The sequence below is a fragment of the Vicia villosa genome, linkage group LG5 (genome assembly GCF_029867415.1).
Source record: "Vicia villosa cultivar HV-30 ecotype Madison, WI linkage group LG5, Vvil1.0, whole genome shotgun sequence".
NCBI lineage: Eukaryota > Viridiplantae > Streptophyta > Magnoliopsida > Fabales > Fabaceae > Vicia > Vicia villosa.
Window position 1 is genome coordinate 137,157,307 of NC_081184.1, and position 60,948 is coordinate 137,218,254.

General features: G+C 34.0%; 4 protein-coding genes across 4 annotated transcripts; 1 reads left to right on the top strand and 3 right to left on the bottom strand.

Annotated features, from left to right (window-relative positions):
• Positions 1 to 31,662: 31,662 nt before the first annotated feature.
• On the bottom strand, positions 31,663 to 32,733 carry LOC131607481 (VQ motif-containing protein 4-like). The gene has a single exon (XM_058879486.1). The coding sequence runs from the start codon at positions 32,593 to 32,595 to the stop codon at positions 31,804 to 31,806; it is 792 nt and encodes a 263-aa protein (XP_058735469.1). The 5' UTR covers positions 32,596 to 32,733; the 3' UTR covers positions 31,663 to 31,803.
• A 15,452-nt stretch (positions 32,734 to 48,185) lies between these two features.
• On the bottom strand, positions 48,186 to 52,814 carry LOC131602678 (uncharacterized). Its single transcript, XM_058874846.1, has 5 exons — positions 52,654 to 52,814; positions 49,749 to 49,822; positions 49,570 to 49,642; positions 48,661 to 48,726; positions 48,186 to 48,459 (listed from the first exon to the last, which is right to left on the bottom strand). Exons 2-5 carry the CDS (start codon positions 49,793 to 49,795, stop codon positions 48,373 to 48,375), a joined length of 273 nt encoding a protein of 90 aa, XP_058730829.1. The 5' UTR covers positions 49,796 to 49,822; positions 52,654 to 52,814; the 3' UTR covers positions 48,186 to 48,372.
• A 229-nt stretch (positions 52,815 to 53,043) lies between these two features.
• LOC131602673 (polyubiquitin-like) lies at positions 53,044 to 55,399 on the top strand. The gene is made up of 2 exons (XM_058874843.1): positions 53,044 to 53,199; positions 53,818 to 55,399. Exon 2 carries the CDS (start codon positions 53,818 to 53,820, stop codon positions 55,189 to 55,191), a length of 1,374 nt encoding a protein of 457 aa, XP_058730826.1. The 5' UTR covers positions 53,044 to 53,199; the 3' UTR covers positions 55,192 to 55,399.
• A 794-nt stretch (positions 55,400 to 56,193) lies between these two features.
• On the bottom strand, positions 56,194 to 56,947 carry LOC131602677 (18.2 kDa class I heat shock protein-like). The gene has a single exon (XM_058874845.1). It carries the CDS (start codon positions 56,831 to 56,833, stop codon positions 56,357 to 56,359), a length of 477 nt encoding a protein of 158 aa, XP_058730828.1. The 5' UTR covers positions 56,834 to 56,947; the 3' UTR covers positions 56,194 to 56,356.
• Positions 56,948 to 60,948: the final 4,001 nt, after the last annotated feature.

The window sequence follows — 60,948 nt, forward strand, 5'->3', positions numbered from 1 at the left end:
CTTACTAGGATCTGATCATCACATAACTCAATAGCATTGGTCGCACCAGCATGAGGAGGCATAGGATTATTCTGCACATTGGGACCAGTAGGAGTGAATGAGATAAGCTTGTCGTCAAGGAGATCCTGAACCTTCAACTTGAATGCTCTACACTTTTCAATAGTATGGCCTGGAGCCCCTGAATGAAATTCACATCGAGCATTAACATCATAACCAGGAGGGAGAGGACTGGGTGGAGGTCCAAGTTCACGGAGTTGTACCAATTGACCAGCAAGCAACTGAGGAAGGAGTTGGGCATATGACATCGGAACCGGATCAATACGCCTATCCTGGAATCTTGTCCTTTGTGGGCCCCTTTGACCTTGAGGCCTAGGATTCTGTTGACGATTCTGAGGAGCAGCAGCTTGTTGTTGTGGTACGAAAGGCTGTTGGGGTGCCATCCATGGTTGTGGAAGAGCAGCAGCATATGCCTGAGGGACATATGGACCAGGAACAACATAAGGCATCGGATAATAAGGAGGTGGAACAGCGGAATATGCAGGAGCTCGGCTTTGGTCAACAGAGGCAGTGCTAGTCTCACCTTCCTTCTTCTTCACAAATCCAGAATATGGCTTCTTACCATTACCACTTGAGGTGCTAGGACTAGTGACACCTTGAATGGTACCAGCTTTGACACAGTTCTCAACCCTCTCACCAATGATGACCACATCCGAAAAGGAAGGAGAAGTATTACTAACCATGTGCTGAAGATACGGTCCCTTCAGAGATCCCATAAACAAATCGATCAACTCACGGTCCAGGAGAGGAGGTTGGACACGAGCAGCAAGCTCACGCCATCTCTGGGCGTATTCCTTAAAAGACTCTTCAGATTTCTGTGACATATTTTGCAGTTGTGCACGGCTAGGAGCCATAGCAGTATTGTAGTGGTATTGTTTCAAGAAGGCATCAACAAGTTCTCCCCAAGTACCAACATTAGACCTCTCGAGCTTCATATACCACTCTAACGGGGCTCCAGTGAGACTATCCTGGAAGAAGTGCATAAGCAGAGGTTCGTTCCCAGCGTGAGCGGCCATCTTACGGCAGTAGGAACGAATGTGAGTCTCTGGGCAGGTAACTCCCTTGTACTTATCAAAATCCGGCACTTTGAACTTCGGGGGAATAACAATCCCAGGTACCAAGCACATAGCAGCAGTGTCGAAACTCGAAGTTTTAGCAACCTCAACGGCCTTAAGGCGTTCTTCAAGAGCTTGGTACATCTTAGCAGTCTCAGTCAACTCAGCAGTAAGATCATGTTCAAGGTCAATGAACTCATGGTGGTCATCCACTACCTTCGGTATCCCCTCAGCAGGAATCTCCTTAGTTTTCACTCCTCCATCAGCAGAATTGGTAGGAGTATCTTTGATCAGCCCAGCAACGCTCTTTCTGAGCTCTTCCTGTCCTTGGACAACGACATGAAGAGTCTCCATAAGTTGGGTCATTCTTTCCCCCATAACATCCATATCCCTACGGAGGGCAGCTTGATTCTGTTCAAACTGATCCATGATTCTCTCGTTGCTCCTAGTGCGGTAAGGATGTAAGAAAGTCAGCTTCGTCGTTGGAAAAGAAATCTGATCTGAAAGGGACCCCAATTAGTGTCTTGTATAATAACCTGAAAAATGCAATGTGACAATGTGAATGTATGTGGTGCATGTGTGCATATGATGTGTTGTGTCATTTTCAGGGTATCCAAAATCGAGTTGATGGTCAAGAACAAATAACAACGCGATGAGAGAGATATCAAGTGAAAACGGAAAGCAATTCATTTCATTCATAATAGCTCCCTGAGGCGAGTAGGTTCATACACAAATAACAATGTTTCAAAATAAAGAACATTAGAGACCCCATCCAACAAATCTGGTGGTGATCTACAAACAAATTCAAATATCACTTCATCTCAGTGTAGAACAAAGGTCCTCCTTGTCTGAAATGGGCGTCACTACACCTCTTTGTTTCGTCAAATAGCTTCTTAGTCGTCTCCCGATCTCTTCCTTTGATAAGGCTTTGGATCACTTCATCCTTTCGGAATAACTGCGTGTCTAGATTCTTGCAGCAATCCCTAAGTTCGTCACACCCTTTGCATTCTGGGATATAGGTCTTCTCAAGTGCATTTGCTTCACTCATCATTTGATCTCTGAGCTTGACATTCTCTTCAGCTAGTCGGGCGGTGCGGAGGTGACTTCCTTTCAGTTGGGTCTCAACTGCCATTCTCTGAGTGGTCTCCTCTTCCAGTTTCTTCTTCATGGTCCTCAACTCATATTTGGTTTCTTTCTCCAGTCGGAGCTTGTGGGCTTTCAGGTCTTCTTGGTACTCTCGTCTGAGCTTCTCTTTTTCTTCTTTTATAATCTTTTCTATAACCTTTTGAGGGTCTTCAGTAGGAGCAACAACAGCTTTTCCGTCCTTTTCAGTTCTAACTCTCTTCCTGGCATGAGAAGATTCTCCTTTGAGAGTTTTAAGTTCACGGGCCAGTTCATTCTTTGTCTGTTTAAGGAAATAGCGCTTCAAATCCATATCTCTATCTTTCTCTTTCAGTCTCAAATTGGCGACGCGGACCTGGTCAAAACGTTCCCTTGATACCATAGTTTCTGATATCTTCGGAGGTTGTGCATACAAGAGAGGAACCTCCGGGAACGGTAACAAAAGTGTCTTGACTCTCTCCTTAACCCAATCGGTATAGGGCTCCATAGCAATGGTATTCTTGGCTCCCAGAGTGGATCTCTCACATATATGAATGTTATTCCAGGCCTTCCTGATCTCCTCAAGCGCTACAGGGTCAGTCCCCTTTTCAAAGTACACGGATTGGTAAATCTCCCTATCCGAAGGCCCACTCTTCATGGTATAGCCCAACTGACGAAGAGCTAGAACTGGGTTGTAGTTAATACATCCTCTTGTCCCAATGAGCGGGACGTTGCCAAAGTTTCCGCACCTAATAATGACTTCAGATATGCCTGTTCGGAATTGATACCATACGATGTCGTTTGCAGTAAGTCCCATGATTCTCTGAGACCATTTCTGAGTAGAGGTAACAAACGGACCACTAGCAGGCAAGTGAGATTTGAACCATTTATATAAAAGCGGCAAGAAACCTCGAATAGCCCCCCTTTTACCATGCCGAGAGTGAATGGAATAATATGTGTCAGCCAATAGGGTGGGTATCGGATTCTTGTCCATAAAAAGACATATAGCAGCCAAATCAACGAACTTGTGAATGTTGGGAAACATCACAATTCCATAGATCAGAGCGGCCAAAATAGCATTGAAAGCCTCCCATATTCCTTTGTCAGCAAATTCTTGAGCTTTTTCAACCAAGAAGCTCATGTAGAAGCCATGAGTATCACCATTCTTTTTCCAGTTATCGTGAACATCCCCCAAGCTCAAATAAAGAGCGTTGGCAATGTAATCCAACCTAGGTTTCTCCGGGACACAAACAAAAGGCACTCTGTGTTGAATCTTGATGTTGATGAGGTAAGAGTACTCTTCGAGAGTGGGAGCTAGCTGATAATCTGAAAATGTGAAACAACGGATGTCTGGGTCGTAGAACTAAAGAAGAGTAGATAAGGCCCATTCGTCGACACGCGAGTACAGGAGAGATAATATGTTGCCATAGTTGTCACTGAACACTGTTTCATTATGACCAGTGACCAATTCACCCAATTGTCCCAACTGAACCATACCCTCGCGATGGAAAGTATAAGTGTGTGTGCGCCTTGTAGCTCCTCGATTGACGGTCACGTTGTTATCCATTCTTGACAGAGATTGATATTTTCTGGATACCCTGAAAAATGACATGCAAATGAGAATTAACTTTTTCTTTTCTTTCTTTTCTTTCTTTTCTTTTTTTTTTTTTTTTGAAATTTAAACATGCTTTGATGAAAATGATGCAGATTGGGTCCCCACGACATAGAGGGACCAAGGCAATAATTCTGAGCAGGAAGATGTCATAGGATCAAAGGTCCGGCATAGATCAGAGAACCAGAAGAACCGTAATCATCAATAGAACCAAATAGTCACCAACGGTACCTGTCATGTACATCCCTCCCCACTCACGGGTGTAGTCTAGGTCAGGGTAGGTCAAAATGGCAACCAGCGTTATCAGTCCTCCCGAGGCACCAATGTTGTTGCATCTACATGCCAACAATGATACCCCATTTGGACCTCGACTGGGCGTGGGTCTCATGATCGCACTAGACAAGACCTGACATCTCATCGGCGTCATGATTATCCACTCTATCCTAGGTATCCTATGTGTCACTCTGGCCTGGGTATTGGGCCTTTTACCTCATAGAACATCCCACCCAACCTGCAAAACAGAACAGAGGACCCCAAGGAACACAGAATATAATCCATATGCATGATGTGCAAACAGAAATAAACATGATATGCAAGCAGAAAAATAAACATGCAAACATATATACGAGGTATAGACATAAAAACAAATAAACACCCAGTAAATAAACAAACAAACGCAGGCTAGGATCGACTCGCTATGGATGGACCAGCAACAGGTCTAGCAACATCCCCAGTGGAGTCGCCAGCTGTCGCACGCTCGCGAAAAATGAACAGATCCGCCACTAATATATTTATCCCATAAGGGAAAGGAATATCAGGAAACCTAACAAAGGAAGGACCAGGGTCTTGTGACCAGAGGATCAAGGTACGGGAGTCGGTTACGCAAGGGGAAGGTGCTAGCACCCCTCACGCCCATCGTACTCGATGGTATCCACCTATGTTTGTTTCTATCTAAAGGGTGTGTACTATGTCTATGTCTAAATGCGAAATGAATGCAAAATGTAGGGAAAAGAAAGAATTGTACTCGCACGGGCCCTACCCCGCTGCCTACGTATCCTTTTCAGGAATCAGAGTTACCGTAGCTCGGCTCACGATTTTCTGTTTGTTTTTGTGTTTTTTAGTTGGGCGGAGTTAACGCTCACGCTCTTGCATAAGGGATCGCCTAGGATGCAATAGAGCGGAGATAACATGCCCTTAGAAAGAAGAAAAAGAGAGATTGGTTTGTATCTTTTAGGGTAATTCCATGATGACGAAAACCTACTACAAGGCTTCGCATCACTTCCTTACTTTGTTTTAAATCTGACCATTTATTAGTGTTTTGAGTGTTTTTGGTTGGTGTTTTTTAAGGGAGTTTGTTTGTGACTTAGATCATACCAAAAAGAGTTTTGTTTTACATATTTAGAGAATGCACATCGAGGCCTACGCCACAATCGTTTCTCTAAATAGCGGTTAAGAAATACACCGAGGCTTCACACCTCAATCATTTCTTCTCCGCTAGGTAAAGGAAATACAAAAAGGAGTTCTTTTGTGAATATTTAGAGAATGCACATCGAGGCCTACGCCGCAATCGTTTCTCTAAATAACGGTTAAGAAATACATCGAGGCTTCACACCTCAATCATTTCTTCTCCGCTAAGTAGGAAAGAACATACATTGAGGCCTACGCCTCAATCATTTCTTTCCTACCATGAAATATAGCAACGGTATGATCTTCATCGATATTTATTAAGTATTTTAAAAGTTGAAAAGAAAAAAGAATGAAAGAAGGGAACTATTTCTAAATTCTAGTCTAAGTTGTCTATACAGGTCTAAATCCTAATGTTAACATGGTGACTAAATTCTAAAAGGAGCATTAAAATGGTATTAACAAAGTAGGCCAAACATATGGCCAAAAATAAGTAACAAAATCACACAACAATTATACAAAATATGGAAATGATACAAAAGCATAAAAAGAAGCAATTCAAAAATTAACCTAAAAATACTACTATTTTTTATAAGCTTTTTATGTCAACAATTACCTAAAAATCTAACAAAAGTTAAGGGATTTTTATCATGTTTACACCACTTTGAATTAAAACTAAAAAACTACTTATTTTTTATGGTTTATTGACCAATCAAAAATCAAAGGAATCACCAATTAAAGTCTAATTAAAGGAGAACAATATTCCTAAAATTCTAATTAGTCAAAAAAACTGTTTTATCATTTTTATTTATGCAACAATCAATTAACAAAACAAAATAATGGAAAGAAAACAAATTGGAACAAAAACAAAATTCTGTACACATGGGGGTGTATTGGCAATCAGGTATTGAACTGAATTCAGTGTAATGGAACATTGGGCCAGGAACCAGGGGTGCGAATATGAAAGAACGCTAGGCCCAATGTTGGGGGTGCGTTAGCGCTAGCAAAATGGGTGTATGGTGTAGCAGAAATGACTAAGCCCAATATAAACTAGTCCATGGCCCGTATCAACTTCCCCAAATTCACTCCATTTTATCCGTTTTCTTCTATCAGCATGCAGTGTCATTACATCATACAATTTTTATTATGGGGTGTGAATTAAAAGAAAAATGTGACACTTAACACACATATCAATTGGTCACAGCATTTTAAGTGAGCATAAGACTAAAGCTTAAGCAACAACCAATCACACAGCAACACGCTAGCATTCAATGATTGCAGTAAAATAAAATTAACCGAAAGCGGGGAGGAGAGGCCAATAGCAACACGCCACCTAATCATCTGAAGAAAAAAGCAACGAAAATCCCCGCGCCGGATTCATACATTCCGGTCTTCTTCTCCGGCGGCTTCGCCACGCCGGAGACCCTCAGTTTGCCCAGAATTTGAACATGTCACCACTATCGGCCTCGGTTTCTCATGCTGAGTACAGATCTGGACTTTGTTTTTACTAATACTTGCCCTATCATGCTAACCGAAGCACATTTAGTAAACCTTAATATACCTACAAATCCATGAAAGTAAGATATCTCCACACCACATTGATCCTTTCACTACACAGAGCTTAAACGTACCATTCAAACATCCAAACAATCACAACTTTAAGCAAATAGAAACATTGATTAAAGGCGCAATAAAGCCACACACAAATTGCATCAAAACCACGCTGCAGCAAATATAAACGCTCTATACCTATTTCTATCATGCTGAGGGAGGTTTAAGAGCTTACTTGGCGACGAATCTTGAAGAAAAGAAATAGAAAGATCCACGAATCCTGCAGCTCCTCGTTGATGATGATGAGCGCTTATGGAGCGTGTGCGATGACCTTAGAAATAGATTCGGATAATCCTCTTCTTCTTGTTGCTTGTGAACGAAGAAATCAGCACCTTCCAAATGATGATGATGATGAATGTACACTAGCATAGCGGGATTCAGTCGCATCCATGGCGGTGGCAAAATGGGATAGAAGATGATGGAAGGAGGTAGATGGAGTTTGATGGTGGTAGTGGTGGTTCAGAACCGTGGCGATGATGATTGATGATGAGAGAAGAGTTTGTTACGGTGGTGGAAGGTTTGTTATGGTGGCCGGAAGTGGTTGTTGGAGGTTGTTAGAAAAAGGGGGAGGAGAGAGTCGAGGGAGAGAAGAAGAGAATGAGAGTGTGGTGAGTATGAATGAGAGTGAAAACTAGAAAGAAAATAGTGTGTCCGTGAGTTTGTGAGGGGATTTGGTATTTATATGGGGTTGTATGGTTTGTGTGGGTTAGCATGTAGTGGATAGTTTCTCTCATCAACTTAGCAAGCAAGTTTAGCCATTATGGCATGGTCTTCATGAGCCTTTTATGTGCACAGTAGTATGCGTGGTTATTTGTGGCAAAATGCATGGTAACATCTTATGGAATGGTTGCAGAAACTGACTTGGCTTGGCTTTACAAGTACTTCGAATGGCTTCCTTTGTGCTATCATAATTCTCTTAATAAGTCACCACTAGGCTCAAATCCACGACCACAAGGAAGAGGACGTAGGATAGCATGGCTCTCATGTTTGGAAGTTCTTAAAATGAAGCTTGGAAGTAGGAGAAAACTTGCACTGAACTTGTGTTGCCACTATTGCTAAGGCCTCGCGCGCGTATGGTACCAACTTGGCCTGTATGTTTTCTCAGACATGATTTTGCTGGGGCACCACTTTAAGACTTTGTATTTCACTGATCATGCTACCAAAATTAATGGCCATTAGCTTGTTGGATAGAGGGCATGGCAAGGAATGTTTTAAGATCAAGCTTGTTCAAAATAGAGACTTGTGGAGGAAGAAAAATGGACTAGAAGTTGGCACACCATGTGTTTGTGAGAATGACATGTGTGACCTGGATTTCTGCCTTGGCCAGATGCTTGACTTGATCAGTGAGAGGGCATGACTTTGGAAGCTTGCATTTGGCTCAATATTTGTTCAATTGACATGATTCTTGTTTTGTTGGATAGAGCACATGGAGAGGAATAGAATGGGACCAAGTTGGGATCCTTATCACATTTGTACATCTCTGAAATCAGCTTGCAATTTGGCGTGCCACATGCTTGATGAAATGTCTGGTCATGACTTGGCTTGTGACTTAGGTCAAATGAATCTTCAGCAACTTCAAACCTCAATAACTCTCTAACAAAGCTTCAAATGAAAAAGTGTCCAACTACAAAGTTGTTCTCCTCCATGAGAGGAACAACTTTGATGTTGGAAATTTCCCCAAAAAATGTCATTTGCCACGTGTAAACTGATGGTGAAGTGGACTGCTCAACAAGATTTCCAATGCCAAAATTTTCTAAGTATGAAAACTTTCTATTTTTGTTATTTTTCTATTTTTGGCAACTTTTGTCGAACTCCCGATTTTATTCATTCTTCGACTTTTCTCGACCGATTTCCCACCAAAAGTCAATATTCGAATAATTCTTCTGATTTTGACCCAAAAGTCAACTGTTCTGATCTTTCTCCGATTTCAATGAAATTCCCGATTAATTTGCTTCTGACCAATGGAAATCAACTGAACACTTCCACACAAGCATCATGCCACTTCTCCTCACAAAATCAGCTCTTGATCAAGGTATTTGACCAAAAAAGTCAACTGCGTTGACTTTAGTCAAGAAACCCTAATTCAGGATGACCAGATGAACAACAAGCTTGTATCCTCTAACCAATGCCTTGAGTTGAGAATGAGAAAACCCTGATTTCAAAAGATCTTGGACAAGATGATGACACCCCATATTAGGCTTCAAGTCTCTTCTTCTGATCAAGGACCAATGATATGGGTGCATGCAATGGTATGACCTAAATGGATGTATGTTTATGAGTGGCAAGCCAGATAAATAAGGGTAGGACAAATTTGGGGTATGACAGTGACATAGAATGCCACCAAAGTACAATATAACATCATCATCCTAAAAAGGATAGTACTAAAGTAACATAATACAAAGTGGTAGCGCGTTTCACATCTCGCTTAGCGGGCTTGATGAAACTTTATTGCTAATTTGGACTTCTTGACTGCTTCTAAGCATTCTCCTTGCATTCCTAAAGTCCCAAAACTTGCCATAAGCTAAAAACTTGCAAAATGCATAAAAAAAGTGAATAACCTAACATATGTTCAAAGATAAACTCATAACTTATTTTTTTACATGAATTAAAGACTTAAACACTAATAATCTATAATATAAGTTGCAAAAGACCACAAAATTATGAACAACTATATCAACAATTTGGTCTCTGGCATATTTATTGATTGAGCAATCTGCTTTAGTTTTATTCTAAAAGCCCATTTAACTCCAATGATTTTTTTATCTTTAGGCTGTCAACTAGTTCTCATGTTTTTTTTAATCATTGACATCTCCTTCTCCATTGCATTTTTCCACTTTAGATATTTTAATCCTTCCTCATAGCAAGCAGGTTCACACATTGCATCGTTGATAGATGTCGGACAACAACCTTGTGCCTCTAATGGGAGAGTCATCTTCTAATTCATTTCACACAACTATATGGTTTTCTTTTCAAGATGATCATTTCCAATATTGTTGAAAGAGCCAATTGTTCTTTGAGGATTCTTCCAGTTCCATTGTTGATCTTCATTAAAATTCACATCTCTAGAGACATTCACCTTTCCACTTTGATGATGATACATTTTGTAGGCTTTTGAAATTGAACTATAGCCCACAAAGATGCCTGTAATTGCTTTCTTGTATTGCTTAACGTGTGGAACATGTGCAAAACAAACACAACCAAACACTTTAGGAAAGGATAGTGAAGGCTTATAACCATACCAAGCTTCAAAATGAGTTTTATCTTTCAAAATCTTCTAAGGAAGTCGGTTTTGAAGAAAGACTGTTGTGTTTTTTGCTTTTGCCCAAAAATGTTTAGGCATCTCCTTCTCATGCAACATACATTTAGCCATCTCTATTACATATCTATTTCTACTTTTACTAACTCCATTTTGTTGTGGAGTGTATGGTGTTGTGAGTTTATATTCAATTCCAACTTCTTCACAAACCAAATTAGTGTTGATGTATACTCCTTGCTATTATCGGACCTAAAAAATTAAATCTTACATTTGCTTATTTTCCACCATTTTCTTGAACTTTACAAATACTCCAGCCACTTAATGCTTGAATTTCAAGAAAAAAAATACAGCACATTCTTGTAAAATCATTTATTAAAAGAATAAAGTAGAGACTACCTTGTAATGATGATGTTCTTTGAGGTCCTGTCACATCAAGGTGAATGAGTTGCAACTTTCGAGAGGCTCTCCAAGTTGTTTTGGGAAATGGTATTATATGTTTTGTTTACCAAATTGACAAGCATTTCAATTTGGCAAATGATTGGACAGTGCCGGTAGACCTCTAGTCATGTATTTCTTTTCCATGTTCAACATTCTTTGAATATGACAATGACTAAGTCACTTATGCCAAACTTTCGTCAAACTAACATGGGTGAAATAGGTTGTTTGCTCCTTATGAGTTGGATCAAATGAGAAGATTTTAAGCCTCATTTTAACCTTTAATATCTCCCGACCACTAGTGTCAAAGATAACACAATGTTGATTTTTAAAAGATACTTTAAATCCTTTTTCTATCAACTAACCCACACTAAGAAAGTTTTTGTCAATATCAGGTACATAAAGAACATTTAAGATTGTCTTTATACCTGAAGTAGTGAAATTAGGATGGTTCCTTTTCCATTTGTAGAAACATAACTACCATTCCTAATTCTAACCTTTGAAACTTTAGTAGGCTTTAAATTCATGAAAAGAGTTTTATCATATGTCATATGGTTTGTACAACCACTATCAATCAACCAACATTCTGAGCTACTACTCATTGAAAAACATGATGTTGTAAACATTTGATCTTCTTCGTCTTGCTTTAAAACTTCGGCATTAACTTCATTTTGTTGAGAGTTGCCTTTGCATATCACCACTTCATGTCCAAGTTAATTACACTTAGTGCATTTTGTATTTGGTCTTCTCCAACGCATGGCCGATCCTTTAAATTTGAGTGCCTTGGGCGAATCAAAAGATTGGTGCCCCTATAATTTTTTTTAACAATAAATACATAAGGATAAAAGAAATAATTGGATAAAAAACACATTTTTATTTGACATTGTGCAAAAAGAATACAAGTATGGATCTTTAAATCAATGTTTATACTACATCAAAATATAAACCACTATAAAGACACTTCTTCTTCTTCTTCTTATTCTTCTTATTTAAATATCACCCTCTTATCATTTTTTGTTGCAAAATCATTAATACTTTGTTCATAATCAAGGTTCTTCAAAAAATTATTTTTAATTGAAATCAATGCAAGACTATTTAATCTATCTTGTGACATAGTAGATCTCAAATAAGATTTTAATAATTTTGATTTAGAAAAACTTCTCTCACCAGATGCAACACTGATATGAATAGTCAATATTATTCAATATCATATAACTTGATTTTGATTCAAGTGTTAAAAATTCTTTAATAACTTTCAAATCTTCAAACAAAATTTCATCATTAAGATCAAGAGAATCGTTATGTTTAAACAAGTTTCAAGATGTTTATAACACGCTTTCAAGTCCGTGTCAAATAATGATCTAAGCCTTTCAATACTAAACAAGAATCCAAAAATATTTTCATATGTGTTATATTGCTCAAATCTTCTATCAAGTGAGCTAATTGTTTAATCTACAATATATAAGAAATAGTAATTTCAAAAAGACTCTTCAGTAGACTCAAGATTCAGTTGTGTGGGTTAAGATGAATTTTCATCATTGTGTTATTTTCTATGAATTTAACGTTTTTTAATAAACACACATTTAATCTCCATTTCATTCCCAATGTTTTCAGCATTAGCCTTAACATTCACAAATCCAGATTCTCTATATTCCTTTATTAATTTTGACTTTGTAGTACCCCTATATATTTGTTAGCCAGTATTTTTTTAAAAAATAAATTTTAGCAAATATTTTTATAATAGAAAATTCTCTTTTAATATGTATAGCGATAAAAAAATTTGGTGCCCTTAAAATTATGGGGCCCTGAGCTCCCGCCCCGCGAGCCCGTGCTCAGGGCCACACCTGCTCCAACGTCTAGATGGCGGATGACCAAATTAAACACAGTTCTCACAGGGTGGAAATTTTTTATTTTTTTCCTTATCTTTGCTTTGGTTGTTTGTATTACTTACACCTACATGATGTTTGGCTAGTAAAGCACCTTCAACCACATGATCTTGCCTTGTGAGCCTTAGTTGCTCTTGAGACTGTAAGGCATGTAACACTTCCGCTAAGGTGATCTTAGATAAATATTTTGTGTTTTCCAAGGTGATTATTGATGCTTCATATCTCTAGGCACAGTAACCAGAATTTTTTCAACGATTATCGAATCAACGAATTAAGTATTGAGTAACCTAACCTTGTTTGCAATGGAAAGCAATCTATCAGAGTAATTTTTTACTGTCTCATACTCTTTCATTTTTTGATCGAATCCTCCCATCCCCCACGTATTCTTCCTTCAAATAGACCATATAGCTTTTTATGTTTTAAGGGTCATAATTCTGGTGAATATAGTTTGGGAAACACCAGAAAAAGAATTGATTTTGCCGTTGCCTTACAAGTTTTTCTCTCCTTGTGATATTTTAACGGAGCCATGGTACGATTATTTGGCGGTGGAGGAACTTCATAATCCTCTTCCACGACATCCCAAAGATCCAAAGCCTCTAGGTAAGACTTTATTCTTACTGCCGAGAGATCATAATTGTCCCTATCAAAGATGGGACGAGCAACTTGTGAGAAACTTATTTTAGTTTCCATTTTCACAGGTCCCGTAAGATGATAGCTCTGCTACCAATTTGTTAGTTTTATGACTAAAAGACGAAAACATAGAAGTATAGGAAAGGAAGTTGTCAGTTGAGAAGGAATAGGGAATTCAAATCTTTCATTCAGCATAAGCAATACACTTAAGTAATTCAAAAATAAAACTGAATACTACATATTGCCAACACTTCAGCAAATAACAACTACTTGCTCCTAAAATGTATGAACCATTAATTGACTGAACAAAAAACTGAAACAACATAAAATTAACATAAGAAAAAAAAGCCATGTAATGCACTCAAAAAGAAAATAATTAACATTGTTCCTTAGTTATTGTTAATGTGAGTTTGAGAGAGAAAGAGAGGATAGAAATATATGTCATGGTTTGGTGCAATGGTGCCTTCATACACAAAGGTTGAAATACTAATGAGTGATGATGACATTTGTTCTTAATTTTGTATCTTGTTGGTTTTATGTAAAAGTTAACATATAAAAAATGTTGTGCAAATATTTAGGCTTTGTTTGCGAGTTTGTAAGGGAGGGGAAGTGAAGGCTTCAGAAAACGAAATTTAAAAAAAATATAGGAAAATATTTGACTTTTTTTGAAAAAATAATTTTGTTTAGAATGATAAGAGTTATTATCATTAATATAATTTTAATTTTCAGAATACTATAACAACCTAAAAGATATTTTGAAAATTTATGTAAGCCCTCCAAAATCTTTCAAAACCCTCATTCAATATAATTTATGGGTTCCCCCATTTTATGGGATTTTTGGTGTTATTAATTAAGTCAATACATCTAAAACCCTCATACCCAAAATCTTTTTATTCTTTTCACTCAATTCTTTCTATTTTCCAAAACACTCCCATCTCTTCTCCTCCAAACTCGCAAACAAAGGCTAAGATTAAGAAATTCATTTTATTTTGATGGAGAGGACATGTGTTCAATTCTCACCAAATAGAAAAAAAATCATTTTGTTTAATTTGTTGGGCTAAGAAATTCCAAAAAAATGATTAAAAAAAAAAGAGAGAGAGTTTCTAACTTCACCCCATACATCTCTCATGCACCTGTGAATTGGCAAAAATGCCCTACAGTTTTCGTAGATGCATTTTCGGAAGCATTTTTTTTTGTTTTATGTTGTTTTGTTCCGTAGATGCATCTACGAAAGCGATTGGGAAAATCCTAAATTATTTGAAAAAATCCAAAATTAATTAAGTTCATGGCATCTAGGGAAGCGTTAAAACATAGTGAACTTGAAATTTTCTCAATTAACTTCCATAGATGCCATGAACTTAATTAATTTGGAATTTTTCCAATTAATTTGGGGGTTTTCCAATTAATTGGGGAAATCCCAAGTTTCACTGTGTTTTAATGCTTCCGTAGATGCATCTACGAAAAGAAATATTGCATCTACAAAAACAGAGAACATAATTGAAATTTCACACAGTGTATCAAAGAATTATGGGATGCATTGAAATTTTTTCAAAAAATAACTAACTTTTTTTTAAAAACAACTAAAAGCAAAAACTACATTTACAGCTTTTTTTTAAATTAAAAAATAACATATTTTAGAAGAAATTGTGTCTCCTTTAGTCCCTAGTCTCTTTAAAATAACTCAAATGTATATTTCACATACTTTTAAATATTTAAATTTGAGTTTAATAGATATACACTGACAGTGTAAAATAGTTTTACACTATCATCCAATAAATAACCACTAATTTGCCATTTTATTAAATTTTTCTAAAAATAAAAGAATACTTTAATTAGATACATGATTGTAATTGGTTGAAAGTGTAAAACTATTCTATACTGTCAGTGCATTACTTCTTTTCTCTTTATATTTACACATTCATATTTTAAAATCTAAAATGTAATTTTGTAAATACTAGAAATATTTAACATGTATCAAAATCCTAAAACTCGAGTTAGAATTGAACGTATAAATTTAAAAATATTAAATGTTTGGATTTTCAAATTTTAAAAAGTATATGATTTCTATTTTCTAACCTCTACAAAATTAAAAATAAAATAAAATCATCTTTAAATTTTAAAATTTTTAAAAAATGTAAAACAATATGTATAAAAGATGTTAAAAAAATATTCTTTAAAAAATGCTTAAATAATGTTTAAAAAAGTCACATATTTGGACCTTGAACTTGACGTTTTTTTAGTTACAAATTAACAGAAGATGTCAATTAGAATAATTGAAATGAAGTTAAGTAATTAATCTGTGACATTTTCTAGTTAAAGAACTAAAACAGGAACATCAAATTAAGTTAAGGAACTAATTCATATATTAATATTAAGTCTTATTTTTATCATTCACATACTCAAGTTATTAATAATTATCCAATTTTAATCAAACAGTTAAAAAAAGACAATTTCTTTATAGACTTTCGGGGGAAAATTCCTGCTGAAAACTCCAAAATACTCATAACTTTGGAGATATATCTCCGAAGTCTTTTTTTTTTCTCCAGATTTTTCCAGAATTCGGAGATACATCTCCAAAAACACCAATTTAGGGGTATTTTCGGAGATGCATCTTCGACAAACTCTCATTTTCACATTTTTGAATGTTTCCTGAGATTCATCTCCGAAATATGCAAGAAATTATTTTTTTGTTTTCTAAACAATGGTTAGTCCCGTATTTTAAATTAAACGACAATGCAAACGACAATGCTTAATGTAAACAGTGCTTGATATAAACTAAATATAACACGCAAATTGGAGTAAAATACTAATATTATATATACAAAAAATAGTGTACGTAAATGTCAAAATAATACAACCCGAATACAAAAAAGTCAAGAATAGAAAATAAATAGGCAACTACTACTGAGTATGCCAAACCCTAACTCCCTGGGACCTCCTCTGCCTCGTATATGGCGCCGCACCGGCCACGTCACCGACTATCCTCTCCATGATGGCAACTGCCTCTGGACCGCCATCCTCATTGATACCTCGGTCCAATGCATCCTGCTCAAGCATCTTTATCCGCTGGCATATCAGCAAGAGATCAGTGGCATGGTCATCATCAACCTACTAGTTCTCCAAGATCTCCTCGTGTATTGGTCTAGGAGCTCCGGGAGCGCCAGGTGTCATCAGAGGATGTGACACCCGATAGAACCATGTCATGTACCCCTGTACATAGTGCCACTCCTGGGTGGCCGCCATACGCCGATACTCCTTAGGAACCAAATGATGCGCCCAGTCCTCAAATATAGCAGTGAGCTCCACTCGGGTAAGTGTGTCAGAAGAAGCCTCAAACGGTGACCTCGGTATCATCTGCACACGTGCAAACTGCCTCATGCACCGCTCTGGCAGATACCTCGCCATGGTGTTGACCCCGCATGCCTACGATCCAGAGTATAGCGCGATGCAGTAAAATGAGACAACAACACGGTAGTCGATAAACGGCGTCCAACGAATGTCATCGTGAGCAGTGCGGTCGAGGTACACGCGATATAGGCCCATTGCGTTATTCCCACATTGGAAAATGTATCGCCGACCCTGGGCAAAGCGTCAATGTACGCAGGATCAATGGCGAAGCTGGGATGCGGGGGAAGTACGAGATGATCCAACCCTGAAACACAAATACGATAATATGTTAAAAATAAATATGAACCATAAATGAATGTGAAATAATTTAAAAGAAACATACCGTCAGGAGTGTGAAAGATCCAGTTAACTGCCTGGTCCTCCAGTTGGAGGCTTCATTCACCTTCTGGTATAGGTATACCAGAATAGCTGCCCCCCAGTTCCACTGGTCAATGGTAGTCAGGTCCATAAAGTAGCAGAGATATGTCATGTCGACGTAGGTTGCACTTTTGTACACAAAGAGTGTTGTGCCTACCAAGAACATGAACCAGCACCACAGAGCGCAAGCACGGTGACACTCTGTAAAAAGCTTGTCACCCTCCTGCTCGAATTCTGTTGCCGCCATCAAGTGGTTCTCATACAACTCTCTCAATCTGGAGAACTGGATATGAGCCTCACTCGTCGCCCGACACTCATAATCAGCCATGTTTGGGTTCATACCCAGATAGTCGACCATCCGCCAAGCCCGGAACCAACTACAACATCATTAAACCATTGGGCCTCTGGTTTAAACAGATCAAAAATATTCCGCGCGTGGTTAATGGATTTTATCGTCGGCCTTTCTTGTTACAACAAAAACAAAAACAAAAAATAATGTTAGTTAGGCCGTTAGGAGAAAATGGAATAAAAACCTAAATAAAAAATGGTTAAATTATAAAGTGTAATTAAAAAAATACATCTCCCTCCCAGACACGTCGAGTGACGTGGTCGTGGTAGTAAATCAGCACGGAAGTGTCCGTAGGCCCTCCCGGATAGCCCTCCTCCCCCTCTTCCTCGTGCGGAGGATCAGCATCAGGTATCTCCTCCTTCTCGTGTCTCACCTCCTCCTCCTCACGTACCACCTCACAAGAGGAAGACGCCCGAGCCAGTCGACTCCTATATCCAGATGAGGAACCAGCAGGCGCCTCATCCGGTTGGACGGATACTCGGCCCCGTCCCCGTGTCGATGCCAACTGTGAGGCCCGCTCGCGTCGAGCCGATGCCGTCTGGGTCTCCCTACCTTGTCTAAGTCGTGCGGGGTTTCCTGATATTTTTTTGGAAAAAATTGAAATCGGTAAGAAGGCGAAACAATTAAGAAAATAAAAAAACAATTTTGAGTTCATTTTGAAAGTGCATTTCTGAAACTGCTCATGTAGGTGTTTTCGAAAATACACTTCCGAAAACACCTGCGACTCCATTTTTTTCTGAAACCCATTTCTTCTTCTAACCTATTCAAAATCCTATTTTTAAGCACTAAACATTATTACCATTTACTCATAATAACTTAAAGATACTGCAACTGCTCATGTAGGTGTTTTCGAAAATACACTTCCGAAAACACCTGCGACTCCATTTTTTTCTGAAACCCATTTCTTCTTCTAACCTATTCAAAATCCTATTTTTAAGCACTAAACATTATTACCATTTACTCATAATAACTTAAAGATACTGCATTTTGCTAATTGTAACAGCCCTAATATGATTATTAATGCAATGGTTGAAAATTGTAAAACTTACAAAGTGTAGAGGAAGCTTTTGAATGAATGAGTCTTTGAATGTTGTAGATGGAGTTTAGAGTTCAAAAGTTCAAGTGAATGAGTTTAGAGTTTTAGAAAATTTTGTGTATTAGAGTAAAATGAAAAAGGAGAGGCTGTTTTGTTTAAACTGCAAACGCAAGTGTTTTCGGAGATGCATCTCTGAATTTTTTTTTTAAATAAAAAAATGATTTCGGAGATACATTTCTGAAATCACCTTTTTTCTTTTTTTACTTCGGAGATTCACTTCCGAAATATTATGACGTTTTTGAAATTTCGCTGCGGGTTTCCAAAAAGATTAAGAGTTTATAAAGAAACGGTAAAAAAAAGAGTTATAATAATTTAATTTTAAAAATATCAATCTTTAATTAAAACAGTGCAATTTGAATTGGACGTACGCCACAAGTAGCGACTGCATAAAATATTGAAAAAACTCCAACCACAATAATTTCTAATTATTTTTGCAAGGTAAATCAACTCCCTCCTTAGCACTTTTCACCGTCGGATTAAAGAAAAAAGAGTTCAATGTTCACATTTATCGCACATGAAGTTTTGTTTTGTCCCTTTCTTTCCTTATTGTTGTCCAAGTTGTGCGTCTGAAAAGTCAAAATATTTCTGGTTTGGCGGCAGATAAAGACTAATCAAGTGGGCTACTAGTTATTAAAGTGATCGTCAGTCAGCATAAATCCAATCTAAAATGACTTTGTACTTTACAAACAATGTTGGTTGGCCTCACTTTGTCTCAAAGTACTACTAATTACATTTTGGTCAACTTGAATAACTTTAAAGTAATATTTTCTTTGTCTCTTTTAGTCTATTTATCTTACCTTAACGTAACATTAACTAACTTTTATCAACTTTATCTCTTATTTACACTATTCTCCAGTCATGTCAATATATAACAACCAATAGTAATTAAGGATGATTTTATAAAAATGTTATCTTTATTGACTCAACATTATTTTTTTTAATCTGTGTGTAACAACCTTAAACGATATTTATTTTGAGACGGAGAGAGTATATATTAACAATCGGTCTAGTCTGATTTTGATTACCACGATATTAACAAAATTTTAATAGCTTCCCTCAACTTGGATCATGATATATGTCAAGTTGGATGATAATATATATCAATCATGTCTAGTTTGGATATAAAGTTGTTGAATTTGGCAGTTGGCAAAGCTTTTAGTTAGAAAGTCTGCCAAATGTTCTTCTAATGTAATAGGCAACAATCTTAATAGTCTTTGCTGGAATTTTCCATATGACAATCAATATCGAAGTGTTTTTTTTTCATTCATGAAAAACTAGATTAGAAGTAATGTGTAATGCATTTTAGTTGTTACCATAAAAAAGTATGTGGTTGGAGTTGTAGGAAGGAAGAGACAGGTAGATTCCAAAGGCAAGAAAGCTCAATAATCTTCAATATCGAGATACAGGTAGCGAGCATGAGCTGCTGTGTTGAAGAATTGCGCATATTGCCTTATTCTTAATTTGTTTCCTGAAATTTGCTGGACTAATTATGTTTGGTTTAAACTACTTTATTTTGAGATATTCCATTAATCATGTTTTGAGATTTTTCGTTGTGTATTTTTTAATTTTTTTTTTTGAAGTATGTTTGTTTTGAAGAAATGTGTGACACCCTTGATGTTTAATTATGTATTATTTGCATGATTTTAAATAAATAAGAGTCGTGCGATTTTTAGGGTATTACATAATTGATATCAGAGCAGGTCGATACATTAGACCTAGGTCACGAACGAGTTTGCGCCCTAGTATACGACATGTCTGTGAACACCGTCGATACTTGTTTTTGTCAATTGTTGTTTGCTTTACTGTTTATAATTAGGTAAAATGTCTTGACTGATTGTGTAGAAATAAATGGCTGGAAGGAATGACCATGTGATTGTTGATGCTTTAGAAGCAATGACTCATGTGATGGGGCAAGCGAATGTGGCTATGCAAGCTCAACAGAATCAACATGGAGTGGTCGATGAGTTTCGTGGGTTAAGAAAGTTCCAGAGGAATAATTCGCCTACGTTCAAGGGAAGGTATGATCCTAAGGGTGCTCAGAGTTGGTTATAGGAGATCGAGGAGATTTTCAGAGTTATGGCGTGCACTGATGAACAAAAAGTATTTTTCGGTACGCATGTGTTCTCTGAGAAGGCTTAGTACTGGTGGGAGAATACCCGTCAAAGAGTGGAAGTTGTAGGTACTACGATTACTTGGGCGGATTTCAATATTGGGTTTCTAAAGAATTACTTCCCAGCAGATGTTCACAGCAAGAAAGAGATCGAGTTCTTGCAAATGAAGTAGGGTAATATGAATGTGGTTAACTATGCTGCTAAGTTTGAGGAGCTAGTCAATTTTTTCCTCACTATAATGGTGCGGAAACTAAAGGTTCTAAGTGTGTGAAGTTCGAGAGTGACTTGTGTCCTGAGATCAAGTAGTTCACTAGTTATCCGGAAATCTATCGTTTCTCAGTGTTGGTAAATAAGTGCATAATTTATGATGAGGATAGTAGAACCATAACTACTCACTACAAGAGCATGAGTGAGAAGAAGAATAAGAATCAGGATCGTGGTAAGCCCTATGTGAATCCAATCGATGAGGAAAAATAGAATTCCTAACAAAAGGCTACGGGTGGGAAAGGAACAAGTGGGGGAGATGCCCCTATTTCTCTTAAGTGTTTCAAATGTTAACAGATGGGTCATCGTGCTTTCAAATGTACAACTATAAAGTGTTTAATTGTGAGAAACTAGGACATCATGCTAATAAATGCAAGAGTAGTATGGTGACATGTTTCAACTGTGAAAAGCAATGTCATATCCGTACTCAATGTCAAAATTTGAAGAAATCTCAATCAGGTGGAAAGGTCTATACTTTTAGTGGGGTGGAGATTTCTGGGTCCGATAAATTGATTTGAAGTACGTGTTTCATAGTGATGTCTCTTTTGTTGCTCTCACTTTTAAGGGTAGCTTGGCGCAGGGGGTTAGAGAACCAGGTAAGAGAGTCTTATCCTAAGTTGTTTCCTTTAGGTAATTTTGGAAGGCAAAAATTCATTAAGTGAGGGAGAGTTGTAACACCATAATTTTTAATATTTAATTTTAATAGAGTTTTAGGAGTGTTTTTAAGTTAATTAATTTAGTTGGTGAATTGTGGGGAGACCTATAGTATTAAACATAGTGTAGAAGGGAAGTTTAATAGATTATTGGTGAATTAAAATTTAATTAGAACTATTATTTAATTATATTAAATTAATATTAGAAATATCATAGAAATAAAAATTAGTGAGTGAGAGATGTTTTGAGTAAGAGCTAGGGTGCGGTGAGAGTTTTTTGAATAATTAGAATTATTAATTATTTGAGAATTAAATTTATTAGAATAAATAGATAATTAAATTTTTAGAAGAAAAAAAATAGAGTTAGTGAGAGTGTTAAGAGAATGCAGGAGTGTTAAGGAGAACTAGGTTAGAACGTGAAATTTTGGAGGGGCGTTAAGAGAATGGAGGGGTGTTAAGTGAATGAGATTTTTAGTCGGAACGTGAAAATTTTGGAAAAAGAGCAAGTGGCAGAAAAATCTAAGGAGAGCGGTCGTAGGAAGGAAGAGAAAGGTGGATCCCAAAGGTAAGAAACTCCAATGATGCATATTGCCTTCTTTTTTATTTATTTTTCGAGTTTTGTTCAGTTCCGCAGTGTTGCTCTAATATGTAACACTGAGGCGAGATTGTTTAAATTTTTGTTTTGAGCTGTTGTGTTGAGAAATAATGCATATTGCCTTCTTTTTCATTTATATTTCGAGTTTTGTTCAGTTCCGCAGTGTTGCTCTGATATGTAACACTGAGACGAGATTGTTTAAATTTTTATTTTGCTTCCTGAGATTTGTGGAACTAATTTCCCTCATACTTGAGTTTAAACTACTTTATTTTAAGATATTCAGTCAATCATGGTTGGTTTATGCAAAAACTATCTAAATTGTTATGTGGTAAGGATGATGCCAGATTAGAAGATATGTCACATAGAACATTGCTTTATTAAAAAATTTAAAAGATGTCTTTGGGCGAGATTAGAAGATATGTCACATAGAACATAACAAACTATATTCGCATAAATAACATGATAAATAAAAAAGAAAAACACACTAAAAAAAGAATGAAATCGAAGAAGAAAGAACATACATTGTCAAAAAGCTAACAAGAACTGTCTTAGAGAAATGTATATGAATTTTTTGAAAATTATATTAGTTTTGTTAAAAGCATAGTCATGTGTGATGCATCCAATTTTGTTTAATAACTAGGAAGGATTTTCTTTTACAACTAAGAGTTTTTTTTTTTTCTTTTCAAAAACACTAGTCTTAAACAAATCCATATGTCCTAGTAAGATTAAATGCATTTGACGAATGAGGATGAAATATGTAACTCATTTTTATCTTTTCTTATTCAAATAAACTTTTAACATTAATTCTTTGTTAATATTTAGTCATTTTAAAGTTTATGTAAACTTAGATTAGATTAGTTAATAGTAGTCTTATCATTTTCAAACGAAATCTTTAATTGTTAATCAATTCATTTGTGCTTGAGACTCAAACTATAATCTATTGACTTGCAACTCCTTTGTAATGATTTGAGCTCATTTGTTGGTTAAAAAACACTTTTCCAATCAACACTAACAAACAAAACAAAACAACAAACCCAAATAAAGCTCAACACCATGTTTTCATGATTTCTCAATTTTCATCACTACCTTCCTAACACTTTTTCTTTCCTTTCATCATCACAAGTCCCACTCCCCTTCATTCACTTTCTCATGTCCCCATTTGCAACAGTTGCGGTCTCCTTCAAGTCAAAATGTGTACTTCAAATACTGAACTGGAGAAAGAAGAACCATCTTTGCATCATTGTTTTTTTTTACACTTCCAACTTTTTTTTAGATTCAAAATAAAATTGGGGTGTCCTACACAAAATAAAGAGAAAGCTTTACTATACGGCTCGCACGTGCATAGTGCATACATACACATCCTACTTTTTTTTTCCTGTTCACAATTCACACCCAAGAATGAATGGAATGGAATTCATTTTTCATATTAACCAGCTAGAGATAGGGACTTAATTAAAATAATTAATACAAGAGAAATAAAATATAAATAAAACTACTATATACCCAAATTTAATAAATAAACATTATTCTATAAGTCCTAAATATTACTCTATTTTTCCGAAGATTTCTCCGTTCAAGAACAAGAGAACAATTTCAATCGATACTATACTGATAGAGAATTACACGTCTCTCACTACATGGATGAATAAATCTTCAAGGATTGCTCTTTTTATGAAAGTCTTCAACTTTGTTAACATAAGAAACCTCTTCTTTAAAAAACCTCAAGAGAAGTACTCTGATTTGGTAAGAATTAATGTTTTATGCAAGCCTCACCTACAAAGATGGTGTTATTAGTTCAGAAGTCAAAAGGCACCTCCATCGTTCTATCTCTTGAAGATTTTGTACAAACTTGCAATCTATCATTCATCCAACAAGACTATGATCAAAAAGCCTATGAAGGTAATGAATTTAACTTTGACATTTATGCTCACACCCTTCTAATTGACCCATATTTTGGAATCACATCTCTATTCAATGTCGGCCTTGTACGCCCAGACAATAGAATGATTCACTATACAATGAATCATATTCTTTTTTCATGGAATAGAAACTTTAGCATCATCCCAAAATCAGATATTTTTGTAGTTTGGTTTTTTGAAAAACAAGTTGAGAAAAATTGAGTGAATGTATGCTTCATCACATGTTAGATAGCAAAAAGAAGAACACCGATCTACCCTATGGTGAATTGATCACAATTTTATTTGCTTACCGGTTATGACTTTGAAGAAGAACTATAGTTTACGCACTCAAAGATAAGAAAATGGATTGTAAGCAAAATGGGATATACGATTTAAGGAAGAGAAATTATTCCACTACCTTCAAAATGGCAAAATAACAAAGAAAAAATGATCTTCCCCATCCTCTTCAAACACTCTTAATGATATATGTGATGATCAAATGATAATGCATTTAAAGATTAAAAAGCTCATTGAGAAAATGGAGAAAAAAACCTCATATCCCCAATAGTATCAAGTGAGGATGATGATGAGATGAACTAATTGTTTTCTATTTGCCTTTTTTGCTTACTTTTATAATTCTTGCAATTTCCCTTTGTTTTGTAATTTTCTTTGAATCAAATAAAATATTGTTTTTCCTAAATGTTTATTTTCCAATATGTTTGCATATTTAGATTATTGTAGTGCATTTTTACCCGTCTTTTTGATTTATACAAAGGGGGAAGTATACTCTCAGGGGATAGAACATACTCTCTACGTAAGTGAGGAAGAGTTTAACTGCTCCAAATATATATCTGTTATTTTATTTACCACCTCCCTAAGAGATTTGATGCCTCCCTGAGAGATTTGATGTCATCATCATAAAGGAAAAGAGTGTGGAACCATGTTTTAGATGTTATTGATCATGGAAGTTCTCTTGAAGATGAACATGTTTTTGATGATTGCAACTAGTATTTGATGATAAAGTCAAGCATAAAGTGATTAATGATGCAAGCAAATCAAATAGGGTTTGATAAGTTTGATCCTTTGATGATGGAAACTAAATGGAATATGACTGAAGCCCCATCTCCAAGTAAAATTTAGGGGTTTAACATTTACTTGACAATGTATAGGGGTTTAACATTTAAATTTTATTAAACTAAACTTAACTAAGTAGCATTTTAAAAAAAATAGATTAAATTTTATTCATGTGAAATGTGTATTTTCAAATCTATCAACTTATATCAACAAAATTTGGATAACAAAATTATTGTCTTTCTTACCAATTTTAATTTTGGTGTTGTAGTTAATATGTAGAAAATGTAAACTACTTTTCATTTTTGCTTAAGTTAAATTGTTTAGAGCAATAAATATTTGAAATACAATTTGACATAAAAAAAACTTGTGGTGAATAAATATTACATAAATTATCTATTACATAAAATTAAGAGCAAGCTACATCATAATATCAAACATAAACATTGATAAATACATCAAATATAAAATTCAAAATATATTTATATTTTTAATCATACATCTTTATTTATAAGATAGATTATTTTTTAAAAAAAATATTACTTCTATTTATTAGAAATCTAAATTGGCACAGGGCCACCAAACTGTTTGGGTCGGTCCTGGGCAATATCTTAATGAATGGTAATATATATATATATATATATATATATATATATATATATATATATATAGACTTTTAAAACTTTCTAATCAGCTATTTTTAGGCCAACCAATCGATTGGCTCATCAATTTCGACCTTAAAAAAATATTTCTTTTTAATGTCATCCAATTAGGGGTGATCGTATCCGAACTAATCCAAAAGGAAAACCGCAAACCGAACCAATCCAAACCGAAAACCGCAAAAATCGTGTTTGGTTTGGATGGTTTTGGATGATTTTTGGGCTGAACCGCATGGTTCGGTTCGGTTTGCGGTTTTTCATTTCACCAAACCGAACCAAACCGAACCGAACCGCATATTAACTAAACTTTTGAATTTTTATAGTTAATTTATTATATTTCCAATCCAATTACAATGCTGTACACTCACGTCACGTGACTCACTATTGCTTCATTCTTCCTTCCTATTCAACATTTCAACTTCATTCTCTGATTTCTCTCTCACTCATTCTAGAGAAGCATTTGGTGTATATGTAGTACTGATAATATTTAGTCCTGAAGTTGTAATGTTGTATTAATATTTAGAACTGAAGTTATCTGATACTTGTATATGAAGTATGTAGTTTATTAGTATGAAAAACTGTATATATAGTATGTAGTATGAATAACTGAAGTTATATTAGTAATTTAGTATGTAGTATATGTAAAATAGTACTGTAAAATACATGATACACTTATATGGTAGTAATTTTGGTGTAAAATATATGTATGGAGGAATAAATTATTTTGGTGTAATTAGTATGAAAAACTTCTTTTTAATGGTACTGTAATATATGCCATATATGTATGGAAGAATGAATTATTTTCCTTTTTTTATTTATTTCAGTACATTTTTATTTTATGGTGTAAACCGCAGCCCACCGAACCGATCCTAACCGCATTGGTTTGGTTTGGTTTGATTTGGATGACTTTTTAAAAATTAATCGAACCAAACCGAACCGCGTGCATTTTTATCTCGCGGTTAGGATGACTTTTATGCTCAAAACCGAACCAAACCACACCGCAAACACCCCTACATCCAATCGCCTATAAACAGAGGTCTCTTCCCTCATATTTTCATATCCATAGACGTGAGCTTTCATACCTCACTCGTCACTCTCTCTAAAATATTTTTCTTTACTCTATTTCACTTAAATTTAGCATAGTACCTGGTCTAGGACACCCGCATAAGCAAAAGCAAAAACGATCCTCAATATTTCTCGGTCCACCCAGTCGCCCGAGATGTTCCTACTTGTCTTCCTAGTCAAAGTTAATATAACCTCCATTATAAAAAAATTCTATGAAGAAAGTCAAATATAGACAAGATATGGCAAGCAAGTAAGTTTAGATGCCAACAACATAGAAAATATCTCAAGAAAAGAACAAAGAGATTAATGGTTCATTATTTGAAAATCCTCGAAAGGAGAGCAGAAGAAAAAAAAGTATTTAAACTTTATCTAAGAGAAGATCTATCAATCAAACACGAATATCAAGTACCAACAGAAATGGTTGCATGAGCTTGATCAAATGTTGGAGCAGGAAAGCTCGCAAAGAAAAAATGGCAACAGAATAAAAAATAACTCTTTTACAAGTCTCTAATGGAAAAAAAAAAAGGTTAAAATAATGCTTTAGAAGCCTCTTATAAGATACTCATCTACTATGGGTTGTATGATCAACTAAAGGGTTATATGATCAACTAAAGTGGTCTAAGGTAGAACAAACATAATCACCAACTAGCATAGGGGCTCGTGTCAGTCGTTCCCAACGAAACTTTATCAATTATAAGAAAGGTATTTAAAGCACATGATCCCAAGGACAGTGTCATTCCATCAAAGGCTTTCACATCCCCGGATCCTGCGGCCGAGTAAGAACACATATTGTAAACCTTTGTCTTGCAAAGCAGAAACAATGGCTTTGATGACAACTATTTTGGGCCACCCATAAGGCCTAAAGATAAAAGGCCAATAGTAAAAAAAAAGGAATAAAATGAATATTAGCTAGGTTCTCTTTACTTGCCTTAAGAGGCGATTCCGCATACTAAAACTCTATTGGCCATCTAGATCAATCTAACTCATGACCACAATCCATATCGCCCTTCATGCTTTCAGTTTCCAACTAATTTTTTCTATTTAAGAGAGAAAGGGCGTCATTTCTCAAGTATTCAAATTCATTCTCATTAACAGAACATTTTTCACTCTCTTATTGGCTTGAGCGTTTGAGTCTAAACCTTGTAGGCCAGCCCCTCATCCACTATATCAGAAGCACATAACCACCGTAGCAAGCTCTGCATCCTTGTTTGTCGATCAACTCTGTGAGAAATTAAAATTCGCACTGTGTTACTTAGTCTGGACTATATATGGGGTTCTAAACTAACAAAAATAATCTCACATTGCTTGAGAATCGAGACTAAAAGTAGTTAATATACAACACTCATATACTTCAACTTAACGAGACATCTTTGTCTTTTCTAAAGGACAAAATCTTGAAGATTCTCTCACCAAAATAGACTATACCTCGTAGTCGCAATGGCGAGGACTTGAATCCCACTAGAATATTAATCAATACATCAAAAGTTTTCAAAATAATATCTTAAAAAATTCATGTCTCATAAAACAAAATTCATGCCTAAAAGACATATATACAATCACAAATTTCACATTACTACAGAATTTTTGGGTTATGATCATAAAACTCATGCCAACAATTAATAAATAACAATGTATGTAAAAGAAAAATATTCCAAAAATTTATATAAAGCTCAAAACTAAATATTTCAGCTATGTAATAAAGAAAAGAAAAAATAGATCGTATAACTTTATATGAGAACGTATCATATGAGAATGTCATTTTTATTTGAGAACATTGAATGAATCTAAATCGTTAAATTTTAAAATCTAATGGTGGAGATTCATTCTAATATTCTCACATAAAAATGACATCCTCATAGGATATATAACATATTTAGTGAATAAATTACAACAGATCTTAACAAGTCCAACATGAAGACATGAACCATAAGAAAGAGAATCTCCACTAAAATAAACGTTGAGATATTATGGTCTGTTTATATCAATTTTTTTTAAAATAATTTTTAAAGTGTTATATATTTTTGTTTAAATCAAATTATAAATTTTTTTAGAGAAAGCTTTGAATTGAATATTAATTTAAATAATTTTTTTAATATGTTATTTTAAGTATTTCATTTTTTTACTAAATTTTTTAAGATATTAAAATTTTGAAAAATTATTTAAATTTGAAGTTATTTTTAATAAATCTCATAAAAATTAATTTTGAAATATATCATTTTTAAATTTTTTATAATTTTAACTATATTTTTTATTTTGAATAATATATATATATATATATATATATATATATATATATATATATATATATATATATATATATATATATATATATATATAAAATATGTATGTTTTTTACTTCAAAATTAATCTCTCAATTTATAAAAAATGAATTTAAAAAACTTTTTTACAATTTTAATAATATAATTTTTTTTTTAATTTAAGACAAGTGGAAATTTTCTCTTTTAAAAGTCCAACATCATATTTGTTCATAGATGATAGAAAACTTAGTCATTCATTTTTAATTATTTATAATCAATTTAATATTAGTCCTAAAACACAATAGGATTAATTAAATTATTTTTATATAATTTTTCACATTGCTAGGTAGAGAATCAAAATGTATAACTACCTTATCATGAATATAAAATATATTTTGATGCTTTGGGAAGAGAAGTATGATATTGATGAATATGAAAATTAGTGGATGTTTTCTACACAATGCCTGAACTTCACTGCATCTCATGTTGGCACCTTCCCTTCATTCGGAAAGACAACAAAAAGGGTCAAGATTCCTTTCCCCATTCTTCTACTCTTTCTTTGACAGCTAGATGCTCACAACTATTCTTTTCTTTTTCCATTGAAGTTAACTCAACCAATCTACTTTTTCTTTCTCTCATGTACAAAAGTTTCTAAATCTTTCATTATTCTTATTGCTATTAATAGGAGTAATTAGCAATGGTTTCTAGTTGAAGCAACTAAATTCAAATAAGCCTTCAATGAATGAATTTGACAAAGTAGGAAAACGATGTAAATTGTTTGAATATTCTCGACGACTCTGCACGAATTACTATATTATATTACATAAAAAAATGTTGAATTTATTGAAAACACATATATTTATATTCTATCTTATTTAATTTATTTTTATATACTCCTCGTGTACTATTCATAATACAATAACACACATATTATTTTACTCTTAGTAAAAAACAAGTCAATAGTATAATTGTTGAGTACCCGATTTATTTCAAATTATAATATTATTTGGAAAATGTTGTTAGTTCAACAATATAATTCTTTTTACAAATTTTTAAATATATATATATATATATATATATATATATATATATATATATAAAATAATTTTTTTATCAGTACTATAAATTTATATTAGAACTAAGTATCAATTTAAATATTTCATAAAATTTTAATAACTTAAAATGTATGGATCTTATAAATGGAGATTTTTTATTTGTCTTATAGATAATGTCATAAGGAATGTGCAGTTTTTAAGAAATTAATTATATATTGCAATTAATAATAATAAAATTAAGATATATATTATTTATAATTTTTTTATTAATTATAATTAGTAAAATAGTTGAATGAGGAGAAAATTAATTAAAAAAATATGATAGTAAAAAATAATAAATATCACATTATTATAAAAAAACAATTATTTAAAAAGTGAAAAAGTATGCAAACCAAACACTTATTTTTACGAAGCAGAAGGTAGAATTATGAGTAGTAAAGGGCCATGTCCGTTATGTTTAATTTTGTGTGGCAAAAATTCGTAAAAAATAGATTGGATAAAACATATATATAACTGAGAGTATAAGCCTTCAACTTTAATTTGCAAAAAACACAAGGGCGAGATGAATCAAAAAAACATTAAATATTTCAAAATCTAAAAATTATAAATTTTTTGATAATATTTACCCTCGTAAAAATTCAAAAAATATGAGGCAGTACAAAACGGTTATATTAGAAGGTGTAAGGTGAGTTTAACATTTTAGCCTACCCCCATAAGAAAATACGGATAACACAATAATATTTGAAAAGGTGGGCATATTTCTTTTCACAACCAGTAACTGTTTCATTGGACTACCTAGATGATATCGAGTAGTTTCATCTCTTCTGATCGCAATTGCCGAATTGAATCGTGGTATTCTTTATCAAATCTAACACCAACCACCACTGAATCAACTAACGATTAGTTAGAGTCGAACATGTTTGTCACCCTTAATAAAATGATTATATATTTAGAATTAATTCTACTTGAAATTAGAATTTGTAATTTTTCTGGCTTACTGTTTTTTACAGTGAAATTTATTATTCAACTCACTTTTCCATAAATTTATCCTAACACAAATCAATTATGCCTAGCTTGATTCTACCAAATTAAATTCCACTAGAATCAATTATATTCATCGTCAATTCAAATACTCCCTAAATATATGTAGTATTCCGATTAAACATTCAAAATATATATATATATATATATATATATATATATATATATATATATATATATATATATATATATATATATATATATATATATATATATATTAAATAAAAAACTTTAGATAAACAAAAACATAACATTTGATTTTATAAATAATCAATCACAGTTTTTTTATTAATTAAAAATAAAATATTTTTCTCTTCATTATCATAATTATCCTATAATTCTAATTAAAAAAGTTTAAACTTTAAACAAATTTGGATTATCAATATAATCATCGTTAAAAACTTTCTCTCCTTAGAAATTGGTGAAACTTGGACCATTAGACTATTCGAGAAAAAAAAACCATGAATTTAATTAAATTAAGGAGAGCGTTAATTAAAACTCACATTTTCAAATTGAACTTGGTCATCCTTCCATCTCAACATTTAATAATGCTCTATTTCGAGAAAGATTAAAGATAGTCAAATATTTTTAGTCAAAAAAAATAAATAGAGTCAAATTTTCTCTTTTTATCTTTATCTCTCTTAATTCACGTTCCGCGAACCAACACAGAAAAAACCAGAAAACAAAACAAAAACAAAAACAAAAATTGAAAAGGGAAAGAAGCACAATTCTACATACAATTGAAGCAAGATTTTCGATTCTGTCCATTACACCAAAATGATCTCTTTCAACCTCATCAATGCCATTAATATAAATATAAAAATAAAAATCTAAAACAAAATCTAAAAAACAAAAAATTAAAAATTAAAATAAAATTCAAGTACTGGAAGTAGAAGAAGAAGAAGGACCCGAAGCTCTTGGAGAAGTAGTTGGAAAGAGAGGAAGCAAACGAAGTTCAGAGTCTCTTGGAGTGTTTCCCGGTGAAGGGTGCAAGAAAAACCCTTTCTCTCTGATAGCTTTTTCTTCAGCTTCAGTGTTCAAAACTGGTTTCGAACTCGGACTCGGACTTGGACTCTGACTCCCATTCCCGCATCGGTAACCGCTTCCACCACCACCGGGGACGTTGTTTCTGTTAAACGGGTCGGGTATCAGAGGGGTGACAGGACTGAGAACAAGTGCGGGGAAATCGAGGATACTTGGTGACAGAACATCAGCGTTACGAGGAGAGAAACCAGAAGGGTTTGAAGAGAAAACAGGTAGAAGAGGGTTGAGTTTGAGATTCTTGAGAGAGTTTCTTCGTTCGTAGAGTTTGAAACCGGATTGGTTTGGTTTTTTGGGTATGGTTTTGATAGGTGGAATATGGTTTCTTACGTTGTTGTTGTTGTTGGTGGTGGTGGTGGTGGAATTTGAAGAGGTTTGTTTTGCGGTTTCAGCGGATCCGGTTAACATTTGAACAACTTGTTTGAACGAAGATGGGTCAGCTTGAACGAATGTTGTCGGGTATGGGTTACCCGGTTCGGATCTGGTGACAGGTTTTGGAAGATTCAAAACTGTTCCATTGTTGATGATGTTACTGTTGTTGCTGCTGCTGCTAGAGCTCTGGCTATAGCGTGGTGAAGGAAGAGAAGAACCGTTTCTTGGAGATTTGAGGTTGTTGTTGGAATCCATGGTTATGTTGACTGATGAGAGAGAAACAAGAGAGAGAAAGAGAGAGTGATGGAAGAATGAAAGAACACTCTTTGTGACTTTTATTTGGTTCGGTAAGAAATGTATTAGTAGGGTCTCCTTTGAGACTTGAAATTGAAAATGAAAACAATTTCTCTATCTACGCGCTTTATATAAGAAGTGAGTTTATATTTATGATCTAGAGACAGAGTACTCTGTTTTTAGGGGAGAGGAACCACTCACTCACATATGTCATTTTTCTTTAATTTTTATATTTTAATTTTAGAAAAATATATTATTCTATATTCTTATTTGGAATTATTCATGTATTGAATTTATTTTATTTTATTTTTGTATAAAGTTTATCTCATGACTAAAAATGTAGTATGAAATTATTTTACTTTAAAAAAAAAAAAAAACAATTATCATATGATGTATTTTGTTTAGCGGCAAAGAAAAAACGCGGCGAAGTTTAATGTTATCGCAGAAATTTAGTTTTGTAGCTTCTAGAAATTACGACAAAGAAAGGAAAAGTGTGGTGAAATTCCACATTACCGCAGAAGTTTAGTTTTGTAGCTTCTAGAAATTACGGTGGGAGAGATAGTAAACGTGCGTTGGGTGCTCAAACGCCAAACCAAACACACCATTAATCTAATATCTTTAGTTTAGTCAAAAAATATTTTTGTTTAAATGTTTTGTAAAGAAATGAAATAAATTTGGGTCATTTTTATTTAATGCATGGAAATTTAGGATATATATTCTATAGATAAATATACTTTTCTATATTTTCTTTTTTATGTGTTGAATATATTTATAAAGAATATATATAGTTTGATTTATATTTGGTAAAATAAAAAATTTATTGGTCAATGACTAGTTTATGGTGAAAGTGTGATATGCATATTACTTTTGCCTTTTTTTGTGTAAAATGGTCAAAAAATATAATAAAAGTCTATATTTATACTATTACTAAACAAAAAGTAATTTTGAATTCTTGAACATCTTTAAAAACATTTAATAACAAATTTTAATTTTACATTAAAATGATATGACTATTCAATATACAAGAAATTGTTTTGAATACAATTTCTTAATATCTAAGTCATAATTTTTTTTAAATGAATAACTTATTATAACTTATTTTATTGATTTTTGTAAAAAAAAACTTATTTTATTGATTCTTAATATTTAAGTTATTTTTTATTAAAAGAACAATTTCAATTGTAAGAGTCTACTGATTATGATTTGTTTCAATAACGATGGTAAAATTAATAATATCACTTAATTATCAAAGAACTTTTATTCAAAAAAATTATAAATGATTTTACTAATTAAAATAAAAAAAAAACAGAAATGTATGTAGATATATATAGATAAATGTATACCTTTATAGTCATGTGTTAAAAATTCCTAAAAAACTATGTATTTCAAGTCAATGTTTTTTTTTAAACAATAGTTGTTTCAATTCAATGTTAAATATTACAATTAGATACATTTCCATCTTTAAAAATGAATAATTTAATTCATAAGTTCCACCAAATCAAAACTATTATAATTGGGTGGGGCGAAACTCCTTCAACAATTTGGGAGCAAGATAGATCGCGACCGTGGTTAGCTGCGTAAATTGGCAGTTACAACACTTTCGACAATGGTACAAGTGTTCTTATCATCATCAAAGACTCACACACAAGGAACAAGCACAATCAAGGAAACATTGAAAGAAACATTAATGCCGAAAACAATATTGAGTAACCCTAAAAAGAAATTAGGTCTGATTGAAAAGGAGACAATTGAAGAATCGATTGATGTAACGAAAGAAAAACAATTGAAGATCCAACAAAACAACCATGAGTAAACATTATCAAAGGTAACCGATTACCATCTCTTAGAAAGTAAATAGAATACACACCTCATATGGTTGTTAATTGTGAAATTGAAGTAACTATAAATGCTAGTGATGTTGAATCGGAATTAAAATTCTGGAAGAATGCTTTGGTGATGTATGTTATAGGCGAAAACCTATATATGAATGTTGTCAAAACGTTTATGATCAACTCTAGATTTTTGTTTCGCTTCCAAACTTATACTACAATGAGGAAGGGTATTTTATCATAAGATTCATATCCAAAGCGGATAAGGATGTTGTGTTGAAGGGGGCATACATCATTCATTGCAAACTGTGTTCATTCATGAATGGACTCTGGATTTCACTACGGAAGATGATATAATAAGAACCATGTCAATTTGGGTATTATTTCCTCAACTTCCCCTAGCATATTGGGGGGAAAGTCACTGGCAAGGTTGCTAGTGCAATAGGGAAATCATTGATGACTGATGAATGTACGACTAGGAAGCTAAGAGTTTCGTTTGCTAAATTTCTATTAGAAGTTGACATCATAGTTGAATTAAAGGAATGTATAACCATTAGAGGAGATGTACAAGATATTATTGGACCACATTCTTATTCACAGAATTTCCAGACAACTACCGAGCTAAGGAGATATACAATAATTGAAAGGGACCACATTCTTATTCACAGAATTTCCAGACAACTACCGAGATAAGGAGATGTAAAAGATATTATTGGAGTTTGGAGATATCGATGAAGTGGTTGTTCTTGCAAAATGGGATACATGGGGAAAAAGGTATGGTTTTATAGGTTTCTTAATGTGATGGATGAGGAATTCGTTGCAACAAAACTACACAATATTTTCATAGGCAACCAAAAAATTCATGCCAATGTCCCTAGGTTTCAAAGGAGAGGCAGTATTGCATGTCATTAGAAAGAACCAAGAAGCCATCACACACCTAGAAATCAAGGCTTTGATCATAAAACTATTAACAACAAAAGAAAAATGATTATACCAAGAAAAATATAGAGGATTAGAATATGAAACGCCAACAAGAAATAGAAGGGGAGCAGGAAAAGTATGGGGAAAATTAGGGCATCAATCTGATGCTCAGGTGGTGATAAACAATTGAAACCAAATAAAACCAGGAAACAACAAGGGAAAAAATATCTAGTTTGCACACTTGTCGTTCAACATGGTGGTAGAGGAGTTGGGAAGGTTCATAAAAGCTTACATAGGAAGGGTGGAAGATCCAAGAATAACCTGTAATATTCAAGAGGATTTTCATATGGATAGATTATTATCAATCACAGTGAAGTCTCTAGGAGCAAACTTTTTCTTGTTCGAGGAAAATGAAGATAGGGATATGAAAATGATAGCCACATAAGGTAGATACTGGCTCAGATAATGGTTATCAGAAGTTAGAGAATGAAGGTCTTCAGTTGCTGACTACAAGAGAGTAAAGTGGCCCAGGTGCGATGGCATACCATGCCATGCATGAAGGGCGTACTTCTTTGAGTTTATCTCAACATCAGTTAAATATATCTGTTATGATGATAACACAAAAAGTAAATGCAGATGGACGTGGCTCGAATGGTGGTCAGAACAAATTCGTGCATGATGTTAAACGAAGCTTTTAACATGCAGATTAATGGTGATGTATTATGTATCAAAATATTAGAAGACTCACATGATCCTATGAGGATTATCATTCCAAAAACAACGAAGGTGGAATCAGAGATGAAGGAGTATGATGAAATCTCCAATGAAAGAGGTTCATGTGGTGATAGCATAGACCATGGGGGTGCAAACCTAGGGGAGTCTACAATACAAACATTAATTATGATATGGCTTATGAAGAGAATTAGGAAAAGTATATGGTGAAATACATAGAAGGAGATGGGCCTATGTCCCAAAAACTGTCTCAAAAGTTGGCAAAAGTCCAATAAAAAAGTCATCCCATGAGAGGCAAAGGAAGGTGTGGGATTTACAAGTCTTGGACGTTACATTTAAGGAGAATGAGGAAAGTATCAAAAAAATGCCCTGAACATAGCCATCCAAGTGGAGTGGGGGAGATATCTAACGTATGCAGTGTTGATCACTCAAAAATCTAAGGGGTCCACCATCAACTGTTGCTAAGTCACGAGAGTTTTGTGTTCAAGGGGCTCCGTGTAGTGGACCAAACCCAAGGTCATTAGGCAAGGACTGTGGAGGCAATGAGGTGGGATCCGGTCAAATAAGTCCAAGTAGGAAGAATGGTGGGCATTATCCCACAAGTAAAAAGGGACCACATAACTTGAATGGATTTTTGAATCACAGAATTCACATCTGACCGCATACAATAGCATGCATAAAATTTGGGAATTTAGGGATTCTGGGGAGATTCAACAATCATATTTCTCAGGTTTAATACCCATAAATAAAAATTCAGAGCATCTTTTTCAACCACTTCTACCTCATCACTTTCTATCCCAATGGAGGCACAATTTTTTAGAGGGTCTTTGTTGTGTTGTGAATATACAACAAATTATGACGTAATGTAATGCAATAATAAATATTTTTGGGCTTTCAAGAAGGAGAACATAACAACCAATATTTGGAATAAATCTTCTGAGTTTGGGATCAATGGAATATATGATGTTAACGATTCAGTGAATGCTATAAAGTTGATGGAATCTAAAGACCAAGAAGGAGCAACAAGATAGGGAGAAAAATATTGGGTAAGAATATGGAGTAGAGAAATGGTCTAAAGGGGATGGATAAACCCTAATTAAAAATTTGATCAATTTTCTAAAAATAGAATATGATAGGTTTTTTAAAATGTGTGGAAGTCTTAATGCGAAAATAGAGATTTTATGTTTGTATTGGAAGTCAATCACGTTTACAACTAGTCAATTCAGAAATCTCACAAATTGTTCAAAGACAATGATTAATTGAGTAATTGTAGGCTTGGGCTTACCACGGATGGAATGAACTCATTTGGTAATATGAGTACTAACCATTCTTCGTGGCCTGTTCTTCTCACGATTTACAACCTATCTCTTTGGTTGAGTATGGAGCGCAAGTATATGATATTAAGTATGATGATTTTCGAACCAAGACAACCTAAAAACGACATAGATGTTTACCTAAGTCCATTAATTGATGATTTAAAACTTTTGTGAGATAAATGTGTTGACGTTGATGATGCATATTCTGGTGAAAAGTTTAAGAAGTATGCAATGTTATTTTTCACAATCAACGACTTTCCTGCATATAGAAATTTGGCTGGATACAGTGTCAAAGGACATAAAGTGTGTCCTATATGTGAATCTTATACATGTTTTAACCAACTTGAGTTTGGAAAAAAGACCGTTTGCCTTGGACATCTGAAATTTCTAAAACCCAATCATCCTTATTGAGATTGCGGAAGGATTTTAATGAAGAGCAAAAGTACGGACGTGCTCCTAAACCTTTAACTAGAGATCAAGTTTATTAACGACAAGAACACCTTAATAATGTCTTTGGAAATAATAGATACGTTCATGTTGAGAGGAATATTTGGAAAAAGAGATCGGTTTTCTTTGAGCTTCCATATTGGTCTAGTCTTGATGTAAGACATTGCCTTGATGTGATGCATGTGGAGAAAAATGTGTGTGATAGTTTGATAGGAACACTTCTAAACATTCTGGGAAAAACTAAAGATAGTAGGAGCTCTCGTTTAGATATGGTGGCGATGAATATTAGACAAAAATTGGTTCCAAAAGATAGAGGAAAAAGATCTTATTTGCATCCAGCATGTCACACTCTATCTAAAAAGGAAAAAAAAAATTGCAAGTGTTTGCAAGGTATCAAAGTTCTCTAAGGTTACTCTTCAAACATTAATAAACTTGTATCAATGAAAGATCACAGGTTAATTGGCTTAAAATCTCATGATTATCATGTCTTGATGCAAAAACTTCTACTAGTGATTATCTGTGACATCCTTCTAAAAAATTTAAGAGTAACTGTAGCTAGATTGTGCTTATTCTTTAATGTTATATGTAATAAAGTCATTGATTTCAAAAGATTAGATGAATTAAAAGAAGAGGCTGCAATAATATTGTGTCAATTGGATATGTATTTTCCTCCATTATTTTTTGACATTATGGTTCACTTACTTGTTCACTTACTAATATATTTAAGGTGGATGTATCATATCGAGAAATACATGAAGATATTTAAAAGATATACAAAGAATCATTACTGACCATAAGCTTCGATCGTTGAAAGGTACATCACAGGAGAAGCTAATGAAAGATAGGAATCATATTTTATCAACCACCCCGTTCTATGGCGTCATTGAGGAGATTAAATGTCTTTAATTAAATGTAAGTGGGTCTCCAATAACAATGGTGTACAAACTAATGAATTGGGATTCACACGGGTTGACCTGGCAAGACAGCTTATAAGATCAAATCATTCATCATGACTACTCAAGTGAAACAAGTTTTTTATGTGAAAGACCCTGTGAACTTATCGGGGAAATGGTTAATTATTCTCAAAAGAAAATACATTCCTCATAGTGATGATGAAAGTGTTGATATTGCTGTCACTCTTTCTTACGCGACACAAATACCTAATTCAAATGGAGAAGTTGATAGAGATGATGTGCATGCTATTCGTAACGATCATCAAGAAGAAATATGGAAAATTAACAAGTCAGTATTTTATATTCTTCCTTCATAATATGTTGTTTGTTATAATTTCCAATTATGTTATATAATTTCTAACAACTATTATTATTTAAATATTATAGGCGTGTAAAGTGAAGACACCAAGAGGCAAGACTCCAAGACAACAAAATAGTTTAATTTGATGTAATGATGTGTAGATTATAGGTTGTTTTGTCTCAATTATGGTTTTTATGTAACGCACAAGATGATTCTTAATAGAATTGTGTCATTGGTGTAATACAATTTTTGGTCTATTTCAATTTTGGTTCCTAAGGGGGTGTTTGTTTCATGGATTTAAATTGGGTTCCTAGGAATGTGAGGTTGGGAATCTCATATTCCCATGTTTGTTTGAAGTTTTAATAAAGGGAAATGCTAACCAGTGCCCTCAGGGCAATGGTTAAGACTTTAAAAATAGTAAATTTATCTCGGTAATCTGCGTATTTAATGTCTCGAAAATTGAAATATTACATTTTCTATAAAATATTTTCTTTTTTTGGAATGCTTAACCATTGCCCTGAGGGCACTAGTTAGCAAGACCCTTTAATAAATTATTCCTAGGCACTTTTTATTCCTTGGAATAAAATTTACTCATAAAATTTTAAAAATTTATCCCCATGTTAATGGGTGGGAATCTAATATTCCTATGGGGATAAAAAGTAACCACCTATAACTCCTCATTTATATATTATTTTAATATTTTAATATTAATTTTTAATAATTTAAAATTATAAATAAAATAAAAGTTTGAAATACACCTAGAAACCTAAATAACTTGCCAAACAAATTGATGTGAACTGTTTTCCAACGATTAGCATTCTTAGGAATAACATTCTCAAAATTGTAAATTTAATCCATCAGACAAACACACCCTAATAAAATTTTGGGTGTATTGTTGTTTCTGATAGATACGATTCAAAAATATTCAAGTTTCAAAATTGGAAATGTTGTAAAATTGATTTTTTATTTATTTTAAAAAGCACAAATTATATTACAACGGCCGTTAATCCAATCATTGTTATAAGAAGAGTGATAACCTTAGGGGTGTAATTGAATCGGTTTCAACTAATTTTTGGTAAAAAATAAAAATGAAATCTGAACCAAATTATAAAAATATCGAAATGGATTAAGATATATGTATTAAAAAATATCCATAGACATCTCAATTATGTTTTCAATTTTTTTTGGTTGATCTTTAGCTTTAAAGATTAAGATATATTTCCTTTAATGTTTCCTAAATTACGTGTGAATATTTTTTACGATCATGTTTATAATTTTTTTTTTAGGATTATGTGAATACATATTCATATCAATCTCTTTTATAGATTAGTATGAAAATATTATTATGAAATCAAAATTTTGCTGTAATCATTTTATTCTGTAAAAGAATATTCTTTTCTATATAATTTATTTGTTTTAATTTTTTTATGTTGAATAAATTTATTTAAAAAATTATAGTTCACTTTATGTTTGATAAAATGAAAATATTAATGGTTAAGACTATTTACGATGAAAGCTGTTGACATGCACATGACTTTATCCTTATCGTGTATAAAATGAGGAAAAAAAATATAATAACTGCCCATTTTCATACGATTATCAATTACAAAATTACTCCACTTCCTTCTCCCCTTCAAACATTTAGTAATAAATTTAAGTATTACTTTAAAAAATATAATATTTAAAATATAAAAAATTGGTTTTGAATTTTGAATACAATTTCTTAATATTTAATCATAATTAGAAAAATAATTTTTAACACTTGACCTTCCATTCAAACATTTAGTAATAAATCTAGAAAATTTCTTTACCAACCTCCCAACCTTCTAGTTCACCTCTGGTGAAAAATCCAAACTACCCCTGACTTCGGAAATGAACTTCCGAAATGCAAGAAAAAGGTGTTTTCGGAGATACATCTCCGAAAGCGCTTTTTTTTTTATTTAAAATTTGACATATTTCGGAAGTTCATTTCCGAAAACAGCATTTCGGAAGTTCATTTCCGAAATACTGCGCGTTTTGCAGATTAAGCAAAACGGCCCCCTCCCCCAAATCATTTACCCTAATCTTCTTCAAACTCAACCCCAAAGAGATTTTTGTGCAAACCAGTTCCAAGCTACCTCAAAGGCTCCATCTAGTTGCTCTATTACATTCTAAAGTCCTCCAATCTATTCAATAGGTAAGCATTTTGATTTTAAGATCTATGATTAAAATGTATATTAGGGTGTTTACAAATAGCAAAAAATGTATTAGGTTAGGTTTATACTGATATTTAGGATGTTTAGAATGTGTATACATAGGTTTGAATTTTGATTTTGGGGTCTGCCATTGAAGGTTGCAGAAAAGCTCTGCGCAGGGGTGTTTCGGAAGTTCATTTCCGAAAACACCTCCATCCCAGTTTCGGAAATGAACTTCCGAACTGTATCAGAAGTGCAATTTATTTTTGTTTTTTCATTTGTCTCGCATATTAATCGATTTCAATTTCGATTGTTTACAGGAACATGACAGGCAACCAGCCAGCACGCATCAGACAGGGCAGGGAGTCCCAGACTGCGTCGGCTAGACGCGAGCGGGCGGCGGCGCAGCTGGCGTCGACACGCGGGCGGGGCCGGGGACGCCGTGTGCGCGTTACACAGGACTTGGTGGAGAGTTCATCTCCTTCAGGCTATAGGAGTAGGCTGGCTCGGGTATCTTCTTCCCGCTAGCGAGAGGAGGAGGATGATGATGAGGAGGAGGAGGAGGTCATACCGGATGTTGACCCTCCAGTCGGGGAGGAGGAGGAGCAGGAGGAGCAGGAGGTGGATAGCTATCCGGGAGGGCCTTTTGACACTTCCCTGCTGATTCACTACCAGGATCACGTCGCTCGGCGGATCTGGGAGGGAGAGGTATTTTTTTAACTTAGCCGTTTATTTGTCACCATTTTTTATAATTTTACCGTTTATTTCTCGCTTATTTGTTTTTTGTTTGTAACAGGAGAGAGAGCCATTGAAAATGGTTAACCACTCCAGGAAGATTTTCGGTCTGTTTAAACCAGCAGCTCAGTGGTTTAACGACCATGTGCGAGGTTCAGGGCTTAGCGGGCTCTGCATGACCGGGTACACCACCATCAGCACCGGCATGCAGGGGGCATTTGTGGAGCGCTGGCACAAGGAGACGTCATCTTTCCACCTGCCGGTTGGGGAGATGACGATCACCTTGCATGACGTCCAGTGTCTTCTCCACCTGCCTATTAGGGGGCCGCTGTTGACCCACTCCAAGATCCAGAGGGTGGAGGCCATTGAGTGGATGACGCTCTATCTGGGCATGGAGGAGGAGGTTGCTCACTTTGAGTGCGCCACGACTTGTGGGCCTCATGTCCGGTTCACTACACTGAAGATGATCACGCCATTGATCTCATGCCGATCTGTCAGCGGATATCGATGATTGGGCGGGACGCGTTGGATCGAGGTATCGTGGAGCGGGGCGGTCCAGAGGCAGTCGCGGTGATGGAGATGATCGTCCTTGATGCGGACCGTGCGGCGACATACAGGCGGCAGAGGAGGGCCCAGGGTGAGAGGGTTAGGCACACCCAGTAGTGGTCGGGTTTATTTATTTTTTGTTTTCGGATTGTATCTTTAGCACACTATTTTTATTTGTTTCGGTTTGTATATATTATTTTCATCGGATTAGTATTTTTTTTTTTGTTTATTTATCATATTAGTGTTTTCAGTCTATCTATTGTTTATTTTATTTGCCGGTAACGTTTAATTAAAATGCGGTTGCGTTTAAGAAAAAACATAAAAAAAAAACACAGTTTCTGCATAATTCGGAAATGAACTTCCGAATTCACCCCCCATGAGGTGTTTTCGGATGTTCATCTCCGAACGCACCCCCCATGAGGTGTTTTCGGAGATGAACTTCCGAATCAAGGAAATTTTTTTAAAAAAAAAAGCGCTTCGGAAGTTCATTTCCGAAGCAGGGGTAGTTTGGGAATTTCGCTGGAGTGACCCCCATAGGGAGGTGGGTAAAGAAATTCTCTAAATCTAAGTATCACTTTAAAAAAATAATATTTAAATATAAAAAATTGGTTTTGAATACAATTTCTTAATATTTAATCATTTTTTAAATGATTGAAAAAAAATTATTTATTTAGATGAATACCAAATTATTTTATTGATTACACTTGAATTAGTTTAATAATAGAAGTTTAATTGTGTAATCTTAAAGTATCTCAATGAAATTGTAAACTTGTCATTATAATATCAATAAACTATTAGAAAATATACTATTATCTAATATTTTTTAATAAACAATTCTAATAATTATCATATATATTTTAAAATAGAATAAGAGTTTATTTTTATTGACTGTTTTTGAAAAAGTATCTATTATATGTATGACTTTAGAATAACTATATTATTTTTTATGATTATAGAAGTGATTGTAATAAATTTTAAACATTTATAATGATATGACTGATGACTCATTGACAGCGTGATTTTTTTAAATTAATCATAATTTGAATAATTCTATAAAAATATATTTATATAATTTTTTTTTTTAATTTTGAATAGTTTACTCAGTAAGGGGAAATGGATTGGTGATGGAGATCTCAATAAAAATATTATCACTCTAAATTCATTGTCAGACGCAAAAGAAATAAAATTCTTACCTTGTAGTGAGTGGAAGATTGATCCAATTTTTTTTAGAAATATGACAAGAAATTTCTATCCTGATATATTCCCTGGAGACATGCCTAGTGTAGTCATTGTTTCATTTTCAACTTATCCTAATGATATGGATAGTTTTGGATTTTTAGTAACTATTCAAGAGGTAAGGAAATTCCTTTTCGAAATGGGATCCTTATAAGGCTCAAGAAGAAGATGGTTATTCTGATATTTCCTTTTAGAAATGTTGGGATATGGTTGAAAATTATTTCTTATTGATTGATCTTAGGAGATCCACTAATCATAAAATCCATCAATAATATTTTTCTTGTCTTCGAGAATTTAACTTGCCACTCCTAAAATTATACCGACGCCCCCCAAAAACTATGCTTTTATATTATATATTTACTTAAACTTAAAGTCACTAATTTTTAAAAAATATAAGTTTCTACTAGAAATTTGGGGGATGTACCAGAAAATTTGAAAAAATCCAAGTTTTAAAAATTTTCGTGAATTTTTATCGGATTTTTCGAAATTTCTAGTATTTTTGTGAAAAAAAGAAAAGAAGATTGTGATACCATAAATTTGAAATCTCTGATATGTATCGGAAATTTTAAATTAACTAAAATTTCCGGTATGATGCACCGGAAGTTTCCTTATAATTGAAATTTCCGGTATTTTTTACCAAAAAAAAAAACGGTGATACCATAAATTTGAAATTTTTTGTATGTACCGGAAATTTGAAATTTCAGATATACCAAAAATTCCAAATTAATTAAAATTTCCGGTATGATGTACCGGAAATTTCCTTATAACTGAAATTTTCGATATTTAAAAAAAAAACTATGATACCATAAATTTGAAATTTCTAGTATATACTGGAAATTTGAAATTTCCGGTATACCAGAAATTTCAAATTTCTGATATACTGAAAATTCTTTGTATCTCAACATTTTTTAACAACAATAAAATTGAATAAAAAAATATGAGGTGCCAAGTAAAAAAGAGGATGACAAGTTAAATCCTTCCTAATTTGTTAGGTTGGTCATCTTTAGTCTTTTTTCTTGGATTTTAAGTCGATATCTCGCGGCTTACAAAGTAAACACTATAATAAAAAAATTAAAAATAAAAAATAAAATCAAAAGTATTATTTTTGGGCTTCAAAAGTGTTCCAACAATAGGGAACTTTTAAACCGTTTTTGTTTCTGTATAAAAAGGAGGGTGTTTTAAAATAGAAATCACTGATAAGTTGTATTTTATTGTTTTTAACAGGTTAATACAATCATTTTATCTAAGATTTGTTGTTCCTTTTTGTTCTATTTTACTTCATTTTTCTTATTTCAAGAGTTTTACAAGAATTGAAAGCTTAAAGTCATGTACAGGTGAAAAAGAGTTAAGTTAGAAAAATACCTGAATAAGTCAGAAAGGTTGAGCACGAAAATAGTGAATTTGACACTAAATGGGGGATACTACGGTCAACCTGTAATGGACATTATGACCGTAATGGCCCTAATGACTCATAAAATTTCGTTTTTCTACTATCTCGTTTCTTGGCTTTTTGGCTTTCTGTCTATTACATATTGAATGGCCAAGGATTAAATACGAACTATTACCGTCATTAAGGGATTAAAAGCTATATAATTGGATGTATATATTAGTTGTGACTCTCTCCTAGACTCTAATACCGTTTTTAGGTGGAACAATGCGTAATGAAAATATTGCCTATGAAAATCCATGTATTGTCATATTGATACGCACTTGCTATTAGGTGGTCCATTTCAGTGAAACACATCTATTTTGAAAACGGTGCCTTACCATACGACAAGGAACAAGTGCACTTTGAATTGAATAAAAAAATTGGATCCATATAACCTCGTGTAAAATTCCTTGTGTCGTCAGCTCTTTCAAAAGTGAGACACGGACAAGTGGGTGATCCTCCCCTGTTTTACCAAGCAATCCATATACAGCCCGATAATCACAATTACCAACATTCACAATCCGCTCAATATGTTTGTGCATAAAAAGCAGCATTTAATGAATGAATTCAATCTCAAACATCCGTGGTGATGGAGGTGGTGGTTTGCTAATCCGAGCACTATTTTGAACATTTTTTTTATAGATTTTGGAGTTGAAGAATCTGGGAAATATGAATCAACATGTTCAAAGTACGATGGAGACCGCTTTGTTGATTTGTCATCTTGAGTCGGTTTTACCTTTTATGGGGCACCTTTGGTTTTAACCAGCTGTGAAGGAGGTTTCAAATATGTTGTTTTCGGATATGCAATTTTTCTTAACTTATCTTTGATCTGCAACTTCATGGTGTCATCTGCCTTCTCAAATCTATCTTGGATTATTTTCCACTTGGTCTGAATGCTTATAATGGATTTACCATCCTTTATCATACCATAATCATCAAATCAGAGTCTTTTCTAATGAATGGACTATATGTACACTTCATTCATACATATCGGAAAATTAATCTTTATTTTTGTTTGGAATGAGACAAGCACATGGACTGACATAAGTCTTCCTAACTGTGCATCCACACTTTGTCTAATTCATACCTATTTGTTCAGCTCGCTTTGCTTCGTGAAAGATGAAATTCAATTCCGACAAAAATACGCATCCAACCAATTGTGAATAGAGAATGTTGTCTTTGAATCTATGTTCTTGCAGTGTTATGCTTCTACCAAAAAGTAGTTTGTATTTCTGAATGTTGGTTTTGGAGTATTTAATTCACACCCTCCCAATCTTTGCAAACTAAGGATCAATGCAAGTAATAAGGAATCAAATGAGAGATCTTTACTTGAAATTGTAGCTTATGATGCTCATTTTGATGTGTTAGAATGCACAAAATCTCATTTTGAATCGAAAAGTTGGTTGATAAAGAGATTTTTTTCAACGGTTTTTTTGGTTATGGAGGTGTTATGTGCTTTTTAAAAAGTGAAGAAGACGAGCATGATCATATACTCAAATTTCCAGTGGACTTTTTCAGAGATACATCTTCTAAAATATCACTGAGTGATAAAAGAAATTCTTTTAAATGAAATAGAAATGCATATGCGAATTTACCCCTGTGTTTAAAAATGCATCTCCGAACTAAAATTTTCTAAAAAATAGTATTTATTACGTTCAAAGATATATCTACAAATTTACCTAAAAATATTTTCGGATTTTCAATAATACACCCCATTCAACTATTTAACAATGGTGGGATGAGAAATTAATGTCAAAAATGACCATAGTATGCATCAATAAAACACGCGCCTACAATGAGGGCGGGGTTGGATTGAAAGAGGGGCTCTTGTTTAAACAATGACAGAAAGCAACAAAAAAAAAACTTTTAACATTTGGCATTAACTCTGCCTGAGCCCATAACATAATCATGAATTTAACTACGCCAAATTCATCCTTATGCCTTGTTTGGAACCACTCATTTTATCTTTTTTATTAATAGTAACAACTTTGATTATACAATTCAGGAAAATTGACTAAACCTACTATTATATGTTGATTTGATACATCCTATTCATTCCTATGTCAAATCAAAATCCATTTATTAAATTAATTGTAATTCAACATTTACCCCTAATAACTAGTACTCATACTCATAATACATGTCCCACTCTTAAAGTGTCCTGTCTTGTATAAATATAACTTTATTTGGTACATACATGTTGATGAGTTAGATTTCTTTAATTTATTGTCCCCACATTCCTCTTGATAGAGTATAATCTAGTTGCTAAAGTTCGTGAACAAAACTATATCTTAGTTTTGTTTGGTAGAGAAGAGAAAAGTTAAATTTAATACTTTTCCAAATTGAGATCTAGAAATATTGTACTATTAGACAATTGTTTTGGTTGTTGTTAATCCTTCTGTGTTAAGGTCTTTGAGAGGAGAAGCTCTAAATTTGTTTTTATGTCTAAATGTCAATACAAATTACAGTTAGAAATACCTTCCTTTAAAGTCATTATTAATTAACAATTTAACTTTTTTTCTTCTTCATTTTGTTTGACTATTTCTTAACTTAAACGTTAAGGTGGTTTTTTAATGTGATTTGATTCAATCAAACTCAATATCAAACACATATACTATGAAAAGAATATATCATACAAGAGTTTAGTTATATAGTAATAAAATCTATATGAATTTCTAAACGGTTCGGTACGGTTCTGAATTTCTAAACAGTTCGGTACGGTTCTGAATTTCTAAACGGTATACCAAACCAATCATTTTGGTTCGGTTTGGTTTTGAGTAAATTGAAACAGTTCAATTCGATTCAAGTGAACTTTAACTATGGTTTGGTTTGTTTTCTCATAAAACCATACCATGAGTTGCCCTACACACTATACAAATAACAAAAAAAAAAATCAGTGCCTCTATAATTGGGGCTCTGGGCTGCAAGTCCATTTCGGTCAAAAGAGCATCTAATAGTGTAAATAGAGTGCAGTACATATTCAACCATTAAACATAGGCATTGGCCTCAAGAGTCAACACATTGAAGATGAATTACCTCTTTACCCAAACAAAAAGCCAATATCTCTTTAATATTGATCTAGTGAAGATGAAAATTTTATAATTCTTGCAGAATTGTCCTTATTGATCCTCATGTGTTGTATTGACTTCATTATTGATTTGTTCAGCTTCAGCACTATTATGGGAAGGGTTGGAATTGTCTTCATTCTGCACAAAAGTTCAACATCAATAGAGTTGTCAAAGCAACCTAAATAATGCCCTCTCAAAGCTAAAACATGTCAAGAGTAGCATCATCAATAACCAGAAACCAAAAAGGTTAACTCAAATATTGGTTCAATCCTTTGGACAAATGTCGGAAATAAATATGTTGGCTACTGAGAATCTGAAATAAAGCAGATAAAGCTTAACCTGTTTAGTGAGTCCGTGGACGGACATTACTTCATAAAGTTTGCGCATAATCATCTCTTCTTCCACCTAACAACCACAACTTCAAAATTTAGGGGATTCAAGTTTTTGTAGGTGTCATGTTTACTAGTTCAAAATAATAATCACCATAGAAAAGTTTAAATGTAATTATCTCTTGAATATTGATATACCACAAATAAAAGAAAACAAAACTATATTGTATACAGTGTAGCCAGCGACAAAAAAGGGGAACAAATTATACTTGGTCACAGACAGAGTGCCAAAGAACAAATTCAAGAGTATGAGCCAGCTAAAAAAGCAACCAATTTTTATAGGTTCTCCACTTCGCATATTTTGAGTGAACATATCGGTAACTAAGGCAACTGAAAGATAGCAAATGACATCGTAATTGCATCATAAGCATATCATACAGAAGATATATCAAACAACTATATGATGAATCAAAATGAGAGACACATTTGCTGCAAGCGACTGGAATGAAATGGTCTAGATCCATGGGATAATAAAATTTACACGAGCTTAGAATCACATTGCAAAGATAAAGGAATGGCCTATATTTTGAGATATAAGCATCTCAATCTCGGCAATAAGAAAAATCAGACAAAGCTGATAAATCACAATGTGCAGGAGTATAAAATTTCAAAAGATTGATATCAAATGAGCCAAAACCATGAGATGTTGAATTTTCAATCATGAAATAATATCACATTCAAAAGATATCATTTTTCTCTCTTGAAAGTGTCAGCCCCATTTTCTCGATGCCTTAGTTAGCAGTTTCCTAAATTGACAGGAGAATAAGAGAATAATGCAAAATATACAAAAGCAGTGATGTAATGCTACAAATCCAAATACACAAGAAAGGGATTGTGTATGCATGGGAAATATAATAACCTGAAGTTTTTGCAGTTCATGCAACATTGATCTGTATGTTTCCATAAGGACCTCATTCTGCTTATCCATATGTCTGTTCACCAAAAACATAGAATCAAAGGCAATTTAAAAAACCACTCACTGCAGATAAATCACATTATGAGAAACACAAAAAAAAAAAAAAAAGATAGGAGGTGTACTTCAACAACTCTCCAGAGTATCTTGGGTCAAATTTTCCAGGCTCCATCGATATACAATATTAGAAGACCAAAACCTGAAAATTAGCACACATGTTAATCTGTAAATCCAAAAAGAAACACTTTGGCTTAACCTGATAGCATGCTGAAACTGTATATAACCAATGTGAAAACCTAAGAGACATTGGCATCTTAAGAAAACAAAGTATTTGAATTTGCAAAAGTGGTCACAATTCATATCAGAAATATACAAGAGTAGAGAGTTCTATCTATGTATGTTCAAGTCTTCTTTTTAAGTTGACATGTTCTATTCTAGCATAGTATTGAACAAAGTCATAAACTCATTTACCATAGGATTCCAAACTCCAATTTATTGAAGTATATATTATATCAATTATTGACCGTGTTAAAGCTTTACAGCATATTTGCAGGTCTGAACCAAGCCATAAGTAGGGTAGAAGAATTGACAATCGTAACTCATAAGCAGGAAATTATTAAGCAAGGTAAAAAACTAGTGGCAAAAGTACCAAGGGAAACACCAAAATAATTCTGCATATCAAATCATATAACACATGCTGTTCAATCTCTACAGATATCGGATATTCCACATTTTCATTTTTTTGCTCTATGATAGCCAACTTAATTAAAGTAGAATTCTGAACAAAAGAAAAGGAAGAGCAGAGCCCATGTAGCTTCCAGCACAGGGAGAGAAAGAACACAAAGCATTCATAATAATAAACAGTCTTGTTCATCACATGCTTGCAATGTTGCAAAAAAATTGACACTATTTATGAAAATGGAAAACAGGGTCTTTAAAATGATGCAGCAGCCAGGAAACCTGAGTTCATCGAAACTCCAACACATAGTGACACTCATACAGGAGAAGAGAAAATGGAAATCATGTAGCACCTTAATCAAGAGAAATTAGGCAATGAGCGGAGAAACTCTGTTTTTCGACTAAGACACTGAAGCATGTCCACAAATATATTAATCAATATACATTTTTCTGTACTGAAAAATTATTTAGCGGTATAAAATGACAAAAGAAGAATGAAAGGTTGCAGAGAGACAGGGCTTCATGTTATACTCATACATTTTCTAAGGCAGATACCTCATCAATAGAATGAGAAAACTAGCTTCAGGATTTCCAGGGGGGAAAAAATTAAATGAGCAGAGACATTGCAAACATTCTGACAAGTTTAGGAAAGGAGATTATCTCCATAAGCCGGAACATCGTGTAAATTCAAGAAGTTCCAGTTGTTTTTCAGCAAAACCAGACGAGTTTTTCTGCTTCATCCAAATGACAAGCCCTTCCTAAGATGTCCACCATGCAAGAGTAGTGTTTAAGCTTTAGGGATACATTGAATTTAGAGCTCATTTCAGAAAAGTTTTGTGGCCTTCTTTAACTAAACCTCCATGACAACAAGCTGATAACAGACCAAGAAAGGTGATCTGGTCAGGCATCATTCCAACATTAATCATTTTCGAGAAATAAGATATAACAACCTGAGCATTCCCATGAAGTGCTTAACCATAAATGATGGCTGTCCAGGTCAACCAATTTCTTTGAGGATTGAGGAATCTCTTTGAAAACTTGGAATGAGCTTGCAATATATCTGTACTTGGCATACATTACATGTCGACTAGTGCAGTTCTTAAGGCAATGTCTAGAGAAAGATTATGTCTTTCAATATTAACGGTGAATCCATATTCCAACATCAAGTGCTCCTAGTTGTGAGCATGCAGACCAGGCAATTAACCATGGCCACTTTATCGGGGTTCTACCGTACTAATTTGCATTTCATGGAATAAAGCCAATGCCTCTTTACTATGCATGGCCTGGACACATCCACCCGTGATGGTATTCCACGGCACAACACTCTTTTCTGGAATTTTATATAAAAACTCCTGAGCAACATCTAGAACACTGAATATGGCATATCCCAAAACCATTGTAGTCCATGAAACAAAGGTCATATGTGCTATGTTATCAACTAGAGCTTACGCATCCAACAATTCCATGCACTTCACATACATGTCCATAAATGCATTAGTGAGTGTGGAATTGTCAACTCGAGATGGTGTTTTTCAATATAACAATGTAACTCATTGCCGAGTTTCAAATTCTGCACCTGAGAACAAGAAGAAATCATCCCAATAATTGTAACCTCATTTGGATTCACTCTCTTTGCCTCTATTTCCTGATAGACTTTTATAGCCTCATTACCAGTCCCCTTTTAACACATCAAGTAATCATGGAATTCCAGGTTACTAGGTCTCTCACACAACTTTTATCAAACACATCATACGCCGAACTCAACTCTCCAGACGAGTAGCATAGTGATCGACACATTGTGATGTGAACAAATATATCACATTCAAATCCCAAACTTCAACACCAAATACCAAGACCGGCACAATTAAAAAATTGACAAGAACAAGCTTTAATTAACAACAGGTAAGTATGATTATCCGGTTCAACATACCACCTAGCAACATTCTTCAGGACAACATAAAACCTCCTTCTATGTCTCCACTCTCCACATAACCCCTAATTGTATCACTCCAAAAAAATGCATTATGTTCTTTGATTTGATACAATATTATGATACCTAAATTTGGGGCTGGTGGAATCAAACTCGAATCATACCTATACCTATATTTGAATTTGCTAACAAACAAAATGATCATGGCTTAACAGTGCTAGTATAAAATTTGCATGGCTTGTTCTCAAACTACACCATAATTTTATGAATCAAACATGAAAAAGAATAACAAAATTGAATCATAGAAAAACACACACGTATGAAGATTTACTCATTTGTGAAGTGATAAAATTCACACATACAGTAACAAAGCCATAAATGAAGGAATGGATAAATTGGGAAAAAGAAGAGAAAGTGATTACCGTGGGTGATGCAGAAAATGAGAGAGAGAGAGAGGTTTTGGGAATAAAGAGATGGATTGAGTGAAGAGTAGGGTGACTCTGCTTCCGACGGCAAATTTGCCCTGTGCTGAACTCCGGTCTCAGCAAAAAAGGGGTTTGTAACCAAAGAAAAAATTGGTTTATTTATTTAATGTATTTCATCAAAAACTTTATATCAAAATTTTTAAAAATTATTTAAATTTGAATATATTTAAATTATTTTTATAACTAAAAAGTCTATAACCATTTTTACTTTTATTTAGTATTCCGAATAGAGTCAAGACTTGTTTGGAAGCGAATGCATTATCATCGCATACGTCGCCGAAAACGATTCTGATACCAAAATTGCCGTGTCAAAATAGCTCTCTAGGTTTCCGCGTGTCACGACTTAATTGGTAGGTCTGCCGTTATTTTTACGCAACCTCAAATCATTTTAAGCTATAAAATCGAAACCCCCATATCAGAAAATTCATATTACAAGCATTCGTTTCATTGCAGAGAAAAGAAACCCTAACACACACAGTCAAGGTATCTTCTATTTCTCTCTCATACTTCGATTGATAGGGTTTGCATTCTCACGATTGTTTTATCATTGGATCAATCCTGATTTTGATTTTGATTTGGTTTTCATATTCAAAATTGTTAGGGTTTTTTCTTCTCTTTTAATCAATTGTTGGATATGTTTGCTTTGATTTAAATTTAATCGTTTACATGATGTATTATCAATAATCGCATGTTTAGGAAACCTTTCTTTGATTAACTGGTCAATTTGTTTCAATTTTTTATGGCCGATGAAGATCTTCATATCTGTATTAAGATTTGTATATCTAATTTCTCAGAACAAGATTATGTATAGTATGGTTATAAAATATTCTGAACTGGACACGATTTATAAAAGTATCAAATCTATAGCCTTGTTTTGGACCATTGTTCTATATATGTGTAATTTAGAATTGTCACCCAAATTATTTATTGATTATTATGGTGAATTTGATGTAGACTTTTAGAAGATGTTTCCTGTAAATAGATAGAAATGATTATATTGGTTGATTTTATGCTTTCTGTCTTTTGTTTGCTACATGTAGACTTTCCACTTTGTAGTCATTTTTATGAACTTTTTTATTGATTTTGTTTCTGATATTGTAGATGCAAATTTTCGTTAAGACCCTCACTGGCAAAACCATCACTCTCGAAGTTGAGAGTTCAGATACCATAGACAATGTTAAGGCCAAGATTCAAGACAAGGAAGGGATCCCACCAGACCAGCAACGTCTCATTTTTGCTGGCAAGCAGCTGGAGGATGGCCGTACCCTTGCTGATTACAACATCCAGAAGGAATCTACCCTTCATTTGGTGCTCCGTCTCCGTGGTGGGATGCAAATCTTTGTGAAAACTCTCACTGGAAAGACTATCACCCTTGAGGTGGAGAGCTCTGATACCATTGACAATGTCAAAGCCAAGATTCAGGATAAAGAGGGCATTCCACCAGACCAACAGAGGCTTATTTTTGCTGGCAAACAGCTTGAGGATGGCAGAACTTTAGCAGATTACAATATCCAAAAAGAATCCACCCTCCACCTTGTGCTCCGTCTCCGTGGTGGTATGCAAATTTTTGTTAAGACTCTCACAGGAAAGACTATCACTCTTGAGGTGGAGAGTTCGGACACCATAGACAATGTTAAGGCCAAGATACAAGACAAAGAGGGTATCCCTCCTGATCAGCAAAGGCTCATCTTTGCTGGAAAACAGCTTGAAGATGGCCGAACCTTGGCTGATTACAACATTCAGAAAGAGTCAACTCTCCATCTTGTATTGCGACTTCGTGGTGGTATGCAGATTTTTGTGAAAACCCTTACTGGCAAGACAATTACTTTGGAAGTAGAGAGCTCAGACACAATTGACAATGTGAAGGCTAAGATACAGGACAAGGAGGGTATCCCCCCAGACCAGCAAAGGTTGATTTTTGCTGGAAAGCAGCTTGAAGATGGAAGAACTCTAGCTGATTACAACATCCAGAAAGAGTCAACTCTTCACCTTGTTTTGCGTCTTCGTGGTGGTATGCAGATTTTCGTGAAGACTCTTACTGGCAAGACCATTACTTTGGAGGTAGAGAGCTCAGACACTATTGACAATGTGAAGGCCAAGATACAGGATAAGGAGGGTATCCCTCCAGACCAGCAAAGGTTGATTTTTGCAGGAAAGCAGCTTGAAGATGGCCGAACTTTGGCCGATTATAACATTCAGAAAGAGTCCACCCTTCATCTTGTCCTTCGTCTGAGGGGAGGTATGCAGATCTTTGTGAAGACTTTGACCGGAAAGACCATTACCTTAGAGGTCGAAAGTTCTGACACAATTGATAACGTGAAGGCAAAAATACAAGACAAGGAGGGAATCCCACCAGATCAGCAGAGGTTGATCTTTGCTGGAAAGCAATTGGAGGATGGAAGGACCCTTGCTGATTACAACATTCAGAAGGAGTCTACTCTTCACCTTGTTTTGCGCCTTCGTGGTGGAATTTAAGTGTGTGCATGTTGCGTGGCTGTCTTATAATGTGTTGAAGTCTTATAATGTGTTGAAGTTCTATAGGTCTTTTCATTTGATGTTTCAGAACTTGTGTATTAAGCCGTAATGGCTCTGGAAAACTTTCGCTTTAGGTGTTGTGTATGATTGTGCTCTAGTTTTATGAATGTAGACAGTTTGGTCGTCTAATTAGTGTTTTTTGTTGTCACATCTGAGATTCCAAAAGTTACTGCAGTTTCATTATTGCTAAGTTTGAAATTGGTTAACTTATAAGATTGAGAATGTAGCATTTCTTTCGGGTAGAGAGAAGTATTTGTTACATTTGTAATGCTGTATTTGGTCTAATAATTTTACTGATAGACATCTGAAGTTGCAAATTTCATGTTAGAAAAGTAACTTTTTTCTTTTTCTTTATTACGAAAAGCTTCAACTTCAATCCCAATCCCACAAAAGACAAGCTTAAACCTGATTTATTATCCTTGTGGATGGGGTTCATGCCAATTATTGAAGATTGATGCAGCTTTTCCGGATGGCATCGATGCATACGCATGCACACTGATGCCAACCTGTCACATTAACAAATGGTAGTTTATTTTACGTTTTTTGTAAAGCAGGTTTTGAGCACCATCTCACTATATATGCTACATATGATGGTGTGAGCAAGAGAGACTGTTCTTCTACTCCTATAATTGCTGCTACTCAAAACCAATGTAGTTTTTTTTTTTTTTTTACCGAAGAGGTGTATATGTCCAAATGCCAGAATGGGTCCAACAAATTATATGACCAACCTACTCATTATTATAGTTGCTGTGTCCAACAAATTTACTCCATGTTTGTTCATTTTTTTAAGGCTCTTCCCTCATTTTTTTAATGTCCTATGGATGAAGCAATTCTTGCACATGTTTGCAGTCCCAATGTAGTTTTCAATGTATAAGACTTTTACAACCAGACTAGATGTTGCAATTGCAAGTGTACTAGAATGATTTTATGAAATATGTCCAATAAACTGCAAGTAAATATTTATTTATACATTAACATTAAAAATATTACATCATACATCTCTCTTACACATAAATCACAAAACACACGCCTTACAAATTTCAGTCAAGACAAAACAAGTACACAAATTGAAACAACGGAGTAACAGAGCTTGTTGTGTGTGAGTTCAACCAGAGATCTCAATGGACTTAACATCAGGCTTCTTGATCTCTTCCTTAGGAACAGTGACAGTTAGAACACCGTTCTCCATGGAAGCTTTCACTTGATCCATTTTAGCATTCTCAGGCAATCTAAATCTCCTCAAGAACTTTCCACTACTACGTTCTATTCGATGCCATTCATCGTTCTTATCCTCTTTCTCAATGTTCCTCTCTCCGCTTATCTGAAGAACTCTGTCATCTTCAATTTCAACTTTCACTTCCTCCTTCTTCAGTCCAGGGAGATCAGCCTTGAACACGTGTGCTTCAGGGGTCTCCTTCCAGTCAACTCGTGTGCTCACAAAAGCAGAATTCTCCCGAGGGAATGAAGCAGAAATTGCAGAACTTGGAAATGGAAAATCCTTGAAGGGATCCCAAACGTCGAGAGAGAAAGGATCGTATACGTTGCTCCTTCGGTTGCCAAAGAAACTTGGAATCAGCGACATGTTTGATGTAGTTGAGAACTGTGTAAATTGATAACTGAGTGCGAAATGCTATCGATGCTTAGTGTGATTCACATGGTTCGGAAGCGCAGGTATATAAAGGAGATAGAGGAGTAATCCTGTACTATCGAGAAAGTGCTGTTAGTTGATTTATTTTGTTGCCGGGTCTTGATACTTCTGAAACATTCTAGAGTTCTACAGAGACCCAAAATTTTCTAGAATTTGTCTTAATTATTGAAATTTTTTTTTTTCACTCTTATACATTCACACCAATTTTTGACGAAAATATAAAAATATTTATTTTTTGGAGATGTATTTTCAAACGTATTTATTATTTATAAAATTTATCGTAAATAAATAAATTTTATTATAATTAATTTCGAAAATACATGTTCAAATAAATTTTATTATTTTAAAATTATGTTTTTGGATATACAAATCCGTAAATTATCCTATTGTGTTTTTTTAATAAATTTAATATTAATCGTGTATTTGGATAGATAGACCTAATATTTATACATCAGCAATGTGATAAATATGTATAGATCAACAATGTTCCTATCTAAAAAAATAATTCGAAAATAGAAAAACGATTAAAATAAAATTATAAAAATTTGAATATACAACTAAAAATCAAATAAAATCAAATTAAGACTCTATAGTTTTTTTCCAGATTTTTTCGAAAATATGAGAAAAGAAAATCGAGTTTTTTCGATTCAGAGTCTATTTTTCAAAAAACTCCCGTTAGGTCGCATAAAGGCCATAAACACAGGAATGCAAGGATCAGAACGTGAGGCTACAATTTCTATCATTCTAATGTGTATTAAAATTGACAGAGAGTCTCCACAACGACGTCAATTTTAATGAAAAACGTATAGTAGATGAGGTCTGAGATGTTTTCGGAGATGTATCTCCGAATTTATCTTATAAGATTTCTGAGATGCATCTCCGCACTAATTTTTGACAAAAATGGGATAAAGTACGTCCGAAGATGCATCTTCAAAAATTTTTTGAAATTAAATTTAAGTTTTTAGAAGTGTGAGCCACAACATAAAAGTCGAAAAAGAAATTATGTGATTAGTCAACTATAAATAGAAGACTTGTATTTTGTTTTTGAAAGAATTTTGGGTTTTGAAGCCTAAAGTACTGTGTTAACTTCTTTCTTGGACCGTAAAAAAATTGCGTCATTTAATAATTGGATTGAATAAAAATATATTCTCATAAAACAAGATTGGAATTTATCATAGATATTTGATAAATTAGATGTACAATTAAAAATTAAAAAGTTGTTGGTATGGTTAATAAGATAGCCTTGAGACAATGGTTTTCATAATCATAAATAATTTATTTTAATTTTTTCTTATTGTTACAATAATAAGACGTCAAATACTAGACACCACTTTTTATAGCTTAAATTTCTTTTTCAGAGTTAGAGTTAGAAAATGTACTTTTGATTAATGGTCTCATGCTCCTATAGAGGCCTTTTGCTCTTGTAGAGACCCTACTATAAAATAGATTTTTTTTTACTTAAGTTAAAATAGAGATTTTGTCTCACTTTTGTGGACGAGTTAACAAAGGGTGTAATGTAAAGCTAATCCTTTTTTCCTCGGTTGGTTTTTTCACCAATGTAAAATTTAAACTACAAAATCAACAACTTTTTCTTCGGTTGATAAATCTACCCGAGGTGAAATCAAAAGTACAAAATCATTCTCTAGAATGAATTGCAAGATCATAGAATATTTCGATCATTGTTGGTTCCTTAATTTAATCTCTTCTCTTATAATTGCTAACATTATTTTCTTTAATACATGCTTGGAAAAAAAGATGTATTGTTGTTAGGAAACATGGATATAGTTGTTGTTGTTGTTGAGTTTTAATACTTCTAACAACGATAACAACTATATCCATGTTTTCCTAACTAACAAGTGTATCAAGTCTAAAAAATAAACATTAAGGAAAGGTGTTACTCAAGTTAACTCAACTTGTGTAGTGTAACTCAACTTGTGTAACCAAGTGTAACTCAACTTGTGTATTTATCATAAATAAATAAACATAAACAATACACAAGTTGAGTTACACAATTAAAAATCCTGCTTTTTAGACCTGATACACAAGTTGCTAACTAAACAAGATTTGCTATCAAAAACTTGTTTTCATGGTGTGACCTAACATCAAAAGGTGTTTGTGATTTCTAAATCTAAGATAATCATCTATTGGATACTAATGCATAGAGATGTGGTTAGAACTTAGGTTTAATATCCACACATACTATAGTAGGATCGGTGTGGAGTCTTGCTGCTTTATAATTGTAAAAACTTAATGTTATGTGTTAGTTAATAGGACAATATATCGGCTATTTGAGTAATGCACTGATCTCACAATGTTGAGACTAAAAGTCGAAGAGTGATATGGCTCTGCAGGCTAAGTCAGCAAAAGAAAGGTAAAGGAAGTTTGAATGGCGACAAAGGTAGATGAGGCTACAATAATTCTACTGATCAAAATCAGCAAGAAGGAAGCTGGTCGAATCAGAGAAAGCCCTCATACCAAAGCAACCAAAAAGGTGATGTTGCAAACAGAGGAAGAGGTAGTGATTGAAAACTTGACAAAAGTCAGATTTAGTGTTTCAATTGTCAGAAGCATGGTCACTATTCTAGTGATTGTCCAGAAAAACAAAAGAATCAAGAAAGTGATACAAAATTTACAAAGCACGAAGAAGAAGAGATAATGTTGATGATCATAACAAGAGATGAAGAAAGATTCAAGGACCAGTGGTACTTGGATTCGGGATGCTCATCACACATGTCTGGAAGGAAAGATTAGTTTGTCAACACAAATCCCTCGATAAAGAACATGGCAAAGTTTACAAATGACAATACTCTAGCAACTGAAGGTATTGATGATGTTCTAATTATGAAGAAAGATGGCAAAAGGTCAGTAATTTCCAACGTATTGTACATACCAGACATGGAAAACAATTTGCTTAGCATAGGGCAATTGGTCAAAAAGGACTACAAGGTGTCAATTAAAGACAAGATAATGAGATTTCTTGACTTAAGTGGAAGGTCAATCTTGAAGGCACCTATGTCTCAGAATATAACCTTCAAGATTAAACTTAATGTGATGGAGCACAAGTGCCTTGCAACTGCAGCTAGCAGAGATGAACGGATATGGCACTATCGACTTGGACATCTCAACTTTAAAGACATCAGAGATTTGAAAAGAAGAAATATGGTTTTAGGATTACCAAAAATCGACATTCCAAATGAAGTATGTCAGAAATGTGTGTAGGCGAAGCATCACCAGAATAACTTCAGCAAAGATGCAGGAAGAAAGTCGAAGGCAATTATTGAAGTCATATACTCTGATGTATATTGTCCAATCCAGGTGCATTTGAATGGAGGTAACAAATACTTTGTCACATTTATAGATGATTTCAATCGAAAACTATGGACTTATTTGATCAAGAAGAAAAGTGAAGTGATTGAGGTATTTGCCAAGTTTAAATCAATGATCGAAAGACAAAGTGGTCGAAAGCTCAAGGTTCCGAGGACTGATGGTGGTGGATGATATGTGTCGAAAGACTTCGACATGTCATATGAGAAAGAAGGGATTGTGCATAAGTTGGTGCCACCCTACACTCTACAGCAGAATGGAACTGCAAAAAGGAAGAATCGAACCATCATGAATATGGTGAGAAGTATGTTGAATGACAAGCATTTACCTAAAGAATTTTGGGGTGACGTTGTGTCGACTGCAACATACATTTTAAACAGATGTCACGTTTGTTGCACCCCAAAATTTGCCCATCTAATTATTCTTAATTGGCTTACATATCTCATTCATTTGCATTTTAGGTCATCAATAAAATCACGCATTTGTTAATAATTTGAAATTGAGATCGAGGATCTTGGGTGTAAGGATTCCTTTATGGCTCTTAGTAATTATTCACATGCTGAACAGGATATGTTAAGTCCTTCTCCGACTCTATTTTTCTAATTCTATCTTTCACCAATTCCAAGAGTTCATATAATTGATTGAGGTACAAAATATCATGGATTTTATATTTGATCAAGACATTGAGTATTGAATTTGGATTTAATTATTATGGAGTATAAGTT

Coding starts and splice junctions, on each gene's coding strand:
- LOC131602677 (XM_058874845.1), bottom strand. CDS start 56,833: ATGTCGCTGATTCCAAGTTTCTTTGGCAACCGAAGGAGCAACGTATAC.
- LOC131602678 (XM_058874846.1), bottom strand. CDS start 49,795: ATGGAGCCTGGAAAATTTGACCCAAGATACTCTGGAGAGTTGTTGAA. Junction 49,643..49,748: donor TACTCTGGAGAGTTGTTGAA/GTACACCTCCTA, acceptor TTTGGTGAACAG/ACATATGGATAAGCAGAATG. Junction 48,460..48,660: donor TCCACGGACTCACTAAACAG/GTTAAGCTTTAT, acceptor ACTTTTGTGCAG/AATGAAGACAATTCCAACCC.
- LOC131607481 (XM_058879486.1), bottom strand. CDS start 32,595: ATGGATTCCAACAACAACCTCAAATCTCCAAGAAACGGTTCTTCTCTT.
- LOC131602673 (XM_058874843.1), top strand. CDS start 53,818: ATGCAAATTTTCGTTAAGACCCTCACTGGCAAAACCATCACTCTCGAA.